This window comes from Amphibalanus amphitrite, unplaced genomic scaffold, assembly GCF_019059575.1.
Source record: "Amphibalanus amphitrite isolate SeventyFive unplaced genomic scaffold, NRLGWU_Aamphi_draft 001864F_arrow, whole genome shotgun sequence".
Taxonomy (NCBI): domain Eukaryota; kingdom Metazoa; phylum Arthropoda; class Thecostraca; order Balanomorpha; family Balanidae; genus Amphibalanus; species Amphibalanus amphitrite.
In genome coordinates, this window is record NW_024883357.1 from 4,838 (window position 1) to 76,719 (window position 71,882).

At 48.8% G+C, this 71,882-nt stretch overlaps 3 protein-coding genes across 4 annotated transcripts; 2 read left to right on the forward strand and 1 right to left on the reverse strand.

Annotated features, from left to right (window-relative positions):
- Nucleotides 1-9,395: 9,395 nt before the first annotated feature.
- LOC122375533 (late secretory pathway protein AVL9 homolog) lies at nt 9,396-25,737 on the reverse strand. 2 transcript variants are annotated; one of them, XM_043354987.1, is made up of 11 exons: nt 25,707-25,737; nt 21,503-21,666; nt 18,459-18,647; nt 17,989-18,081; nt 15,964-16,099; nt 14,901-15,574; nt 14,210-14,344; nt 13,718-13,961; nt 13,064-13,235; nt 12,411-12,478; nt 9,396-10,986 (listed from the first exon to the last, which is right to left on the reverse strand). In XM_043354987.1, exons 2-11 carry the CDS (start codon nt 21,569-21,571, stop codon nt 10,748-10,750), a joined length of 2,019 nt encoding a protein of 672 aa, XP_043210922.1. In that variant the 5' UTR covers nt 21,572-21,666; nt 25,707-25,737; the 3' UTR covers nt 9,396-10,747. The 2 variants fall into 2 exon arrangements, with proteins under 2 accessions (XP_043210922.1, XP_043210921.1); XM_043354986.1 differs by having other exon boundaries at nt 25,676-25,713.
- An 8,642-nt stretch (nt 25,738-34,379) lies between these two features.
- On the forward strand, nt 34,380-42,790 carry LOC122375534. Its single transcript, XM_043354988.1, has 2 exons — nt 34,380-34,471; nt 39,568-42,790. Exons 1-2 carry the CDS (start codon nt 34,380-34,382, stop codon nt 42,788-42,790), a joined length of 3,315 nt encoding a protein of 1,104 aa, XP_043210923.1.
- A 21,952-nt stretch (nt 42,791-64,742) lies between these two features.
- On the forward strand, nt 64,743-66,081 carry LOC122375536 (prolactin-releasing peptide receptor-like). The gene has a single exon (XM_043354989.1). The coding sequence runs from the start codon at nt 64,813-64,815 to the stop codon at nt 66,079-66,081; it is 1,269 nt and encodes a 422-aa protein (XP_043210924.1). The 5' UTR covers nt 64,743-64,812.
- Nucleotides 66,082-71,882: the final 5,801 nt, after the last annotated feature.

The window sequence follows — 71,882 nt, forward strand, 5'->3', positions numbered from 1 at the left end:
CGCCTTCATGGTTAAAATCCGGTTTAAATGACGGGGAACCGCATAACGTCGCGAAAATAAAAACCCACGAATTCCAAAGTATGTGCAAAATGTAGAGCTCATCCAGATCTAACGTCCGTGGCAGAATCCAAGCTCGTGGCTCTTTAATTTCATGGTTAAAATCCGGTTTAAATGACGGGGAACCGCATAACGTCGCGAAAATAAAAACCCACGAATTCCAAAGTATGTGCAAAATGTAGAGCTCATCCAGATCTAACGTCCGTGGAAGAATCCAAGTTCGTGGCTCTTTAACTTCATGGTTAATATCTGGTTTAAATGACGGGGAACCGCATAACGTCGCGAAAATAAAAACCCACGAATTCCAAAGTATGTGCAAAATGTAGAGCTCATCCAGTTCTAACGTCCGTGGAAGAAACCAAGTTCGTGGCTCTTTAACTTCATGGTAAATATCTGGTTTAACCCGCGCCCTGCTGGGGGTCCTGGATTTCCACGCCCTGCTGGGGGGGGGGGGGGGTGTTTGAACACCCCCCCCTTGTAACTCGGCTCCTGGGCCACGTAGCGATACGCGGAAGGCGGCGTTCGAAAGAGCGTAAAAAATAATGACGAAATCACTTCGGTCAATTTTTTGGTCAGGTCAAAGGTCAGGTCACCAGAGGTAATTGAAGGCAAAATTTCGCCGATTTCCAGGTCGAATGTCGAAAATTTCCAAGAAGCTCACGCATAACTCGGGAACCAATAGAGCTACAGCGCCGCGGAAAAGCGCATTCGATAGCCCTATTAACGCCCTTTCTGAATAATTCTCTCAGATTTGACCTAACGTCAACAGTTTTGCCTGCAGGGGGCAAAAACTGCAAAAATAGCCGATTTTTTCGAAAACAGTTTTTCTGCGATAACTTTTGACCCAAGCCTTGTACGAGCTTACTTTTACCGGCATCGTGTTCCTCTCGTCAAGACGCATCGAATGAACTATAACTTGACCTTGAAAGGTCAACTTGAAAATTTGACCTCAGGTCAAGGTCATGACCTGACCGGAAAGGGTTATGTTGCATATCAGTCGATCCGTATCGTCGAGCTTAACACATCTAAGGCGTTTTCATCGCTCTAGCATGCCTCTATCAAAAGTTATTTGCGAAAAACTGTTAGATACCATTCGTGACCTAAGATGACCTCAGGGCATAAACAAGGGTCACGGACACCATTTTCAAGTTCAGTGTGTCTAAACCACTTGTAATTCGGTGTTTGGGAGTGTTTATAATGTCTTTCATCCAAAAGAGGCGCATTTCAATTCTATCCCATTGACTTATAATGGGGAGGTCGCAAAATTGACCTGACCTTAGGTCATCGATATCAAAATTCTGAGATATACATTTTGTACATGCTATTGCTCTTAGCAATCGCTGAAAGTTTCAAAGCGATCGGTCGCTCGGTGTAGCTATGACAGACATTGAAAGTTTTTATGAGGTGAGGTCACTTCAAGTGACCTGGTGACCTGACCTTGAATGACCTTGGTCTGAAATTTTCACAACATGTGTAGAATTGATGTATGATAAGGTGTACCAAAAACGGCGGCGCTCCGCGCCGCCGTTTTTGAGATATTCGCGAAAAACCACAAGGGGGGGTGTTCAAACACCCCCCCCCAGCAGGGCGCGGGTTAAATGACGGGGAACCGCATAACGTCGCGAAAAAAACCCACGAATTTCAAAGTATATCCAAAATGTAGAGCTAATCCAGATCTAACGTCCGTGGAAGAATCCAAGCTCGTGGCTCAACGCCTTCATGGTTAAAATCCGGTTTAAATGACGGGGAACCGCATAACGTCGCGAAAATAAAAACCCACGAATTCCAAGGTATGTGCAAAATGTAGAGCTCATCGAGATCTAACGTCCGTGGAAGAATCGAAGCTCGTGGCTCTTTAACTTCACGGTTAAAATCCGGTTTAAATGACGGGCAACCGCATAACTTCGCGAAAATAAAAACCCACGAATTCCAAAGTATGTGCAAAATGTAGAGCTCATCCAGATCTAACGTCCGTGGAATAATCCAAGTTCGTGGCTCTTTAACTTCATGGTTAATATCTCGTTTAAATGACGGAGAACCGCATAACGTCGCGAAAATAAAAACCCACGAATTCCAAAGTATGCGCAAAATGTAAAGCTCATCCAGATCTAACGTCCGTGGAAGAAACCAAGTTCGTGGCTCTTTAACTTCATGGTTAATATCTGGTTTAAATTACGGGGAACCGCATAACGTCGCGAAAATAAAAACCCACGAATTTCAAAGTATATGCAAAATGTAGAGTTCATCCAGATCTAACATCCGTTGAAGAATCCAAGCTCGTGGCTCAACGCCTTCATGGTTAAAATCCGGTTTAAATGACGGGGAGACGCATAACGTCGCGAAAATAAAAACCCACGAATTCCAAAGTATGTGCAAAATGTAGAGCTCATCTAGATCTAACGTCCGTGGCAGAATCCAAGCTCGTGGCTCTTTAACTTCATGGTTAAAATCCGGCTTAAATGACGGGGAACCGCATAACGTCGCGAAAATAAAAACCAACGAATTCCAAAGTATGTGCAAAATGTAGAGTTCATCCAGTTCTAACGTCCGTGGAAGAAACCAAGTTCATGGCTCTTTAACTTCATGGTTAATATCTGGTTTAAATGACAGGGAACCGCATAACGTCGCGAAAATAAAAACCCACGAATTCCAAAGTATATCCAAAATGTAGAGCTCATCCAGATCTAACGTCCGTGGAAGAATCCAAGCTCGTGGCTCAACGCCTTCATGGTTAAAATCCGGTTTAAATGACGGGGAACCGCAAAACGTCGCGAAAATAAAAACCCACGAATTCCAAAGTATGTGCAAAATGTAGAGCTCATCCAGATCTAACGTCCGTGGAAGAATCCAACTTCGTGGCTTAACGCCTTCATGGTTCAAATCCGGTTTAAATGACGGGGAACCGCATAACGTCGCGAAAATAAAGACCCACGAAATCCAAAAATTGTGCAAAATGTAGAGCTCATCCAGATCTAACGTCCGTGGCAGAATCCAAGCTCGTGGCTCTTTAACTTCATGGTTAATATCTGGTTTAAATGACGGGGAACCGCATAACGTCGCGAAAATAAAAACCCACGAATTTCAAAGTATGTGCAAAATGTAGAGCTCATCCAGATCTAACGTCCGTGGCAGAATCCAAGCTCGTGGCTCTTTAACTTCATGGTTAAAATCCGGTTTAAATGACGGGGAACCGCATAACTTCGCGAAAATAAAAACCCACGAATTCCAAAGTATATGCCAAATGTAGAGCTCATCCAGATCTAACGTCCGTGGAAGAATCCAAGCTCGTGGCTCAACGTCTTCATGGTTAAAATCCGGTTTAAATGACGGGGAACCGCATAACGTCGCGAAAATAAAAACTCACGAATTCCAAAGTATGTGCAAAATGTAGAGCTCATCCAGATCTAACGTCCGTGGCAGAATCCAAGCTCGTGGCTCTTTAACTTCATGGTTAAAATCCGGCTTAAATGACGGGGAACCGCATAACGTCGCGAAAATTAAAACCCACGAATTCCAAAGTATGTGCAGAATGTAGAGCTCATCCAGATCTAACGTCCGTGGACGAATCCAAGTTCGTGGCTCAACGCCTTCATAGTTTAAATCCGGTTTAAATGACGGGGAACCGCATAACGTCGCGAAAATAAAGACCCACGAAATCCAAAAATTGTGCAAAATGTAGGGCTCATCGAGATCTAACGTCCGTAGCAGAATCCAAGCTCGTGGCTCTTTAACTTCATGGTTAATATCTGGTTTAAATGACGGGGAACCGCATATCGTCGCGAAAATAAAAACCCACGAATTCCAAAGTATGTGCAAAATGTAGAGCTCATCCAGATCTAACGTCCGTGGACGAATCCAAGCTCGTGGCTCATCGCCTTCATGATTAAAATCCGGTTTAAATGACGGGGAACCGCATAACGTCGCGAAAATAAAAACCCACGAATTCCAAAGTATGTGCAAAATGTAAAGCTCATCCAGATCTAACGTCCGTGGCAGAATCCAAGCTCGTGGCTCTTTAGTTTTATGGTTAAAATCCGGTTTAAATGACGGGGAACCGCATAACGTCGCGAAAATAAAAACCAACGAATTCCAAAGTATGTGCAAAATGTAGAGTTCATCCAGTTCTAACGTCCGTGGAAGAATCCAAGTTCGTGCTCTTTAACTTCATGGTTAATATCTGGTTTAAATGACGGGGAACCGCATAACGTCGCGAAAATAAAAACCCACGAATTCCAAAGTATGTGCAAAATGTAGAGCTCATCCAGTTCTAACGTCCGTGGAAGAAACCAAGTTCGTTTCATGGTTAATATCTGGTTTAAATGACGGGGAACCGCATAACGTCGCGAAAATAAAAACCCACGAATTCCAAAGTATGTGCAAAATGTAGAGCTCATCCAGATTTAACGTCCGTGGAAGAATCCAAGCTCGTGGCTCAACGCCTTCATGGTTAAAATCCGGTTTATATGACGGGGAACCGCATAACGTCGCGAAAATAAAAACCAACGAATTCCAAAGTATGTGCAAAATGTCGAGCTCATCCAGATCTAACGTCCGTGGAAGAATCCAAGCTCGTGGCTCTTTAACTTCATGGTTAAAATCCGGTTTAAATGACGGGGAACCGCATAACGTCGCGAAAATAAAAACCCACGAATTCCAAAGTATAGGCAAAATGTAGAGCTCATCCAGATCTAACGTCCGTGGAAGAATCCAAGCTCGTGGCTCTTTAACTTAATGGTTAAAATCCGGTTTAAATGACGGGGATCCGCATAACGTCGCGAAAATAAAAACCCATCAAAACCCAGTTAAACCCAAATAAAAACCGATAAAAACCCATTTTGCACATACTTTGGAATTCGTCGGTTTTTATTTTCGCGACGTTATGCGGTTCCCCGTCATTTAAACCGGATTTTAACCATGAAGTTAAAGAGCCACGAGCTTGGATTCTTCCACGGACGTTAGATCTGGATGAGCTCTACATTTTGCACATACTTTGGAATTAGTTAGTTCTTATTTTCGCGACGTTATGCGGTTCCCCGTCATATAAACCGGATTTTAACCATGAAGGCGTTGAGCCACGAGCTTGGATTCTTCCACGGACGTTAGATCTGGATGCGCTCTACATTTTCCACATACTTTGGAATTCGTGGGTTTTTATTTTCGCGACGTTATGCGGTTCCCCAACATTTAAACCGGATTTTAACCATGAAGTTAAAGAGCCACGAGCTTCGATTCTGCCACGGACGTTAGATCTGGATGAGCTCTACATTTTGCACATACTTTGGAATTCGTGGGTTTTTATTTTCGCGACGTTATGCGGTTCCCCGTCATTTAAACCGGATTTTAACCATTAAGGCGATGAGCCACGAGCTTGGATTCTTCCACGGACGTTAGATCTGGGTGAGCTCTACATTTTGCATATACTTTGGAATTCGTGGGTTTTTATTTTCGCGACGTTATGCGGTTCCCCGTCATTTAAACCAGATATTAACCATGAAGTTAAAGAACCACGAACTTGGTTTCTTCCACGGACGTTAGATCTGGATAAGCTCTACATTTTGCACATACTTTGGAATTCGTGGGTTTTTATTTTCGCGACGTTATGCGGTTCCCCGTCATTTAAACCAGATATTAACCATGAAGTTAAAGAGCCACGAACTTGGATTCTTCCACGGACGTTAGATTTCGATGAGCTCTACATTTTGCACATACTTTGGAATTCGTGGGTTTTTATTTTCGCAACGTTATGCGGTTCCCCGTCATTTAAACCGGATTTTAACCATGAAGTTAAAGAGCCACGAGCTTGGATTCTGCCACGGACGTTAGATCTGGATGAGCTCTACATTTTGCACATACTTTGGAATTCGTGGGTTTTTATTTTCGCGACGTTATGCGGTTCCCCGTCATTTAAACCGGATTTTAACCATGAAGTTAAAGAGCCACGAGCTTGGATTCTTCCACGGACGTTAGATCTCGATGAGCTCTACATTTTGCACATACTTTGGAATTCGTGGGTTTTTATTTTCGCGACGTTATGCGGTTCCCCGTCATTTAAACCGGATTTTAACCATTAAGTTAAAGAGCCACGAGCTTGGATTCTTCCACGGACGTTAGATCTGGATGAGCTGTACATTTTGCATATACTTTGGAATTCGCGGGTTTTTATTTTCGCGACGTTATGCGGTTCCCCGTCATTTAAACCAGATTTTAACCATGAAGATCAGCTCAAAAGTTAGAATAAATGTCATATTCGTGTTCAGCATGGTCAACTTAACCCATGCCATGAATCTGAAGTGATTTGGAATTCGTCGCTGAATACGTATACGTATACGTCGCTAAGTTCACGGACATTGTTCGAGGCCCTTGTCAGTCACCATGAGGAAATGAAGTACCTATCTAAGAGGGTTGATGAAAAGAAAAGAAGGCCCCCCTCTTCTTCTGAAGCCTGAAGGCTGAAAAGGCCCCTTATCTGGCCGGGTGAAACTTACATTTTTTCGTGATATGCACTATAAAATGGCCCGCTGCCAGAAGGTTCCCTTGGTGTGAGGCCCCGGGGAGTTCTGCCCCCCCCCCCCGGACAAAATCCGTGGCACCGCGCCTGATGGGGTGGCAGGCGGACGGACAGTCCCGTTGGTGTTGATTCACCGCGTCAATCCCTGCCCAACTGAGCCTCAGCGGGCCACATCACTGGGATGGTTGCACGCGCCCCACCCGGCTGGGCGCGATTCCAGCGCGTCGCGCCGCTCGACGACAGTCAATACCAGCGCGTCGGCCGAACTCCGTGCGAGCATCCGAGCGCCCCTGAGACAGAAAAAAAAACACCCTTCCCGAACCCGTCTTTTCGTCGCCTTGCTTCCATCCGTGCGTTGGCGCTGTAGGTTAGGACTATTCATTTCAAGGAGCACACTTTTCTTGTCAGGTTGCCGGACTGTTCAACCGGCTAGCGCCATTGCGTGCGGAGGGATAAGTGGGTCTGATCTGGGTCCAATCGTGAGTCTAGCGGAGGGAAGTTGGGTGGGCGGCACACATCACGCATTGTGCGTCACATCCGTTGTTGGCGCCAGACGCGTCATCGCGTCTCGCTGAGCAACGGAAAGGAGTTCTCGGGATGGGTCCTTCTGACGATGCTGTCTGGCCGCCTGTCCATTTGTCAACCACCTGTCTGCTTATCGTGCGTCCGTCTGTCTCTCCGTGTGTCCTCGGGTCCTCCTCCCCAATCGGCGTGGACGGCCGACCTTCAGATCCCTCCCTGGTCCTTGCGGAGAGATAATCACCCGTCGCTGGTCCCGGTGAAAGGTGCGGCTACACCCGTCCATCCCGGCCCGGACGGGGACCCTGTCAATAACCCGCCTATCACGGACGGCAGCTTTCAGAGCGGCGCAGAGTCCCGAGCCCACCGCGCACAAACAGCGCGGCCGAGCCGCTAAAAGATGCCGCGGCTAAACCGTGAATAACACTGCGGCCCATCGAGAGGTGCGCGTTTTTACTCAATGGAGCTTTCGTCTGTTTGCGATTTTGAAAACAGGCATTGCTGGAGTAAATGCGCTTCACAGTTATCCAAGTCTTCCACCATAGTGAAAGACTTAGTGGCAGCATGGTGGCAGTAAAGAAGCAGCCATAATTACGGAGCGAGCGAAGCGAGCGTAGTCTTTCCTTAGATTAACGGAAATTTCTGAGTATGAGCGGCCGGCCGTGGTCACGCTTTTGCGAGGCTTATATCTCAGCAACCACTTGACCGATTTACATGCGGTAATTTTTGTAGGGTAGCTTCATTCCTTCTACCAAGTATTGCACTATTCCCGATGCATGTGGGTGACCCCTTATGCACGTGCCACGTGCAAAACGAAGAGGTGTCACTTTTGCAATTGTTGCAATATCTCGGTAACTACTGGGCCGATTGCGCTGAGAGTTGGCATGTAGGTAGGCACCCACTAGGCAATGCATATCCATGTGCCAGAGTTGGGGTGCTGCTGCACGTGCGCACGTGCAGGGGTCGTTTCCAGATCTCGAGAACGGCTGGACCGATGGCGCTCAAATTTGGTACACGGTTAGGGACCAGTTAGTAGGGTGCCGTGCACAAGTCAGTTGGGACCCTTTCTGCACGTGCGCACGTGCAGGGTGCCGCTTCCAGATCTCGAGAACGGCTGGGCCGATTGTGCTCAAATTTGGCACATCGCTAGAGACCGGTTAGTAGGGTGCCGTGCACAAGTCAGTTGAAGGTACCCCCTCGAAATTTCGCACGTGCAAGGCTCACCCTCTCGCTCGCTCCGTTAGTCGCCCCAAAAGGCGCTATACTGGTTGCTACGGACGTCTCTGTATGCCTGATAATTTTATCGGCATTATTCAAATACATTTCTATGTTTCGATGAGTCAATTTTTAAGCATGTTTGGAAAAGAGGGATGTCATTGGCAATGCATTTAGATTGAAACCTAAATTAGACTAAGCTTATTGAAACAAAATTTAAATATCCGGACATATTATATAGCCATCGCCCCTCATTGTAGTGTCATCGTGTTCATGATTAACTGGTTTAGGTGATGATAGTCGATCCGACATTGATATCTGTTTTGGTTTTGTTGGGTAATACGTGGCTAGAATTCCGGTCTATTGAGACCGTTTTAGGGCCATGAAACGAGAGAAAAAGTTAAAGACATTGGACAGAGTGTAGCACCAAACACCAGGCACCGCCACTTCCGTGAAACCTGACACCGGTCGGCTACCGCCGGTTACCGAATACCGGTCGTCTGAGCCTTACATACATACCTCTCCCTAACCCCCGCACGGGATCAGCCAGTCATGGGGCAATAACCGCCGCGGAGGATCCCAGCTCCGCCCGCCGTCCGCCGAGCCGTCACCCGCCGCCAAGCCGACTTTGTGCGGCCGAGTGCACCGCACCGGATCAAGACAGGATGCCGGGCAGTGGGGGCTGACGAGGCAGCCTGGACTTGGTGACGATCGTCCCTTCAGGTTCCACGTGGCCGGTCTCTCAGCGGCGCCACTGGACGTGTCCATTGTGACAATAAGGACGCTCATAAGGCAATCGGCGCAAGAAGGAAGTGGCCGGTAAGTTTTAACTTAAAATCCACCCGTTCAGGCAAGGGGATGTGGGTCTACCGTCATCCGCTCGGCAACCGTATTTGTTCGATCATGAACCGGTAGCTCTTTGAGATCCCTCAGAATCCGTACCTTTCCAGTCATTTTCCGGCAGCTCTATGGTGACAGCTCGGCACCTTTGTCAATCGAGCTCGGAAGTGGAAGCTCTGAAGTCTGAGCACTACCCGAACCATCCCAATTCGTGTGACTTCTGGTCTCCCACCACACCTCATTTTACACAGAACGATCAACTCGACACTGGCACATATATTATGGGAGTAAACACACCACGCGCAGTCCAATACACTGTCCGGTGCGCCCTCCTGGCCAGTGGTACCGCGCACACCGATTGGGGGCGACACCTCCCCTCCCCCCTCATACAATCCTGACGACTAATGGCCGACGACTTCGCACGTCTTGGTCGACGATATGCTCACAGCAGAGAAATGAATAAGCACAACGATGACGATAAACACATAATGCCGACGACGATAAACACATAATGCATCACTGGACGTAGCTATACGCGGTTAACAAAATATCACAATCGGCCGCAGTGTGTTGCCCGTAGTCACACATACATATTTGTGCAAACACATGGGAGCTGGCAGGAGACGGCAGGGCCCTAGCGGCCCAACCCAATCAGTAGCGTGCCTGAGATCCACGGGGCGTCGATGACGACTGAATACACGGAAACAAGTTAGCCAGGATTCGTTGTCTACTCTCCCAAGAATGCCGCGTCGGGAGCCGAAAACGCTCGATACCAAGCAGTTCGGGGTGTTGACTGAGAGTTTCCTAGTTCACTGCCCATAGGTTCTTGTATCGCGGCGATGACTATCAGAGAATTGCAGCAGTTCCTGCGTTAGACGAGCACCAATACACCAACTGGCGGCAGCCGCAATAAGTAAAGGTCGAGTTACACCACTCGGCTGACTCGGGTTACAACGCTTCCATAATGCCATATTCATCGCACATGTTAAATACGTGACTGCATATCCGTACAAGAGTCGAACTCTCGGCGACAAGCTTACACCAAATGTCAATATCCATGCACCCCAGCCAGCCCAGACCAAGCATCAACCACAAGCGTGAAAAAATGAAAACTGAATGATCAAACGTCCAGATCGACCGAGACTCTCCAAAAAAGTCGTCAATGTTAACAAGGCTGGGAATTGGCAGGGGCGGTGACACAAGACTCGCAATAACTGTGCTCCTCCACGCCAGTTTAGTGACCAGGAATACTGATAGGGTGAACTTGGAGTCCACCCGAGATGGAATATCACGTCGTCCGTGAGGAGCGGTGGCCGGTCAGCTCACTCAGTCTTTATATCTGGCCTGTCAACTGCCGGTCTTACGGTTACCCCCGCTGTCTCATACAATACCTACCTCCGACAGTCCTGGTGCGGCTCTAAGTACTGGCCGACCTTTACATCCCAGCCCCGACGCTAGTATGACACAGGCCTTCAGGAGACACCTGATGCGCTCAGTCCAGCGATGGAGTTGCATCTCTCAAGACTGACCTGAGGGACGACACGCTCCCAGAGAGACGGGGACACATCCCACTCTCCCTGACCTTCCCAGTGGACAGTGTCCCATCGATCATGGACAGGACGCCGCCGCTACCGCCTCTCCCGGCTGGGCCTCGAACCTGGGCCGGGCCGGCCGGGTCTCACTGGCGGCAGGGTCTGTGGCGGCGGGGGCCGCGGACTGACCGGGGACGGTCTCGGCAGCTGCAGCGGCATCCTCAGCGGGCTCGGCGGGCGGCGCAGTCTCCTCCGGGGTGGCCAGTGAGCTCCACCAGCTGGTGAGAGCGCCACGCGCCACCGTCAGAGCGCCGCCTGTGGGAGGACGCACACGGGTCAGTGCAGGGAAACGACGGCGCAGGCTGGTCCACCCACGGAGTGTTATCCCCAGTGTTGGTGGGTTTGTCAACACCGCCACCCAGCGTACACACAATAGTGTGAACGTCGCACTACGGCGCACTACTACTACTACGATCTACAGTCGCCACACTGCTGAGGCAAGGATGTAATACACCATTCTAATTATCAGAATTATTCCGCGAACCATCCGGGAGCCTATCACACCAATCCCTCTTGACACCGTGCAGCGTTCCGTGGTCCCAGCGCCAAACAAACAGTCGGATCAGACGGTACACAGAGCCACTAAATTAGCACGTCACCCCTCGTACTCTGACGCCACAGACGAACAAAGGGCCATTCTGGGACCGACAATGGAGCTGAATACACGGCGTTTGGACAGGGAGTTACAGCCCCGGTCTCAACAGTCAGGATGGACTTACGGTCTTTAGAATTCGCTCTCCCTCACAAAAGCACACGTTACATACCGACACACAAATACACATTTAACAGCCTAGTGAACACAAACATCCACACTCGGATCTCCAGTCAGACGAGAACAGAGAATCTCAGACTTCCGATAAGTGTGTGTTGCTTACAACATCGGCAATAACTCTGATTTTGATTCGCATTGCGATTGAGTCCTAACGAAAAGTCCCCAATCGGCTAACCATGCACGACCACAGGCTGGTCAGATTTACAATGGGTATGGCTAATAGGACGGTTCTCGCATAAAGGAAGTCTCCCAGGAAAAGTCCCAAACAGAGGCAAACCATTCAAATGTTTCAGCACGACCTTTGGAGACGTGAGCAGAGCGCCGGCAGGGACACTCATCCCCAGTGACAGGGACCAATCCCCGCCTCAGGACCCAATTCGGAGTCCGTCCCGGAAACGGGCCCGGGTTCGGCCAGTAAGAGCCCCCGAGGGAGACGGTGGCGACATCTTAACGACCAATAAAACAAGCAATGAATGGTCTCTAAGGATGAGCTTCTGCCGAGGCCGGACACTGGGTAATGAGAGTGTAAAGCGAATCCTTCGCCACAGGTGAGCCCCCTCAGGCGGTTACGGGGTCCCGGGGATTTACCTTGACATTCCCCCCCCCCCCTAAACTTATATCCGGACCTTTCGTAAACGATCTCTTGCATCAATATGCCATTAGTCAAAGTTGTGATTTGTGATTTAGGGTGACCGGACTTCAGAGGCCATCGTCGCACCATAGTTAGTTATTTTGCTGAGCCCATCAGGATGTCCACAGTCAATAACACAAACTTGCCTGGGCCAAAGCACACTACAAGGCCCACTAGGATGTATACTCGACACAGGAACTAACTCACACTGAACAACCCTACCGCCTTAAACACAACACTGGGCGTTTGAGTGTGTGTATGCGTTGTTTTACGTACCGACGGCGCGTCCGGTCATGACGGCCACCTGGGAGACTCGGCGGCCCCGCTCAGAGCTCTGGAATGTCCTGTGAGGGAGAAAAGGCGGATTGTCAGGTTATTGATAAATGCATTGCAAAGCATGGCGTAGCGAACGTCAAACGGAGACTGTCGAAGCGATGATATAACCATTACTGGATGCAACTGTAAGGGAATGAAAGTTTGTACATGAACAAAAGGTTTATATCAAAAGCTTGGACCAAAAAGCTTATAAAACAAAGTCTGACCCGACGCTTTCTTCCGTCTTTCATCAGCGTATCACATACAACCTGAACAATGTGGATACATCGCAAAAATTGGACACAATCACATACATTTTGACGACTTCGTCGCCCTCTTTGGGCAACGAAATATTTCAGACAAATACGTGACGAATACACTCTCCCCCCCTGCTATCAGTGGTCTGACCCCGGTCCGCCCTACCACTCACTGTGATATTCAGAGTCGTGGCCCGTCACACACCCCACCCCACTGCCAGTTCGTACCGACCCGGCCCGACCCGGTCCTCACTGTGATATCCTCAATCGCATATCGGCCATATAACTGAGCTGGCCCGAGCACGGGTGGCCCATCACCCCCCCCCCCTCCCAGTCTGATCTAACCCCGGTCCTCACTGTGATATCCTCAGTCGCATGTCGGCCATACTGAGTTGACCCGAGCACGGGTGGCCCGGGTTGAGTTCGAGCACCCCCAGGTGCTGACCGTCGGCCCACTGGACGTAGCTGGGCGTCTCCTTTAGCGCCGCCATATACCAGCTGTTGTAGAGCGTGTGCTCCGCGCTGCCGTCTGTAGAGGGAAGGAGGGAAGGTAGGTCAACCGGAGGCAGATGGGCGTTACGCTGCCGAGTAGAGTGGGTTGCTACACTCAGTGGGTGGAGAGTTTAAACAATGAAATGTTCTGTGACAAAGACAGAGTGGGATGCTGGACACAGTTTGACAAGTCAATCGGACCACATTGAACAATGGGGGCGGACGTTGCATCATCGAGGCCCAACCAACCAGGCTTCTTATGGTTTATGTCAACTGTACTCACCAAACCTCCATCCCGTTATTGTGTCAAGTCACAAATAATTACCCAGAGACTAAAGAATCAGCAAAAAATAATCAACGAACCTCTCCACTACGGTGACGTAGGCAGACAACCAAGCACGTAAAAAGCATTATCGCCAAATAACGTCAAGCCCAGTCCGATACGAGTTTTCAAGTCAACTCCCGGTCAGCACATCGCTCAGCCCCATCCCATCCCTTGGTCGTCGCCACCTTGCTCACCGGGTAGCAGCGACGTCCTCAGCAGCATGTACAGGTAGAGGCGGAACACGGCTCTCAGCCAGGCGTCAGAGCCGCGCGGCGGCTGCCCGGGGGCCGCCGGCGCGCCGGTGGGGCTGTCGGAGCCACCGGCGGGGCCCGGCTCCGTGACAGCTCGCACTATGAGGTCGGCCAGTCGCAGGTCCTCCGTAGAGAGCGCCAGTTGACGACGGAGTGGCACGCTGAGCTCTACTGAGCAGGGCGCCATCTGCGGGGCAGGGAGGACTGTGGTCAGATAGGCGTCATCTGCGGACCAGCGAAAGAAAAGGGCACAATTAAAAAATATGGCAAGACCGAGTAAGTTGAACGTGACCTTATCCAGTCAAGTTAGCCATTGACAGCACAATAACAACAGCTGTGTTCTAAAACGCATTCCACTACTCGGCATTATTCAATCATACGTTCATCAGCCTCATTCCAATTTCCCTTCATTTTATGCCAGCCTCCCTCACTAACCGTAACGTAAGCGTCGACCAGATGTCGTTTGTGGCTGTATAGAACGTTGGTGGCGCCGGCCAGAAAGGTGAGCACCTCGTCGTCCGTGAGAAGGTGGATGTCCGACAGACAGAGGTACGGGTGGCACAGGTGACCCTGAAACAGACAGGTGAGCAGACTGTGAGCAGGTGGATGTCCGACAGACAGAGGTACGGGTGGCACAGGTGGCCCTGCAACAGAAAACGCCGATAGTAAGGGTCAATCAATTCGGCGCGTTTCGACGGGCGGGAAAGACATAGGCTTCCATTGTAAAGGGCAGACTGTGGCAGAATCCATCAACAAGACATAAACCTGGTAGCAATGGTCATTTGCCAAGAAAAGAAATCACAGTTATGAAGACCGGATAAACGAATCTCACTAACAGCAGATGGTTATTCTAGGCCTATTACTGCAGGCCGAAACGAAAGGGATAGAGAGTGATCGGCCGAGATTGTGATCGCGGCATTGGCCACGGATTCTAGGAGACAAAAACAACAGCGAGTGTGATAATAAAAATGCAGGTAGTAACACAAATGATTTTACAGACTTGGATGCAAGTTTTGCTTGCAATGTGTCAGTACACGGTAGCACCATGTTCCTCGCTAACAGCGCACCCATGAAAGACAAATATCCAGCCCCAGCAGGTCCCAGTATACTTCCTCACTGCACCCACCTTCCTGAACCTCCTGATGGGCATGCCGCACTGGACGTCGTCCACGCTCTGCGCCGCCGCCAGGAGCCGCTCCACGCGGGCGTCCACACTGGGCTGCTCCTGCTCCTGCTCCGTCTGCGCGGGCTCGGCGGCCCCCTCCGAGCCCAGGTAGAACGTGCTGGAGCGCGCCGCCGCCTCCTCCGCCTCCTGCGCCTCGGCCGTGTCATAGAACACGCTGGCTCGCTGCGCCTCCGGTCGGCCGGCGCGCGCCCCGCCGGCCGCCGTGCCCGCGCCGTCGCTGTGGCTGCGGTGCAGCGGGGGCTGGGTGCCGCCGGCGGCCGGGGCGGCGGCCTCACTGCGGTAGAAGGTGCTGTTACCGGTGACCAGGTCGGCGTCGGAGGCGCGCCGCAGCCCGCTGTCGGCCGCGGCGGGGGCAGAGGCGGCGGCCGGCGGGTCCTCTCTGCTCGGGGACCGGACGGCCGAGGTGCGGCGGCTGGGGGGCCGCGGCTGCAGTGCGGCGCGGCTCAGGCCGTGCTGTACCATACCGGGGAACAGAGAGGTCAGCGCCAGTACGGCCGAGCACAGCTCGCTGACCGGCGAGTGCTGCAGGAGGACGCGCCGCTCCAGCAGCGCCAGCTTGAACAGCACTAGCAGCTTGTGTCGGAACATCAGCACCAGGTCGCGCACGCTCAGACCTGACGGTGAGCACAGAGGGGAGCGGGCGGACAGTCAACTTAAGACGTCGATTTAGGAAACACTCCCAACCCAACACTCATTAATCACTATCTCCACCATGCAAACTGGTTGGTCAGTAAGTGCTCAGCTTCAATCAGCTAAGACATTTTCTCAAGAGGAAAAAAAAACAGCGGAACGTCGTTGGCTATGCACAGTGCAAGGCAACTAGCTAAACTGTATCACCAGTCATTACGAAAGATATTCATATCCCGATAATAACTCCAGCCGACGATTGCATACCAGAAGATTGTATGTGAATGCAATCGTGAAACATATTGAACCCACTTTACGGAGCACCCACGGGCTATCACCATTCACCAGCTCTTGTGCAGCCCCAACACCAGCTCACCTACGAACACCTGCGGCGTGCCGAGCATCTCCTCCGAGAGGCACTGGTTCATGTTGGTGTAGGCCTTCTTCAGCACATCCACCTGACTGAAGTCGCCCGTCTCGAAATAGGCGCTGGTGATCAGCTCCAGTTTCACCTGGAAAGAATGGCTATATCAGAGTACCGGCCACCAAAAGACTAAAACGGCACATCGACTTCAACACCCGAGTTCAGATCAAAACTGACAACTACAATCATTAGGGAACTCATGGAGAGCATGGCGAAGTGAGTTTTATCTCCAAAGAACATGTGCAATCTAACCCTGCAAAACGGTTCGTCAGCCGCGCCAGGTACCAGCTGCCGCAGACATTAATCGGTCACGAAGACTATAGTGATAATCACGAGTCGGCTATTCCATTTCCGTGACCTACGGTAAATTTCCCTGTCACGGTTTCCAGTCTACAGTGCCCGTGGCCCGTGATTGTTTCAGGAGAACCCACTGAACTCTATAATGTGGAATGCGCATCGGCCGCCAGATGGTGTCCAACGGTGCCGCCATGTTGCGCAGACCAGGAAGCGGCCGCCGCCTGTGTTGGGGAATTGGGAATTCGGGACCTCGATTTACGTTTGCGGTCGCTGCATCCGTTACGTTCAAGCTATGTGGACACGGAACCCGGCATCTTACGCAGAATTGAGTGGAGAATAAGATGAAATCCTAAAAACTTCTCAGATACAAGGAACTAATACGTTAAGCCCTTATTAGTCAATGGGGAAATATGAAAATTGCTATTTTGGCGCCGAGTCAAGCATATAAAATCATGATTTCATGCACTCCTTGCAAGGTTCTATGCTTCATATTTGCATTGTTGCCCTTGCGTGACGTCATATGTGACGTCACAAGGGTCACAGTTTTTCTTCAATAACTCCCGATCAAATTGAGCTAGCGAGTCGGGAAAGCCACCAATGGACACAGGAAGACCTGCCGAATCGAATAATATGCGACATGACCTCTTTCGACCAGCTTCGTGACCTGGGGGTGCTGACCTGACCTTGACCTGAGGTCAACACCCTAAGTTGACCTGACCCGAACAAAAAGTATATCACTCGATGCGCCTGAGCTAGCTGAACACGATGATGCCAAAATCGCGGCTCTACGGCCATTTTTGGCGAAGTTATTTACCAAAAACCGAACCCGTGCCTTAGATCACTTGACCTGACCTCAGAGGTCACCGGTTGACCCGGGACCTTTACAGTGGGTTCCTACCAGTCACTCTGCATTATCCTTTGTCGCAAACGACCAATTTACCGCTTGATTCTAGTTTAATTAGCGGCGCATTAGCGAGGTGGGTTCAATCAACCCCCTCGGCCGGGGCAAATGTAGGTCCGGCGAGTAAATTTGAGGAATTCTGAAGATACGATCGTGTTCCCCACTCAATTCTGCGTAAGATGCCGGGTTCCGTATCTACGTAACTTGAACGTAACGGATGCGGCGGCCGCAAACGTAAATCGAGGTCCCGAATTCCCTATTCCTCAACACAGGCGGCAGCCGTTTCTTGGTCTGCGCAATATGGCCGCCACCGTTAGACACTACGGCCAATAGGGTTCAAGCGGCATTGCTCCCCTGTGGGAGAACCGGACCATGCCTATCAAGAGTTTGAGGCAGGGGTGCAGAGCCGGAGCTGGAGCCGCAGCCGCCGGGGCCGGCACATTTTGCCCGGAGCCGGAGCCCCCATGACAATAATACAATTCACCCGGAGCCGGAGCCGATTTTTTCCGAAGCCGGAGCCGGAGCTGTCTGAAACTTCCACAGCTCCGCATCCCTGCGCATAGGCAATGTACTGAGTCGGAACCGGAGCGGGAGCCGCCGGAGCCGAACCATTTTACTCGGAGCCGAAGCCGGAGCCGCCATGACATTTCACCCGGAGCCGGAGCTGGAGCCGATTTTTTTTTTCTCCGGAGTCGGAGCCGGAGCCGTCTGAAATTTTCACGGCTCCGCATCCCTGGTTTGAGGAGTTTTGAAGAAGAGATTGAGGACGCGGGACCCACCTGAATCTGACCGAATAGTGGCAGGCGGCTCAGCGCGATCACAGACTTCTGCACCGATTTCCGCGTGATGTCCTCTGTCCGATTGACAACCCTCTGGAAAAGGGAGTCCCTGTTAATTCACACTCTTAACACCAGCGTTGTAGCTCAAAATTGTTAAATCAAGTCACAACGTTCATTCAACTCTCAACTGAGAGCATTCGGCTCGCAACTCGTGAGCTTATCAAACGGACCCTGCCAAATCACTAATCCCACCAACATCAGTCATTGACAAACTATTCCCTGCACTGAGTGCAGTTCCAGCCACATCGTCCCCGGCCTGAGCAGTCACATTTTGCTCTCAAAGGACTTCATTTTCCCTACATGCAAATTGCAGCTCTTGGGCGATATCAAAGCAAGCACTAAAGCTATGAACGCAAGACATTCCGCCCCTTCCCAGTCACAGAGGACTGTCCGCCGGTCCCAACACTTACATCTGCGTCGATCTGCCGGTAGCAGGAGACGCCGTAGACGGTGTCACTGCCATCTAGCGGCGGCAGGTGGAAGTACACCGTCTCCTGGTGGTAGTTGTGTGAGCCGTCCGGCATGGCAATGCTGGGCAGGTGACCCCACTCAGCCGGGCACTCATCACCCGTCGGCCACTGTGGGTGGGTGAACTCCACCTGGTGGGACAGGTGGGAGGCGTCAGACCTGGGAGAGCGGTAACCCGTCGGCCACTGCGGGTGGGTAAACTCCACCTGGTGGGACAGGTGGGAGGTGTCAGACCTGGGAGAGCGGTAACCCGTCGGCCACTGCGGGTGGGTAAACTCCACCTGGTGGGACAGGTGGGAGGTGTCAGACCTGGGAGAGCGGTAACCCGTCGGCCACTGCGGGTGGGTGAACTCCACCTGGGTGGGACAGGTGGGAGGTGTCAGACCTGGGAGAGCGGTAACCCGTCGGCCACTGCGGGTGGGTGAACTCCACCTGGTGGGACAGGTGGGAGGTGTCAGACCTGGGAGAGCGGTAGCCCGTCGGCCACTGCGGGTGGGTGAACTCCACCTGGGTGGGACAGGTGGAAGGTGTCAGACCTGGGAGAGCGGTAACCCGTCGGCCACTGCGGGTGGGTGAACTCCACCTGGTGGGACAGGTGGGAGGTGTCAGACCTGGGAGAGCGGTAACCCGTCGGCCACTGCGGGTGGGTGAACTCCACCTGGTGGGACAGGTGGGAGGTGTCAGACCTGGGAGAGCGGTAACCCGTCGGCCACTGCGGGTGGGTGAACTCCACCTGGTGGGTTGGTGGGAGGTGTCAGACCTGGGAGAGCGGTAACCCGTCGGCCACTGCGGGTGGGTTAACTTCACCTGGTGGGACAGGTGGGAGGTGTCAGACCTGGGAGAGCGGTAACCCGTCGGCCACTGTGGGTGGGTGAACTCCACCTGGTGGGACAGGTGGGAGGTGTCAGACCTGGGAGAGCGGTAACCCGTCGGCCACTGCGGGTGGGTGAACTCCACCTGGTGGGACAGGTGGGAGGTGTCAGACCTGGGAGAGCGGTAGCCCGTCGGCCACTGCGGGTGGGTGAACTCCACCTGGTGGGACAGGTGGGAGGTGTCAGACCTGGGAGAGCGGTAACCCGTCGGCCACTGTGGGTGGGTGAACTCCACCTGGTGGGACAGGTGGGAGGTGTCAGACCTGGGAGAGCGGTAGCCCGTCGGCCACTGCGGGTGGGTAAACTCCACCTGGTGGGACAGGTGGGAGGTGTCAGACCTGGGACTTGGGAGAGCGGTAACCCGTCGGCCACTGTGGGTGGGTAAACTCCACCTGGGTGGGACAGGTGGGAGGTGTCAGACCTGGGAGAGCGGTAACCCGTCGGCCACTGTGGGTGGGTAAACTCCACCTGGGTGGGACAGGTGGGAGGTGTCAGACCTGGGAGAGCGGTAACCCGTCGGCCACTGCGGGTGGGTAAACTCCACCTGGTGGGACAGGTGGGAGGTGTCAGACCTGGGAGAGCGGTAACCCGTCGGCCACTGCGGGTGGGTGGGACAGGTGGGAGGTGTCAGACCTGGGAGAGCGGTAACCCGTCGGCCACTGCGGGTGGGTGAACTCCACCTGGGTGGGACAGGTGGAAGGTGTCAGACCTGGGAGAGCGGTAGCCCGTCGGCCACTGCGGGTGGGTTAACTTCACCTGGGTGGGACAGGTGGGAGGTGTCAGACCTGGGACTTGGGAGAGCGGTAACCCGTCGGCCACTGCGGGTGGGTGAACTCCACCTGGTGGGACAGGTGGGAGGTGTCAGACCTGGGAGAGCGGTAACCCGTCGGCCACTGAGGGTGGGTGAACCCCACCTGGTGGGACAGGTGGGAGGTGTCAGACCTGGGAGAGCGGTAACCCGTCGGCCACTGCGGGTGGGTGAACTCAACCTGGGTGGGACAGGTGGGAGGTGTCAGACCTGGGAGAGCGGTAGCCCGTCGGCCACTGCGGGTGGGTTAACTTCACCTGGGTGGGACAGGTGGGAGGTGTCAGACCTGGGACTTGGGAGAGCGGTAACCCGTCGGCCACTGCGGGTGGGTGAACTCCACCTGGTGGGACAGGTGGGAGGTGTCAGACCTGGGAGAGCGGTAACCCGTCGGCCACTGCGGGTGGGTGAACTCCACCTGGTGGGACAGGTGGGAGGTGTCAGACCTGGGAGAGCGGTAACCCGTCGGCCACTGCGGGTGGGTGAACTCCACCTGGTGGGACAGGTGGGAGGTGTCAGACCTGGGAGAGCGGTAACCCGTCGGCCACTGCGGGTGGGTGAACTCCACCTGGTGGGACAGGTGGGAGGTGTCAGACCTGGGAGAGCGGTAACCCGTCGGCCACTGTGGGTGGATGAACTCCACCTGGTGGGACAGGTGGGAGGTGTCAGACCTGGGAGAGCGGTCACCCGTCGGCCACTGTGGGTGGGTGAATTCCATCTGGGTATTACAGATGAAGGCATCATATCAGGGTCCGTGGGGGGGGGGGGGGGTAACCTGAACATCCATTGCAGGGGTTGGCAAGTCTATGATGTGTGAGACAGGGGAGGGTGAGGTAGCCTACCCATCAGCTGCAGCTGGATGCATGGCTCTGGTGCCTGGTGGTCCCTTTAGTAGTAGTATTATGTGTAGCAAATCAACGTAAGTGCTCATTACCCTTATTACTGGACAAATATACATATCAGTGTCAAAAAGACCCATTCACCACTGTTTTAATTGGCCAGGCTGGACAATTTCAGTCTTACACATACAGCTTTCTGGTGCAAATGTTGGATAGGTAACATGAAATTACACCTGCATTACAAAGGGACATAGACCAAGCATGGTGCATTTTTGCATCTTTGCACTTAGCCCTGTCTTATTACATATAGCCCACACAATATGAAGGCAGTTACAATCAAAGGATTACTTAGACCAGACTTACAAATGCAAGCAGATGAGTGCATCCATGACAATACACAATGCCAGTTGATGAAACTTTTTTTTTGCAGCATACAGTGAAAAAACAGCAATGCTAATACAGTTTCTTACCTGGTATCCCTTTTTGTGGTGGAAACCAACCACAATTATGTGCAATATGATATTTTCCCTGTCTTCCATGTTTTTAGTAATTGATATGATATTCAGCCCTGAATCATATGTGCCATGGCAAAGACTACTCTACACAGTACATCAATACAGTGGCCATGGTTTATCTGAAAATAGACAGAATCAGTGGGTACTCTCAAATACCTCAAAGCTTAACAACTTAAAATTGCACATATATCTTTGAAACCAGCAAGCAATCATTACAGTGTGTGTTTAATGTAACTGGCCTTGGCAGTGTTTAACAGTAACAGACCCATATAGATATACCGTGCCTACTTAGGAAAGGAGTGCTCCATTTTTTTCTAAAAATAGTTTTGGGTAGAAAATCACGCAATAGGAAATATTTCCATCCCCAAAATCAGAAAAAGTGACATTATTTCATCCATGATAAAATGTTTCAGCATTTGAACAGGCAGGTAGCACATGGCTTGACAGCTGATGCATCAACATCCTTTCCTTTCAGTCCAGATTCTGCCAAGATCCTGACATGAACTCCTTCTTTATCAATTGGCATTAAAAATGATGTTACATTGTTTTGGGAATATACAAATTACAATAGCTATTCACTTCAGTTTTTCTCATCCTAGTATTTTTCTTCATTGGTAACAGCTAAAATCCAATTCAGAACACTGTCAGGTCAGGAGACCACAGCCATCCACAATGCTTAGAAAAAATACTGCTGAATTCATATGAAAAGGAAACATTCCAGCAACTTTTTCAGCGACAATAAACTAAGGTAGACATACAAACTACCTAGCTAATTACAAAAAGTCAGATAGAAGCAAGGCACATGCTTGGTAGTTGGTTGCAGGTTTGATCCTGGAGAATATCCAGTCCAGTTATTCAGTCACATTGTTGGACATTGGATATTTTGTTCAAGCAAATATACAGTCCTGATCCTGCATTCAAATTGAAATAGGTACCTAGTGGCTTATTGTTTGTATGTTGGGGCCTGGGGGTTAGGGGCGCACCAACTGCAAGGTCATTTTGCGCCCAACTTAATAATACCTAGTGGCTTAATGGGCTGTGATTTGTGGCCAGATTTGCAGTCAGTAAGCAATCAGATTTGATAGTGCCAGCTCACTACACCATAGTCAACATAGGTAATTATTGGAGAGGTAGTCTGTTAGTCGCAACTCGCAAAGGCATATCTTTATCATCCTAAGACTAGTAAGTCACAAGATCTTAAAGGGACCCTCCCACCTTAACATTAGTTTTGAGTTGAGATAGCCAAGTTTGCGGCCAGGCTCAGAAACCACCATTTATCGTGGTCGCAACCCCCGCAGCTTTATGGTGTTCAAGTAATTTCTTCCCTTTACTTGCAGGGTGGGACCAGCGTGGTCCCTATCTCTTAACCATTACGGGAATCTGATGACGTCATCAGGCTTTCGAACGTCCGTTAAATGTTTGACTAAAACGTTTTGTAGCATGCTGTGGTATATGCTGCTTTGCACGCAACAAATGCCGCACTTTCAAATAAAGTCGCTAGGAACAGCGGAGATCCCAAAAAGTAAACAAAAGTAAAAGTCTAATATCTTGAAAACCGGTGAATATTTTTCGATGAACTTTGGTAGATATTCGTTTTTGCTCTTTCTGAACCGAGCGACATCACTTTCATGCCAATTCATTAACTTTTTTGAAGGTGGGAGGGTCCCTTTAAGGGCCTTAAAAATCATGTTTGGGAAAGGGATCAAAGCCTCATAAAAATGCCTGAACTCAGAAAAGGGACTTACTTTCAACAATACTTAAAACGTAAGAAGTAATCTTTGACCACCCAAGGCCCTAGTGACCACCTCAACAGTAAATACCAGAGGTGGGCAATAGGCATAAGTTGGGCATTAAAAAGGTCACATCAGGTGTTAACCCTATTAGTGGCAGGCTCCTGGCTACCCCCTATTAGTGGCAGGGGGGCTGTTTACGACCCCCCCTTGATATCTCAAGATCTAACGGGCCGATTTTCAAAATTCAAACGGCATTCGATTTCGCTCAACGTGATCTACATTTCTAAAAAATAAAAATTTAAAAATGTCAATAGGGGGGGCAGAGGGGGGTAAAAACGGGCAAATTGCAGATACATTTTAGACTGTTTATCACGGCCAGGTTTCTGAACCAATCTTAACGCAACTTTTGCCGATCGATAGAGAATGAACCAGGAATTCACATGGATCCCAAAAATATGCATTTTCAAAAATCATAGGCGGATACAGATCATTGAGATTGGGGGTACACAAAAAATATAGTAAATAAGGTTTTTGTTGGTACTGTTTCTAAAAATGGTGGTAATGGTCTTGTTATGTTACAATTTTCTTATGAGGGAACGACTACAATTGTATTGGTCATGCATAGGCGGTGTCAGGGCACCTATGTTGGGAGGTAAAACATAACCCCCCTTTTTGGACGCCTGGATCCGCCTATTATAGCAAAAACGTGTCAAAAGAGGATGCACAATAACTGTATATGTTATCACATGATACCTTTCATTCACTGTTCGTAAAACTGGTGCAGCATCGTGATCTTCGCCCAAATGACTCGCTTCACGAATAGGACCCCCCAATTCCCAGTGCTCTGGAGCCGCCCCTGGTAAAGTTATGAACTTGAAATTTTCAGGGAATGTGCCCAATTTCAGTGGGGGAAACTGTGGTCAAATCTTCTATTTTTGGAAGCCTTCCATTTTTGGAAGGACCTTCCATAAATGGGTATGCATTTTCCAAAAATGGAAGGCTTCCAAAATTGGAAGGTCTAATCTCAGTGTTCCCAACTGTGATTCACATTCTTTGATTTAAGTTACGGCCTTTTTAAATGTGTAACATTAATAGTTGATTTTGCCATTTATGATCATTGATATAAGGAGAAGCAGCAGTGCTAGTGTTGGTAATACAGGCATGCTATGTCAATGTACATAGTGATATAATAGCATGGTGTCCTGGCGCACTGCTCTCTTTTTCTACTTCTAGAGGACACATAGAAATTCAGAAGAGAAAACAGCTGGTCAATAACCAACCAGGAGGAACACAGCTATAGCCCTGACAAAAAATGGTTTAAATTAAACTTACTATTCCTCATATAAATTGAAGATTCATGCTCCTTCGATAGAAAGTAACACGAAAAACGGCGCAGCAACGCCTATTTAATTCGTCCCATATTCCGGAAAAAACATTGAAAAATGACGAGACCTCCACCCAAATGTTTGGCAAAAGCCTTAAAAAATTGAAATCAACCACACAATATGCTAATAAATGCAGAAAACGGCAACAAATACAAGTTTTACTCGCCACTACACTCCCGAAACCGCCGCACTCTGTCCAGACAATTCCGCACTGTAAATAAAGTCGGCGGTATCGAACAAGCATGGCCCGTCACTAAAGTACTTTTAAGGATATTTACTTTTCGTTTTTGATGCTTTTTGCTTACAAAATGTTTGATAAAGTCTTATAAAACCATCGTTTGTCGGTAAATTTTTGTCAATTTTCCACGACTCATTACTTTGAAAAATTACCTAAAATACATCCACGCTAGGATTTAGGCATCCACGCTAGATTATGGACACTTCACTATGGCGAATAGAAAGCGACCAGGGGCGATAGTCGCATTTGCCTCATGTTCGGCGGAAATCGGTAAGTTCCAACATATGCGCAACATTTTCTATATTTGGGTACGATGACGTCGTCAGCGTACCCATTTTTGGAAGGTGCGTACCCATATATAGAAAATCCTTCCAAAAATGGAAGGCTTTCTAAAAATGGAAGATTTGACCACAGTTTCCCCGACTGATTTAGTTTTAGGAAAAGTCAGAAAATTTCAGCATCGTAGCTTCAGCGGTTTCGGAGATATTACCGAAAAACCTGAGGGGTGGATAAAAACAACCCCCCCCCTGCCACTTATAGGGTTAAGATAAGCTGGGTAAGCTCTCAATATTTTTACTTAAAAATTGTCATTGAAATTAGTTGAAATCCCAAATACAATGCAAGCGTGACATTTTTGGCGCAAAGGGACGGGACAGATAATGTAGTCAAAGATCTGGCTGCAGTTTGACATTCTCAAAATGATCTAGATCTGTTGCAGACCACCAAAATGTATAAATATGTAACATTAAGGCCAAAGCTAGCGAAAAAAAACGCTATGCGCTAAAAGCGAAACGCAACACAACCATTATCCTATCGCCAAATCAAGGTATAGAGCAAGGCCCTATATACCAGGTAGGGTCGTCCGGCGATTCTACCTTTTCGTGACGTCAGCTCGTGACGTCATTTGGAGTCAAGTCTCGAAGCCCCGTTCAATCCCCATGTAAATGAGCGATTTTCGAAGCATTGTAGAATAAAGTCTGCACAAGATATATCAAACTTAAGTATCTTATCTGAAAGAGCAGACAATTTTCTGCAAGGCATCTATTACGTGTTTTTCGCTAAATCTTTTGCTTTTTTCACAAAAGCGTAAAATGTCCCCCCATGTCTCCGCAGCTTCCCTGCCGCCGGCCGCCGCGCGGTCGCGGTAGTGTAGTGGTTAGCGTGCCCGCGCAGTATTCCAAAGGTCCCGAGTTCGAATCTATGCGGTGCGGAACTTTAATTGCAATTCCAAGCTGAATATACGCACATCCATAATAAATTATTATTCGTATAGCTAAACTGTCACCAAGCTATCCATATAAATTGACTTCACCCAAAATATCGGCAAGATTCTATTAAAATATAAATTCAAATATGGCGGCTTGGACTGCCGCGTGCGTTAGGCTCCGCCCATAGCTCCGCCCACATGCGTGACGTCATTCGTGTTAGTGGACACGCAGAGAGATAGGGGACGACATGGGCCTGGTATAGAGATTTATGCAGCTTTTGGTCAATAACTCTTGCCAAGCCGCAGCTGCGTCATATTACGTCATTGGCAGATTAAAAAAGCAAATCCGTAATGCACATGAGTGGCGAGGCCGAGCCCTACGAAGTTCATCAGAAGTTCATCATTGACCCTATGGTGCTTCATTGTAAGAATGGCTTTGGATTCCTAAAACTAACCATTAGAGCCCTACCTATAAATTTTGGAAAGTGACGCCCATTGTAATGCATATTACCTATTCATTACGAATTTACGAGCATCTCTGGTTTTGGTGAAGGTTTAACTGGTTAAAGGCGGGTTTAAAGGTATGTTGGTATGCAAAAAACTAAATTCATCATTGGCCCCGCCGGATCTACAGTTTTCACATAACCTTTCACCCGCCTCTCCGGCCGAGGAGTGGGCTGTGGGTGGGTGGAACCCCGCTGTTTTGCCCAAAGTTTAAGTTTCACCCCTAACTGAGCTATGAGCCTAGCGGAAAACGGCATAGGTATATTCCGCTACAAGACGCAACGGATAACTACCGTTGTGACTCGTTGTCAGCCTGGAGGTGGTAGAACTTGCAATTGCTCCCTCCGCCATTCAAGTTTCCGTCTTCATTTTTGTTATAACTCTTCATTCCTATACCTATCATCTTTACACTTACCCTGAAAACATGAAAATTTCAAACAACAGGTCCCAAGGCCACGATAAGACAATTTTTGGCTACGTGCCCCTTTTGCCCACTATGGTCTATGGGAATATAAACGTTGCCCTTTGACCTACCTTCTTGGGTCACTGTAACTGCGTAGCAGTTGTATCTGACTTTGGTTTCTCCTCATTTGCAGGTTCGCCAGCCATTGAATGAGTGCTAATTGAGCTGGGCGGCTATTTGTTTGTTTCTTTGTTGCGCATTGAGCGACTGGAAGGAGTGACTGTGAAGACAGCACACTGTTGTCACTCGAGGTACCTGGAAAGAGTACGTTTCTATTTTTCTCTAGTCATTTCCGTTGTATCGTTCGTCGCGATTTGGCTTCACCATGTGTTAATAATTTTTTTCGCGCTATAATTCTGTTACAAAGTACAAGCGTACTGGTTTCGATTATTTATCATGCGTTTACCAAAGTTTCGACTGAACGTTCGCCACATTTTCATGTGTCACATTTAACGCGAAGTGTGTATGTGAGTGTGAATGTGTGCGCTTTATTGCTGAGAGAGCATTATTTTAACCCATTTTCTCAATGTGTGATTGACAGGTTTTTACGGTGACCGTGGTGTTACCAACCCAAGGTTCTCTCCCAGTAAACATGCCGACGTCGGCCCGACGTCGGGCCGAGGCTCGGCCCGACGTCGGCCCAGCGTCGGGTCAACCTCGGCCCGACATCGGCTGGACGTCGGATATGCCCGCATGTTCCAACGTCCAGCCGAAGTCCAGCCGACGTCGAACCGACGTCGGGCCGAGATCGTTTGCCGAGGTTGACGAGATCGTTTGTCGTTGGACCGACGGGGCCGACGTCGGCATGTTTATTGGGACAGCGCGCCAAAAATATCAACCGGCGGCGGGATTCGAGCCCCCCAGTCGCCGACGTCGGCATGTTTACTGGGACAACACGCCAAAAGCATCAGCCGGCGATGGGATTCGAACCCCGTGTCATTCGAATGCGAGGTTAGTGCGCTAACCACTACACCACGCAGCCAGCTAACGAATTTGGTTTGTTTTGTTGGCTTATGTCCTTTCGGTCTGACAAGACCATTTCAGAGCCGGAAGGATCATAGGATGGAGACATTGGTCTTCTTGGCGAGCACCCTGGGTCCAGTTCATATAGAGTCCCTGGTCGCATTGCTGTTACGTGACACTTATTGGAAAGGGCGACCCCACAATGGATTCATATAGCCACTCTTACACACCTGCACCAACGTTTCCCAAAGTGTCCCTTTGATAAGTGGCACTTTGGCAAAGTGACACTTGCCGACTGGCCTTTCTATATGAACTGGGCCCGGCCCTGGTGAGTTGCCGGGGCTGAGCCTGACCAAAGGATAGGCCGAGCAGCCCCCAAGCACTCACCGCACCCGGCTACGGGCGAGCTCGGCTTACGGGCAATCCCAAATGGGATAAAGTTTCCCGTCCAGTCCGGATCAGGGGGTTGCGGCGTGGAGGAAGATTTGAGTTTCCTGAGGATATTTTGAATACAGAAGCTCTTTATGAAACATGAAACATGTATTTTATATTATTTTAACGGTCAAAGCAGCGGCCGATGTCGGTCCGACGTCGCCCCGACGTCGGCCCCACGTCGGCTGGACCTCAGCAATTGATCTCGGTCCGACGTCGGCCCGACGTCGGCTGGACCTCGGCTGGACGTCGGAACATGCGGGCATATCCGACATCCAGCCGACGTCGTGCCGAGGTTGGACCGACGTCGGGCCGACGTCGGCATGCTGATGCCGAGTTGCCGACGTCACCCCGACGTCGGCCGACGTCGGGCCGACGTCGGCATGTTTACTGGGCTGTCATTACCCCACATTACTGGATCCTAATACATGTGCCCTATCCCAATGCATCCAGTAGTTTGAGTTTGATTGACGGTGGTGGCGGAGGCCGCATCAGTAAAAACTCTTCCTTCCGTCAGTGACCAATGACCATACTACTAACAAACTAACCGTGACCCGCAGAGTCAGAATTATGCTTCTCATTATTATTTTTTCCTCAATTACCTCAGTAGTTAGAGCTGTAGCTGTCCCCCATTAACGAGTCAACCAACAAGGAACCGAACATGGAGGGAGACAGCATCAGTGAAGCGCGTGGACTTCCAGGTCTCACCTCACAACGTGGAAGACAAGTAACGCTGACTGAAGAAGGGAGACAGTTCCAGATCGACATCAAGCAAAAGAAGTACCAGAAGGATCTGAAGGAGTTGAAGAAGGGTGTCGATATCATCAAGAGGCTGGAAGTGGCAGGTGAAGAGGAGAATGAGACGCTCAAAGAAGCATACATCCAGTGGAAGAGAACATACATCGATCTGGTTCAGACTTCCAGTGAGCTGCAAGGTCTTCTCTCTGAAGTTGATTTGCAGCAACACCTGTCAAGACACCAAGATGTGATGCCTGAACTCAACACAATGAAGGCCGAGATGGAAAAGAAACTGGAGCCTACTCACAAGACACAAGAAGTTCAGCCATCAGTCGCATCATCAAGGTATTCTGTCCGATCGAAGATCAGCCTTCTGCGACTTGAAGACGCCCAGAGAAGAGCGGAGCTAGAAGCCAGAGCAGCTGCCGCAAAGAAGCGACTGCAAATGGAGCGTCAGAAACAAGAGCTGCAGTGGAAGATGCAGGAACTGGAGCTGGACACTGAGCGTGAGATCCTGAAGGCGAAGCAAGGGCTCTACTGAAGTTTGAAGAGGAGGAAGGAATGTACGCACCCGGGATTCCCATCCAGAGGAGCAAAGAAGAAGAAGACGCGATGCGTGCATCAGAGCTTCCCCGTACCGAAGAGCAAGCTTGAAAAACGAGAAGCCTCAAGCAAGATAGCTGTGCCCGAGCAAGCAAAGGCGTGCAAGGAGTCTGAGACATCCAACGATCCGAGCCCTTCGACTGCGGCCGACGTTCTCTCCAGCTTGGTGAGCGTCCTGAAGGACCAGAACAAGCAGAGCCACCTCCCGCTCATCGAACCAGGCGTGTTCTCGGGGAGCATCGAAAGGTTCCCGCTCTGGTTGAAGGCATTCGAGACGTATTGTATTGTATTGTATTTACGATCATGGGCGATCCACACATGGCGTGGCGATTACTGCCCATTACTGCCCGACGTACAGTCACCAGCAGTTGCTACCCATCACCCCCAGACGGCGGGGGAGCAAGCTACCACCGCCCCTGCGAGACTAGCGCCGCCATGCGCCAAGAAGTGGAAACACCACGTGACTGAGGCCACGTGAGGGCAGGGTCACGTGATGGAGGGGCGGAGCATAGTAGCTTTTGCGCCCGACACTAACTGAAATGCGGCGCTGTGATTGGGCGCCTTAGCATGACTGAAGCCTCGGCGCCAGAATCAGCCGTTCGCCTTATATGGAAAGTGAGCCTTTACGTTTCACTGTTCTGTATTGGTTTGAGAGCCACGGCACCATACGAATTGTGAGCCCCTTTGAACGGGTCACCGCCCGAGGCACTGAGGCGACGGCCGTGCCGGGCAAAGTCTAGCCTGGTGGGAGAGGTGGGCCGGGGAAAGTGCGATCGATCATCGAGCAGCCACTGGGACGTGGATTGGTATTATCCAACCGCGACAAACGATGTCAGCAGCCTCTTCTCGTGTCATAGACAGTGTCTATGACACGAAAAGCTAGACAGACAACGTGGGCAGTGCCCAATCAAAAGCTACTCAAAACGATCCAGTTAAGAAGTTGGCGAGGTAGCCAGACCAAATACAAAGTTTTTAATTCGATTTTGGTTGACAAATGGCATACAAGCCCGCTGTGATGGACCAAAAAAAGGAGCTGAACAGTTCATACAACTTCTAAAAAGCTCAACGGTTTAAAAATTCAAAAGTTAAATGTTAAAATTCAGCCTGCATGTTCAAACTCTGGTCCGGCGCTGGCAGGAAGCTTATATTGCCACTTGCAATTTCACTGCGTTGTAATATGCCTAACCAAGAGTTCTGTGAGAGCAGCAACTGAAAGCCCCGTTGAGGGGGGAGGGCGGCGCGAAACGCCCCCCTCTCTCCTTTTCAGTCGATATCTCCTAAAGTATATCAAATGTCGCCACCAAACTTTCAAGACCCCTCCAGGCATCATTTTTACACTTGTGACCAAATTTTTCCAGATCTCTTATGAAAGGTTAGTCACAAATGACGCCAGAGGGATGTCATGTTCTGTCATTTTCGACCCAATAAAAGGTTTAGCGGGAAGAGCTGTCACGCTTACAGTTTTGAAGATAACGAAAAATATTTAAGATCAAAAAGATGTAAAATAAACAGCGCTACCAAACTGCTTACTCTTATTTCCAAACAACAATTGATTTTGACCGTCAAAACTATATAGAAGTATAACACTCAGAAAATGCCAACAACTTTCAAAATTAAAACTGAAATATATGTTACAGAACTATCTGCTCTAGATATGCCAAACTTAAACTCGATAACTCTATTTTTAGCAGTTATGGCAAAAAAAAACTTTTTAAAATTTATGACGTAACATTTTCAAATTCAATTTTTAGCCGTCACAGAACACACAGAGCAAGTCAAAGACCACCGTTGGATTTCCTATGATGAGCTGCATCGAATAGATACCCCTTTTATGCAAAATATCAACTTCGAAATTTGATCTTCTTTGACCTGACCTTGACCTGACCTCCACCAGAATGTAATCTAAACTGGTTCCAATGACCCCTGTGGCAACCTCTTTAGGCAACATATGTATTAGACAACCAACGCTCCATCGATGTTTTTCGATAACATGCCTTTTAACCGCAGGTTGTTTGAAAAGACAAACACTATTCGTTAGAATTGTGTTTTTCTATTGAAAAACAACCGGAGCAGTCGTATTTGATGTGTTAACTGACTGTAACGCATTCCTTAGACTAAATCGGTGAAAAAATGCAACCTTTGACCTGACTTGTGACGTCATGGGTTGCACCTAGGTCAACCAAACCTGGTAACAAGGTAGTTCCCTTGGGGCTATGGAACGCTCTTTGAATGTTCAAAATCGGTCGGTAACTTTCCGAGATCTCAGGTGGAAGGCGAAACGGCTGCACCATCCGATCAGGTGGTAGGGTCCGCCAATAGCCCAAGGGGGCGCGGATTATTTATTCACTCAAACAGTGTCATTTATTTTGAGAACACCTTTCTCACGCCATGACATGGTCCTCCCGTAATAGAACGAGATGAGGAGAGTGTTTTTACGCCTCCTTATGCATGGCTCTAAATGTCATTGAGCTATCAACTGTCAGCGGTTTTCGGACAATGAAGTTCTTAGTTCTTACTGAATCCAATTTTATTTCAAACGATTGTCACTGTGCTAGTTTTCTTATACGTTTTTGAAAAAGCGCTGAAGAAGTCTTTGATAGACGAAACCGTTCCGCTTATTCTTTTTGAGAATGTTTGGTATTTTTTTTTTACCCGAACGATGTGCAGCTGAATTTTCCCTCTTGAATGATTATGGACAGCTCGCGAAATTAACTTCAACCTAAACTACCGACAAGCAGAAGAAAATCCGATACAAGCTTCCTCAATCCTCTCACCTTATTCAACCGTTGAAACGTTAAAGGCATTTAGTAAGAAAATTAACCTCACTCTCATTCTATCTAAAAGTAAATTCCGGATTCGAAATAAAACAAACTTTTTGAGAAGCTTTCGGCATTGCGCCATCATCAGCTCTGGAGTTTTATTCGCAAACATTTGAGAAAATATGCATTCGGGCTGATAGTTTTGTCTGCAGTTATTTCATCCAGTACTTCCTTCATATTATATAACAGTTGGCGGCGCAAGAACATTTCGTTACACACATGCATGTAGATCGACATCGTATCAAATAAACATCGTATAAGTTAACATCAAATAAACCTCGTATCGTATCGTGCATCATTCTTTTGAACAGATTCTTTTGAACACATAGCAGGCCCAGATATTGTGAAGTAAAACACCTTAAATACATTCATCACACAAACATACAGCGAAAAAAAACCACAAACACATACAACATACAAATAGGACATACACCTTGCAAACAGTTGATCGATGTCGATCAGTCTGTCAGGCTCAGGTACCACGCCGTATCAAAGACCACGATGAGGTTTGTGTGTTAAGGGTAGGTTTCAGATCACGAATGTATATTGATTCCCAAATCTTTCTGTCTGGACCGTCTTTGGAGACATGCAAAATTTGGATCGAGATGTTGTCGCTGCCCAGCTGAATATCTGGATGTTTGGTTTGATGGAAGCCAAAGGGAGTGTCTTCTTTTCTGTTTCTAGCATCTCTGATGTGCTCGTTGTACCTGAGCCTGACAGACCGGCGAGTTTCTCCGATATAAAATGATGCGTTTTCGTCGCACAGCTTACAGTCCATTCGATAGATGACATTTTTTTGGTGACATTTGCCTTTAAGGCCTGCCTCACACCCATTGCACCGCCTACCTGCCCCCGGACACGGTGGAGGAAGGTAGGCTGACCTAACCAGTTTTTTCTTCAAGCTGGGACCTCCCTTCCACGCTACCCTTATGTTCAGATGACTACTCCTGATGATGCCTTCTGTCTTACGGCAGAGTTCATCATCCACGAAAGGGAGGGTCATGAAGGTTTGAGAGGGTTGTTGCTGAGTGGCATGAGTCAGAGAGGCTGATGCTCTTCGGACTGCTTCGTTTTTCAACCGATTGACTAAGTGAGGAGGGTAGCCATTTTTTACGAATAGGTCCTGGATTGTTTTCAAACTGCGCGCCCGAGGGAGTCCCGGGGAGGAGACCCTGATGGCCCGTAAGAATTGTGACCGTACTGTGTTTTTCTTTGTGGAAAGGGGTAGCGCTGAGCGGAAGTGAACGATCACTGGTGATGACATGGGTTTTACGAAAAGTTCACTTGTGTAAGACCCAGACTCCAAAATTGATATTTTGGTGTCAAGGAAAGCCAATGAACCGGTATCGGCGGTATGCTCAATCGTGAACTTGATTGTTGGGTGAATGGTGTTCAGAAAGTTGAAGTACTCTTCGAGGGCTTCTTTCCCATGTGTCCAGACCCCAAAGACGTCGTCTATGTACCGCAGGTACAGGACGGGCTGGAGGCGCTGGGCGGCAAGGAACATTGATTCTAAGGCATGCATGAACAAAATTGCTAGTGGTGGTGCCACCCTGCTGCCCATGGCGATGCCGTCCGTCTGTTTGAAATATTTTGATCCAAACCGAATGAAGTTGTTTGTCATGCAGTGTTCTAAAAGTTTTTTAACGTCAGCTACTTCCAAACCGAAAGTTTCCACCCGTTCCTTATGGTGTTCCTTATGGTTCCTTAACCGTCGCCGCTCCAGCCGTAGCCGGTGCTACCGACAATGCTTCAGAAGCAGCGGCTGCCCCTGCCGCTGTCGCTGCTGGCGCTTCGACTGCTGCCGCAGTGGCTGATGAACACGCAGCCGCAGACACGGTAGGAGCTCCCGCAACAGCGAAGAGACTCCAGCCTCGATTCCCAGATGGAAACTGTAGCCAGGCGCCTGCGGCTCCAAGCGCCGTGGAACAATCTCTACAGCAGGTAAAGAGAAAGATTTTAGCTGCGTACAAAACCCACCCTTCGAGATGCACTAATCACAGCCAGTCTCAGAGTCGGGCGTTGCGCCAACTAGCCCAAAACAAAGACATCGTTGTGAAACCTTCAGACAAATGTAAGGGACTAGTGGCAATGAATGCATCGGACTATGTGGAAAAGATGAATTCTATCACTTCCAACTATGAGGAGGTGAACCGTAACCCGATCCCAAGGTTAGAGGCCAACACCAAACGTGTAATTCACCAGACTATGGATGACAAAGTTGATGAAGGTGTAGTAAAGGCTATTACACCGCACTGCTCGAGAACCGCCGAGCTGTATGGGCTTCCCAAGGACCACAAACACGGCATTCCCCTCAGACCGATAGTATCCGCCTGTGATGACCCTCTAGATAAACTGACTTGGTTTTTGGAGAAGGTAGTTTCACAGCTCATTCCCTATGTGCCAGCCCACTTAAAAAACACGTCTCAGTTTCTGGATCGTGTATCAGAACAATTTCCTGGGGGGTTTGAACCAGGTACGATACTTTTCAGCATCGACGTCGTCAACCGCCGAGCTGTATGGGCTTCCCAAGGACCACAAACACGGCATTCCCCTCAGACCGATAGTATCCGCCTGTGATGACCCTCTAGATAAACTGACTTGGTTTTTGGAGAAGGTAGTTTCACAGCTCATTCCCTATGTGCCAGCCCACTTAAAAAACACGTCTCAGTTTCTGGATCGTGTATCAGAACAATTTCCTGGGGGGTTTGAACCAGGTACGATACTTTTCAGCATCGACGTCGTCAACCTCTACGGCAACATACCAATTAGGGAAGCCATCGACGCCACCATGGCCCTCCTCGAGCACCATAAGGAACGGGTGGAAACTTTCGGTTTGGAAGTAGCTGACGTTAAAAAACTTTTAGAACACTGCATGACAAACAACTTCATTCGGTTTGGATCAAAATATTTCAAACAGACGGACGGCATCGCCATGGGCAGCAGGGTGGCACCACCACTAGCAATTTTGTTCATGCATGCCTTAGAATCAATGTTCCTTGCCGCCCAGCGCCTCCAGCCCGTCCTGTACCTGCGGTACATAGACGACGTCTTTGGGGTCTGGACACATGGGAAAGAAGCCCTCGAAGAGTACTTCAACTTTCTGAACACCATTCACCCAACAATCAAGTTCACGATTGAGCATACCGCCGATACCGGTTCATTGGCTTTCCTTGACACCAAAATATCAATTTTGGAGTCTGGGTCTTACACAAGTGAACTTTTCGTAAAACCCATGTCATCACCAGTGATCGTTCACTTCCGCTCAGCGCTACCCCTTTCCACAAAGAAAAACACAGTACGGTCACAATTCTTACGGGCCATCAGGGTCTCCTCCCCGGGACTCCCTCGGGCGCGCAGTTTGAAAACAATCCAGGACCTATTCGTAAAAAATGGCTACCCTCCTCACTTAGTCAATCGGTTGAAAAACGAAGCAGTCCGAAGAGCATCAGCCTCTCTGACTCATGCCACTCAGCAACAACCCTCTCAAACCTTCATGACCCTCCCTTTCGTGGATGATGAACTCTGCCGTAAGACAGAAGGCATCATCAGGAGTAGTCATCTGAACATAAGGGTAGCGTGGAAGGGAGGTCCCAGCTTGAAGAAAAAACTGGTTAGGTCAGCCTACCTTCCTCCACCGTGTCCGGGGGCAGGTAGGCGGTGCAATGGGTGTGAGGCAGGCCTTAAAGGCAAATGTCACCAAAAAAATGTCATCTATCGAATGGACTGTAAGCTGTGCGACGAAAACGCATCATTTTATATCGGAGAAACTCGCCGGTCTGTCAGGCTCAGGTACAACGAGCACATCAGAGATGCTAGAAACAGAAAAGAAGACACTCCCTTTGGCTTCCATCAAACCAAACATCCAGATATTCAGCTGGGCAGCGACAACATCTCGATCCAAATTTTGCATGTCTCCAAAGACGGTCCAGACAGAAAGATTTGGGAATCAATATACATTCGTGATCTGAAACCTACCCTTAACACACAAACCTCATCGTGGTCTTTGATACGGCGTGGTACCTGAGCCTGACAGACTGATCGACATCGATCAACTGTTTGCAAGGTGTATGTCCTATTTGTATGTTGTATGTGTTTGTGGTTTTTTTTCGCTGTATGTTTGTGTGATGAATGTATTTAAGGTGTTTTACTTCACAATATCTGGGCCTGCTATGTGTTCAAAAGAATCTGTTCAAAAGAATGATGCACGATACGATACGAGGTTTATTTGATGTTAACTTATACGATGTTTATTTGATACGATGTCGATCTACATGCATGTGTGTAACGAAATGTTCTTGCGCCGCCAACTGTTATATAATATGAAGGAAGTACTGGATGAAATAACTGCAGACAAAACTATCAGCCCGAATGCATATTTTCTCAAATGTTTGCGAATAAAACTCCAGAGCTGATGATGGCGCAATGCCGAAAGCTTCTCAAAAAGTTTGTTTTATTTCGAATCCGGAATTTACTTTTAGATAGAATGAGAGTGAGGTTAATTTTCTTACTATTTGTTACAATGTCTCTCAAGTTAGCGTTGAAACATATTCAAGACTGTTAAAGGCATTTGTTCAGTCCGAGTCGCTATGTCGACCACCTGCGCCGTGCTGGGGGGGGGGGGGGGCGTTTTTTACGCCCTTCCCCCCTCAGGTTTTTCGCGAATATCTCAAAAACGGCGACGCGACGCGTAGCGTCATTCAAGGTCAGGTCACCAGGTAACGTCAAGTGACCTTACCTCGGAAAAAAATTGAAAGCTCGCTGTAGACACCGACTGAGCGATCACTTTAAAACTTTCATAATTGCTTAGGGTATGTATAAAATGGATGCCTCGGATTTTTATGTCTGTGACCTAAGATCAGGTAAATTTTGCGACTGCTCCATTAGGTATAAGTCAATGGGAGAAAATTGAAATGCGCCTCTTTTGGACGAATTTCGTTCTACACGCTCTCAAACATCGGTCCATAGGTGAACATGACACACTGAATCGGGAAATTGCACCTGTGACCCCTGTGTGTGCCCCTGAGGTCATTTTAGGACATAAAAGGTCTTCAGCAGTTTTTTTGACTTTTGACAGATACGTGCTAGAGCGGTGAAAACACCGTTAATCTGAGGTCAAATTTGAGGTCAATTAGAGCGGTGCCCTCTGGGGGCTAAACCGTTGATCTGAGGTCAAATTTGAGGACATGTTGGCGAAAGAGCGTTAAAAGAGCTATGCTTTTCCGCGGCGCTGTAGCTCTAATGGTTCCCGAGTTAGCCGTCGGGTGTTCAAAATCGTTGAAATCAACAAAATTTTACCTATGATGAACCCTGGTGACCTGACCTTTGCCCTGACCTTAAAATGACCGAGTGTTTTCCTCCTTATTTTTGACGCTCTTTCGATTGCCGCTTACCGTGTGTCGCTACGTGGCCCAGAAGCCGAATTAGACGGAGGGGCGTGAAACGCCTCCCCCCCCCCAGCACTCGACGGAAATGTATATTGATAGAGACAAGTAGAAAAACACGGAACAAATAGTGCATGGACGCGTTTCGATTATTAAATCGAAAATCAAAGCTCGAATGCTCGAATGTTTGTGTGCTATATCTTGTTTTCTCTGTGATTATGTCATGCTGATGAAGATTTGATAATCGAAACGCGTCCATGCACTATTTGTTCCGTGTTTTTCTACTCGACGGAAAGCGTATGCCACCAACACGGCGCGGGTTAATTGTTATGTTAGCTAGCTCCTGTTGTAAGCTGTGGAGTCGTGGACCTGATCTTGAAGGAACTGGACCTAACATTTTCATAGCAAACGTAAAAAATGTTTAATAGATTGTGCAAAAAATAGCATCTCTTTTATGAAACATTTGCGAAACCTTCAACATCATCCCCACTCAGACCCCATTAGTGCCGAGCTCCCAACGACGACCATAAGAACGTCCCCATCCCGTCATAGGCGGTGGAACGGGGAGGGCACCGGGGCACCGTGCCCCCCTTTGATTTTGGCATTTCAACATTAGCCCTATGAGCGTTACATGGAAATAATAGGACCGAAAGTCGGCAGTCCCCCCCCCCTCCCCTTAATTGAAGGTGTTCCGCCGCTACTGCATCCCGTCAACGTGGGTTTATCATTAGGATGCTAAGATTTCATTTCCAATCCGAAGCTGTAATGATGGAAAGCAAATTTACATTTTACATGTGAAACAAGCTGACACAACTAAATATTTCCTCTCTCGCTCCCTCTCACTTATTTACCCATTGCCCTCTTTCTCATTACTCTCTCTCTCTCTCTCTCTCTCTCTCTCTCTCTCTCTCCCCTTCTCTCTCTCCCCCTTTCTCTCTCTCTCCCTTTCTCTCTCACCTCTCCCTCTCTCTATCTTTCCTCACAATATTCTCGACTGTCACAGCGTTGTAGGGCTTATTTTCAGACAGGTCCAGGCGCTCCCCACTCCGCAGGCCCCAGCCCACACGGCCCAACCGCTCAAACACCCTCCGGCGGATGACCTCTGACCTCGGCGACCTGACCCTAGCCGACCGATCGCGTCCCTCTCCACGCCTCCGCCCCGCTTCCCCCACTACAGCTGCGTAGTAATTGTAGCGTGTGCAAAGGTCACGTGACATTATTTACTTCTGCGGCTTGTTCGGCTGACAAGAGATGGCACTAGTGGTCTGTGGATCAGAGGCGGGGCTAGGTTCTACGACTTCTTGGGGCACACTTTAGGGCAGAAAAGAGGTTTTTTGGCTCCCCATTCCAAAATGCTTCGAATATGCAAAAACAAGTTAGATATTCGAAAATCGGAGGACCAAACGGATCGTTTGACGTATCTTGCGCGACTGAGAATTGATCGGTCTTCAAACTACTGAACAAAAACGAGGTGATTAGTAGCAAGTGCTGGTGACTGTACGTCGAGCACCGAACGTCAAGTCCAGTGGAGCGCCTGCACTTCCTCAGCAGATATACGAAAGGAGATGCTCACAGCGCCATCGCCGGATTCCTGCACCTGAGGACAAGTGACGCCTACGTGAAGGCCAAGGAGAAGCTCGTCGCTCGGTATGGGAACGACTTCCTCATCGCCAGCAGCTACCTGAAGCGCCTGAGGGAGTGGTCGGCAGTGAAGTCCGGGGACAGCAAAGGACTCCAGCGATTGGCAGACTTCTTGGAGCACTGTCACATGGCGTCTTCGGCCATCCCAGGTATGAGAGCGCTGGATGATCCTCACACGATCCAGATGGTACTGAAGAAGCTCCCTGTCTATATCGCGGACAGGTGGAAGCGCCTCGTCGACTCCAGCGTCTACGGACCGACGCCGCACTACCCAAGCTTCGCTGACTTCGTTCAGCTCGTCTCTACGGAGGGGCGTATCGCCTGTGGTCCGGTGAGCAGCGGCGCGCAGTCTGAAGAGAGCCCACCTGCAAGGAACATCCGTGGCAAGGCGCATGCGTTCACATCAAGTCACGAGAAGTGTGAAGCGTGTGGGCACCAAAGCGAGGAGCAACGGGCCACCCAGCAAGTCACGACCGCACGAGCAGTACGCCGCCCGTGCGTCATCTGTACCCAACCCCACGACGTGCACACATGCAAGAAGTTCATGGCCTTGCGCCTTGACGAGCGCAAAGAAGAGGTCATGAAGAAGAGGCTATGCAGAGGGTGCCTGAAGCCAGGACACATTTGGCGTGACTGTCGAAGAAGAGATAAGTGCGACAAGTGCCAGATGTCGCACCCAACGCTGCTGCACGATGACAAGCTCATGAAGACGACAGCGAGCGCATGCAGTCACGACAAGACAAGTAGCGGCAAGCAGCATGGCGGCGACACACAGGTGAAGGCATCTTCGCTGCGATCTACCGCTCAGAGCACCGGGGATGTCGGAGTGTCCAATTGCCACACTATGATAGTTCCCGTGAAGCTGTATCACGAAAATCAACCGGAGCAGCCCATCATCACCTACGCTCTGCTGGACCCGCAATCGGACGCAAGTTTCGTGACGGAGGCCCTCTGCGACGTCCTCCAGCCAGAGAGTACAGAAGTGGAGCTTCAGCTAAGCACATTGAACGGACGCAAAATCGTCAGGTGCTCGTCGGCGTCCGGACTGGTTGTGGAGAGCTCGGAAGGGGGACCGGCAGTGGACCTCCCTACGCTCTACTCACGTCACGAGATCCCAGCAGACCGAGAGCTGATACCCCGACGGGAAACGTGCCTCAAGTGGCCGCACCTTCGCCAGGTGGCAGAGAAGATGCCGGAATACCACGCAGAGGCAGAGATAGGACTCCTTCTGGGAGTCAACTGTCCGCGCATCATCAAGCCCAGAGAAGTTATTCCCGGCGAAGAGGACGATCCGTGGGCCGTGCGTACGCTTCTCGGATGGGGCATCGTGAGATGTGTCAGCGAGAGCCAGCCGACGGGATGCTTCTACGTCGGCACAGGTCAGGGAAAGAAGATGTGCCACTTCGCATACCGGACTCGAGTGAAGGATGTCAGCCTACGGCAGGTCCAACAGGTCTTCGACAGCGGCTTCTTCGACCAGAGACAAGAGAAGACAGTGTCGCAAGAAGATCAGCAGTTCATCAAGATGATGACCAGCGGCATGCACCAAGTGGAAGGAGGCCACTACGAAGCGCCTCTTCCGATGAAGGACGAGAAGACAATGCCAGACAATAGGGATCTCGCGGTCGCCAGACTGTCTCAGCTCAAGAGGAGGCTCCTTCGAGACGAGAAGCTGCGCGACGAGTACACAGCTTTCATGAGCGATCTTCTCTTGAAGGGATACGCTGAGCCGGTTCCGGACGACGGACAGATGGAAACGGACATGATCAACTATGTGCCACATCACGGAGTCTACCACGAGAAGAAGGGCAAGTTGAGAGTCGTGTTCGACTGCAGCGCGATGTGCAAGAACGACTGCCTGAATAGCCACCTCCTCCAGGGCCCAGACGTCAACAACGACCTCACTGGCATCTTGGTGCGGTTCAGAGAGGCCCCCGTGGCATTCAGTGGCGACATCGAGGGCATGTTCCACCAAGTGCGCGTCAACCCAGAGCATCGTGACCTTCTCCGGTTTCTCTGGTGGGACAACGGAGACCTCAACGAACAGCCTCGAGAGTACCGCATGTGCACTCACCTCTTCGGAGCCACCAGTTCTCCAGCGGTCGCTTTGTTTGCTCTGAAGAAGACGGCCGCCACGTACGGAGAGGAGTTCTCGCCCGAGGCCGCGTCCTTTGTGGAGCGGAACTTCTACATCGACGATGGAGTGGCTTCAACGAAGACTACGGAAGAGGCGGTGCAACTGATACAAGACGCGGCTGGTCTCTGCCTGAAGGGGGGTTTCAAACTCCACAAGTTTACCTCGAACGACAGGGACGTCTTGAAGACACTACCTGTGTACAGCTTGTCCAAGAGCTGTCAAGCTGCGCTGGACGAGGAGCTGCCTCTCCCGCGTGAACGCGTCCTGGGACTGAACTGGGACATGGATGACGACACGCTCTGCATCGACGTGACCCTGCCCTGCAAGCCGGCAACCAGAAGGGGTATATTGTCATCCGTGAGTACGATCTACGATCCTCTCGGGCTCATCTCTCCGTGCATTCTTGCGGCCAAGAACATCCTGAAACGGTTGTGCGTGGACAAGTACAGCTGGGACGACTTGATTCCGGAGGACATGGAGCGAGAATGGCGTCTCTGGAAAGAAGACATAGAGCGCCTGTCCACACTGAAGATCCCACGCTGCTACGTCACGACGGAACTCGGTGAAGTTGAGAGATATGAGGTCCACCACTTCTCGGACGCGAGCTACGATGGATGTGGGCAGTGCTCGTACCTCAGGACCATCTACAACAACGACAAGATCACCAGCATGTTGATAATGTCAAAGGCCAGAGTCACGCCTGTCAGAGCCGTGACGATCCCGCGACTGGAGCTGGTGGGCGCCCTGATGTCGGCGAAGGTGAGCTCTTTCCTCAGGAACGAGCTGGCGATTGGCGACTACCAGGAGTACTACTGGACTGACAGCCGTGCCGTGCTCGGCTACATACGGAACGAGACGAAGAGGTTCCACGTCTTCGTCGCCAACAGGGTCGAAGACATCAGGCAGCTCTCGGAACCGTCACAGTGGCGCTACATCGATTCGAAGAGTAACCCAGCGGATCTTAGTCCCGGGGAGCAAGCGCCAGTGAGCTGCTGACCAGCAGTCTGTGGTGGCATGGCCCATCCCTACTAACAGCGAGCATTGAACTCCCAGCCATGGAAGAAGAGTTCAACGTACAGAGCGACGACCCTGAAGTGAAGCGAGCTTCCTTCCAAGCCGCCATCTCGAAGCCACCAGAAGACGAGAAGAAGCTTCCAACCGACGGGCGACAGAGAGACCAGGGCGGCGACACAGAAGAAGATCGACAAGACGTTGCCGAATCAGATGATCAGCGCGATGAGCGATCACCGGCAGGACCCGTGCGAGGACGCGACCGACTACAGGGAAATGAAGACAACACACTCGCGAAGCGCCTGAGCTACTTCTCGAGCTGGCACAGGGCGAAGAAAGCTGTGGCTTCTTGCCGACGCTACACGGCCATCCTGGCAAGTAAAGCAAGCTCGAACAGAAGTGTGGCCGGCGCAAGAGTCTACACCCCAGTCGAGAGAATGACAGTGGATGAGCTGCTTCAAGCTGAGCAAGTGATTTTGAAGTCAGTCCAGAAGAGCGCCTTCGAAGAAGAGCTCACAGTGCTGAGGACGCAGCAAGAGAACAGAGACGACGAAGAACATGCAGACCTGGGAGAGGGAACCAAGAAACGCAGAAGAAAGAGTGACAGAAGGTGTCGGACTGTGAAGCGCAGTAGCCCGCTGTACAAGCTGGATCCCTTCCTCCGAGCTGACGGGCTAATCTGCGTCGGAGGACGAATGAAGAACAGCACTCTGCCGAAGGAAGAGGTCCATCCAGTGATACTTCCGAGGAAGAGCCACGTGACGGAACTCATCGTGCGAGAGTGTCACGAAAGGACGTGTCATGGCGGTCGCGGCTCGACGCTGAACGAGCTCCGCGCCTCTGGGTATTGGGTGATTGGTGGCCGTTCCGCAGTGAGCAGTTACATCTTCGACTGCGTCAAGTGCAAGAGACTCCGCGGAAGTCCGCTGACACAGAAGATGGCCGACCGGCCACCGGAGAGAACGGAGCCAGCCGAACCCTTCAGCCACTGTGCAGTCGACTGTTTCGGGCCTTTCTACGTGAAAGAGAAAAGAAGTGAGGTTAAGCGCTGGGGAATACTCTTCAGCTGTCTGGCGTCCCGCTCCATCCATCTAGAATCGGTCAACTCACTCTCTGCCGACTCTTTCCTGAACGCTGTCAGGCGGTTTGCTTGTCGGAGAGGACCCATTCGCAAGCTGTTCTGTGACAATGGGACGAATTTCGTGGGAGGTAAGAACATGCTGGAGGGGGCGCTGAAGGAGGAGGATCATGTCAAGATCAGAGGAGAGCTGCTCAAGAAGGACTGCGACTGGTTCGAGTTCCGGTTCAACGTTCCGATGGCAAGTTCCATGGGAGGGGCTTGGGAGCGTATGATCAGGAGCGTGAGGTCGGCGCTGACTCCGCTGATCATGGCTCATGGCCACACACTGGACGACGAGCTGTTCCGGACGTTGCTGACAGAGTGTGAAGCGATCGTCAACAGCCGTCCGATCTCGTACTTCAGCGGAGCGCCGGACGATACTCTCCTCCCCCTGAGCCCGAACCAGATACTAACACTAAAGAGTAGAGTAGCCGTGCCTTATCCCGGTAGCTTCTCCCAGACCGACCTGTACGTGCGTCAGCGCTGGAGGCGTGTCCAGTTTCTGGCGGACCAGTTCTGGCGACGATGGAGGCGTGAGTTCCTGCCGACCCTGCAGGAACGCCACAAGTGGGTGCAACGTCGCCGTAACCTGTAGCCCGGAGACGTCGTGGCCGTCGTCGACGACGACGAGCCGCGCTCACGGTGGCCGCTCGGCCGCATCGTGTGTGTGTACCCGAGCGCCGATGGACTGATCCGCAAAGTGTGCGTGCGAATCGGTTCCAGTGACTACGACCGGCCGGTGAATCGCCTGATTCTCCTGCTGCACGACCGGGAAGATTCCCAGACGGGGAGCCACGAGGCCCAGTGATCGATGCGCGTGAGAGACGCGCAGGTGTGAAAGTGAACGCTACCGACGCTCAGTGACGCGCGCGGGCGCGATTCGATATCCCGGAGGTCACGTTTGGACGAGTGCGCGCCGTTCGCGATCGAGGCGTTATAAGTCTGCGGTTTCGACTCGGTGATGAATGGTGTATCCGAGGTAGCAGGGTACATCCGTTCGTACGTTTCCGTGTGAATCGTCCGCGTTGCTGAGTGCCGTTGCCCCGCGGTGGCAACCGCCGACCACGTCAGATGGTGTATCTTTCTTGTGTTACCACCAGGTGATGCTGCTACAGAAGATTGTTTTTTGATTTCGTGAATGAGAGGATTGCAGGAAATTTGTGATCCACAAATTTGGGGAGCCATGTAACTGCGTAGCAGTTGTATCTGACTTTGGTTTCTCCTCATTTGCAGGTTCGCCAGCCATTGAATGAGTGCTAATTGAGCTGGGCGGCTATTTGTTTGTTTCTTTGTTGCGCATTGAGCGACTGGAAGGAGTGACTGTGAAGACAGCACACTGTTGTCACTCGAGGTACCTGGAAAGAGTACGTTTCTATTTTTCTCTAGTCATTTCCGTTGTATCGTTCGTCGCGATTTGGCTTCACCATGTGTTAATAATTTTTTTCGCGCTATAATTCTGTTACAAAGTACAAGCGTACTGGTTTCGATTATTTATCATGCGTTTACCAAAGTTTCGACTGAACGTTCGCCACATTTTCATGTGTCACATTTAACGCGAAGTGTGTATGTGAGTGTGAATGTGTGCGCTTTATTGCTGAGAGAGCATTATTTTAACCCATTTTCTCAATGTGTGATTGACAGGTTTTTACGGTGACCGTGGTGTTACCAACCCAAGGTTCTCTGTCATTACCCCACATTACTGGATCCTAATACATGTGCCCTATCCCAATGCATCCAGTAGTTTGAGTTTGATTGACGGTGGTGGCGGAGGCCGCATCAGTCACATAACCTTCCATACCTATGTGACTGCGGCTGTGACTTAAAAGTGTGGCTGCGGATTTGATGGATTTTTAGGTGATTCCGACTCCGACTCCGACTCCGGCTTCAAAAATCTACTCCCAGATTTGACTCCGGACATTGGTCATTAACCCGCGCCCCACTGCAGGGGGGGGGGGGGAGGGGCTAATCATAGCCCCCTCTCGTTTTTCTGCAATAACTTCTAAACCACTTTACGTATCGCCGCCAAACTTCCAGTACCTTCGGCTGCATCAATTTGACCTATCATCTTTCCTATATCACCTTGTGGTCAAAATTTGAACTTCGTATCTCTGGTGAAAGTTAGGTTAAGGTTAGGTCAAATTTTAAAATTGATATATTTGCATAAAATGGGTATCGATTCGATGCAGCTCGTCACGGGGAGTCTAATGGTGGTCTTTGTTTTTCCCTACATGGTCTAGAATTGCCAAAAAATGAGTTGAAAATTTGACGTCATGATTTTTGAAGTTTTTTTTCGCTATAACTTGGCCAAAAAAGAGATATTGATCTGAAATTTGGTATGTAGATAGTAGACAGTAGGCACTATCATATATATTCCGGCTTTTTCGAAACTAAAAAAAATGATTTTTTGGCAAATATATAAAAAAACACTGTTTGATTTTTGGGGTCAAAATTCAAAAAGTTCCAAAATCCGAGATAACAGTTTTGCAGCCCTGTCAATTCTGCACCTTTTACGTCGGGATCAATTTTCTGTATCTTCAAAGTTGTAGGCCTGACAGCTCTTCTCGCGAAGCTCTTTTTTCGGTCGAAAATGGCAGAACATGACGTCATTCTGACGTCATTTGCGGCCAGCCTATCATAGCCTCTGGAAACATTTGTTGGTCACAATGTGTAAAATTAAAACCCGGAGGGGTTCTGAAAGTTTGGTGGCGATATCTGCAGCCATTTAGGAGATATCCACGGAAAAGGACAGGGGAACCGTTTCGGCCCCCCTACGGGGCGCAGGTTAATACTTTTTCGAACGCCGTTATTTCGCTCGTCTTGTCGCTACGTGCTCTGGGAGCCGAGCTAAATGGGGGTGGTGGCCGGTAGGGGAGCTTGTAGGTAATAGCCGTTTTCACGACGGGCTATCCGGCCAGTGCACCTGATTTGACCAAATCTGCACCTAATCTCTTTTACAGCAAATATCTTTATTACGGAGCGAGCGAAGCGAGCGTAGTCTTTCCTTAAATTAACGGAAATTTCTGAGTATGAGCGGCCGGCCGGCCGGCCGTGGTCACGCTTTTGCGACGCTTATATCTCAGCAACCACTTGACCGATTTACACGCGGTAATTTTTGTAGGGTAGCTTCATTCCTTCTACCAAGTATTGGACTATTCCCGATGCATGTGGGTGACCCCTTATGCACGTGCCACGTGCAAAACGAAGAGGTGTCACTTTTGTAATTGTTGCAATATCTCGGTAACTACTTGGCCGATTGCGCTGAAAGTTGGCATGTAGCTAGGCACCCACTAGGCAATGCATATCCATGTGCCAGAGTTGGGGTGCTGCTGCACGTGCGCACGTGCAGGGGTCGATTCCAGATCTCGAGAACGGCTGGACTGATGGCGCTCAAATTTGGTACATGGTTAGGGACCGGTTAGTAGGGTGCAGTGTAAAAGTCAGTTGGGACCCATTTTGCACGTGCGCACGTGCAGGGTGCCGCTTCCAGATCTCGAGAACGGCTGGGCCGATTGTGCCCAAATTTGGCACATCGCTAGAGACCGGTTAGTAGGGTGCCGTGCACAAGTCAGCTGGAGGTACCCCCTCGAAATTTCGCACGTGCAAGGCTCACCCTCTCGCTCGCTCCGTTAGTCGCCCCAAAAGGCGTTATACTGGTTATATAAATTCATTTCAGTGTTTTAATCGACGATGCTCTCTGATAATACGACAAAGCAGGCATATAAGCAATTAAAGTAACCCTAGCTGATAGCTACTCAGAGACACACTGAACCTGATTTGACCAAATCTGCACCTGATCTGCACCAGATGTGCACCAAATATGTACCAGATGGCCGTCGTGAAAACGGCTAATACTGCGCCATGCAAAGGCAAAAACAATCACGTTAGGGTGACCTCTGATCTGACGTTATGACCTCCGACCTGACGTCATCGTTTTGCATTTGCACTGCAAAGTAAAAACGGTAGGTACTATTCTGCCGTGAACGGTACTATTCTGCCGTGGCGGCAGAAAAGTACCACTCCCCGTCTCCACGTGTTACAATCGGTGTTACTCCAAAGGGAACATTTGCACAATCGGGACATACGAAATATGGTGTTCATATCTTCGCACTAACAATTTAATTACTGTCATTGCGCTAGATACCCGCTTGATATACCCGTCTGCTTCGGCGCATTTGCGATTCGTTTTGTGCCACTCACATTTCTGGAAGTGCAGTGGTCCTGTGGCTGTATGAGGGTAAGGAGGATAGCGAGGAGACAAGTAATAACCACAAATCTTGATAATCTGATGGTTATCTGCGTCGAGGATATTTCCAGAAAACGGCCACCGTTAGTTGCGCTCGATGTGAAAAGCCTTTCAGCGGCGTGTCGACGGCTTTTAGGGGCTGAAATACTCGGCTCATGAGGTGATATCGGTTGTCGTTCTAGCGGACATTGGCGTCGAAGGGAGCTCCGGGCGCATTGAGAAACTACGTGCGCGCTGTCGTCGACAGTTCTTTACGGGATGAGGAGAGTAGGGCGCAGAAACGCGACTCGAACTCAAACAAACGAATGGGCTCTACCGGGAACCGTCTATCGCTGCTGCACGCTGGTTGCCATGCAGAAAAATTGGGTACTACCTGATGAACAAGTAAATTTTTGGCCCCGGTTTACCCCAAAAAAAAAAAAAAAAATCAAGTCAGCATGTCAGTTCAAATGACAGCAGCTCCAAACATTTTCAGATCAGCCCTAGTTGTAAACGCTGAAAGAATCCCTAGAGAGCCCCAGAATTTGACGATTCACATTGTTAGTACCTACTCGTAATATGGGGCTCCACAAAAGAATACGTCTAACTTTGTATGCCTTCAAGTGAACCGAAATCGACTCCTACGGCCTAAACGGAATCAGTTTCCGATAACCTTTACTCGAATGAACGGATTTATTTGATAGATGCACTTGGTAACTACGATGACCTTCGGTACATAAGTGTTTTACAACTGGTTTTATCCGATTATAGTCCGTTCGATTTCTGTTACGCTCATGCATGATCAATACCTAATCATACGGCGTCATTAGAGCCATGAAGTTTTAGCTTTTATCTAACTTCAGATAAAGTGAAACACCTAAGTTTGATGCACACAGAAAAATATTAACACCGTTAGCGGTGTAATTGCACAGTACATATCTGAGCACTTGAGGAAAGTTAATTTAGTCCCTTGCCCGCTTAAATTACTCGCGCTTCCAAATGAACACCAGGAAGAAGGTAATAGAACACTGTTAGGAGGGTTGGGTGTTTTGCTACATGTAGTAAAACACCCAACCCTCCTAACAGTGTTCTATTACCTTCTTCCTGGTGTTCATTTGGAAGCGCGAGTAATTTAAGCGGGGAAGGGACTAAATTTACTTTCCTCAAGTGCTCAGACATGTACTGTGCAATTACACCGCTAACGGTGTCAATATTTTTCTGTGTGTGGAGTCGAGTCATGCGCTTGACAAGACAAAGTGGCTGTATGGTATGAACTATGAAAGATGCTTATTTTAAATCAAGTCATACATATGATCAGAAATAAAACCATGCTGACAAATTACCTATATAGGCACAGTCCCCATCTAAAATAATGCATAAATTCGACTTCACTTCGCAGCAAGATTGCAGTGTGGCTGCTGCAGCCCATCTCGCGAATATACAGAACGAAGAGCTATTACACAAAAGCAATTTTCACACCTTGCAATCCGAGGTGTGACTATTTGTTTCTGTCACGTTTATAAGAATTGCATCAGCCAGCCCCAGTGATCTTATATGACATATCCGTCGCAGCTCAGGGTTATCACGTTTTATACCGTCCCTAATCAGCCTCATCATTCGCGTCTGACATCGCCCCCCCCCCACCACAGCTGAGGCCAACTCGAGGTCTGTGTTACATTCCTTGAGCTCCCGGTAATTCGTGCTGATGCTCTCACATGATCGTGAACGAAATCAACAAGGGAAGCTGACCCGTACAAAACATCCGCCAACGAAAAAAAAAAAACTGAACAGAACAAATCCTCTGAAGTGCCAGCCATCACAGTCACATATTCAAACTTTATCTTATCAGTTTTCTTCAGTTTCTACATCGCGCACGCTGTCGTGGCGAATCTTGCTGAAACAATATGATCAAAACAAGTCTAGGATGAGAACTTTCTGGCCTGGATAGCCGTCCGAATAACTCTCCGATTAATGCGAATGGGCCTCGGGGAGCCCCTCCACCCATTATCTCGTAACAGGCTGCTGGCTGGGCGCCTATGGGGCGGCCCCTTCCTGCAGCCGCAGGCGGCGCGGCGCGCCGGTCAGCCGGTTCGCAGAATAACCACCGGATGCGGAGGTCCCCCTGGGAGGGGGGGGGGGGGGGTAGCGGGGGGGGGGGGAGATGACACCGCCGCCAGAACCTCCAGAGTCGTGTCTGATGATCACGTGGGATGTTAGATGGAAATAGAACGTCTTCAGTCGACCATGTCGGAGCGAAAAAGGCGTGCGCTAGCGCTTTTAGTCAAAATCAGGGGTGTTTTTGTGCATTGTCGGGTTTTGTCAGTTGTGCTGACACATTTCTCAATTACATTATAAAATGTCAAATGGATCCAGCAATAGACGAAGCTCATGCCAGATAATTTTAGAGCTGAACTTCCCTCTATCTGATATCAGTGTGACCTTTTATGACGCAGAAATCATATGCCAAATGAATTATAATTGCATGTTCGACAGAAATAGTAATACACAGTAGGATAGCCGTATCACATTGCGATTAAGCAACACTAATGCTTCATAATTTCTAATCATTTCCCATTATTTCTAATAAATTGGACGCCAAGCTGCCCGTTTTAGAGAGATCTGAATAAAAAAGGGTAATGCTCACCTCCCTAGAGTCTGGCAAAATTAAGAAAGCATGGATTTAACCTTCCAGGCGGTGGGGGGCATTTTTTGCCCCCCTTTAGTTTTTCAATATATCTCGAGAACCGCTGCGCCGATCGTCACCAAACTTTCAGTACCCTCCCGGGAGCAGCTAGCGCACATGGTGACTAAAAGTTTTTCCAAAGGCAATGGTAGGTTGGCCGCTAATGACGTCAGAGTGACGTCATTTTTGCCATTTTCGACCCAAAAAAAAGGTTTCGCGGGAAGAGCTGTCAGGCCTACAGCTATAGAATTACAGAAAAATGTTTCGACATAGAAGGTGTGGAATCAAAAGGGCTACAAAACTGCTATTTCGGTTTTTCATTTTTTTTATTTTGACCCCCAAAAATAAAAAAAATAGATTTTTTGAATATAATAGCCAAAAAACCCAAGAAGTTTTTTGATTTTCGAAAAAAAACCGGAATATATGTGATATTCCCTACCACCTTCTATCTACATACCACATTTGAGATCGATACCTCTTTTTTTGGCCAAGTTATAGCGAAAAAAACTGTTCAAAATTGATGACGTCAAACTTTCAAACTCAATTTCTAGCAATTCTAGCCCTCGCCCTGGCAGGGCATTTTTCATAACACGGCCTGGCAGGGGGGGGGGGTCGATGCGACCCCCCCCCCTCGCGATTGGCTCCTATGGCACCTAGAAACACCAAATTTGGTAGGTAGGTGGGCCCCCTGGAGTTCTCGCCCCTGTGCAAATTTGGTTGCTCTAGGTCAATATTTAGGGGGATTTTGGGGGGTATAAATGTAAAAATTTCGCTAAAAACAGGTCAAAAGTTTTTCGCTTATAACTTTTGATCTAATTAAGATAGAGCAAAAAGAAAAGCACCAGTGAACTCAGCACGTCAAGGCGCATCGAATGATATACTTTTTAGCTTGCTTAAGTGTACTTAAAGTTTTTCTTAAATTTTAAGTAAACTTAAATTAATAAATTAAGATAAAGTTAACCAAATTGCATCATATCGCATATCATTCGATTCGGCTGATCACCAGGAACACAATGATACCATTTTTTAAGCTCTAGCGTCATTATGTGCCAAATTATTGGCAAAAACGTCATTTGACCTCAGTTGACCTCATTTGACCTGACCCATGGATAAGTACACCAAACAAAGAAGCACCAAGTGACCTTCTGTTAAGTACTGTGGTTTCAAAGCACAAAAGTGATAGAATGAAGCGGATATCTCCAGTATTTTCCGAATTTAGTATTTTCCCATAGGCTTAACATTACGACGTAATGACCTCTAACTGACCTCAGGTCAGTGACCTAAAAAAAACCCGAACTATATGTTATACAACTCGGTGAACTTAGCACATCCTGAAAGTTTGAAGGAAATCAGTGCAAAACTGTGAGTTGGACAGGTGCAAAAAGAAAATTGAAATTTGACCATGACCTTGTACCGGTTTTTCTGACCTGGTGACCTGACCCAAGGTCACCCGGACCTGAAGTTTTCAGGTCATATGTAAAAAGGTTGCCCCATAGGCTGTGCCAAATTTGGCGGCGCTGCGCGCCGCCGTTTTTACGCTATCTTCGAAAAACCTTAGGGGGGGTCGCATCGACCCCCCCCCCTGCCAGGGCGAGGGCTAGACCTCGTAGCGCAAAACAAAGACCACCATTAGACTCCCCGTGACGAGCTGCATCGAATCGATACCCATTTTATGCAAAAATATCAACTTTGAAATTTGACCTTTTTTGACCTGACCTTGACCTGACCTCCACCAGATAGTGACCTAAACCGTACCTGATGGTCTTATAACCAACACCATTGATTTGGAAATGAAAAACTGGCCATAAAACATGCATCGCATAACCTTAGTAAAGTTGGGCTCATGTGGTGACCCTTGGTGACCTTTGGTGACCTGACCTGTGACCTGAACTGGTATGACCAGTGACCTCTAATATCAACATATGTATTAGACAACTGACGCCTTATCGCTGATTTTCGACAAAATGCGTTTCACTCGGTGTTACAGCGTTTTCCCTAGAAGCCCGTGAACGGTGAAACATTTTATCTTTGATCTGACCTGTGACGTCATCGGTGACCCCGAGGTCAATGAAATTTGGTTTCCTTCGACAAATTTTACAGTGCTATCTAACACCGCTTGAATTTTCCGGATTCGTCAAGTAGTTTCGGAGATACGAGGGGGGGGGGGCAAATAAATGCCCCCCCCACCGCGTGGAAGGTGGCTGGGAGGCCCACCGCCTGCCGGGTTAAGTTGCCGCGGCCGTCAACCCTCGCCCGCACATGCCATTTTCCCATCCTAGAACGCACATGGGGGGGGGGGGGTGCCACCCCTCTCCACGCCATTTCGTTCCTGCTGGAGATAGAGCCTCACGGCAAGAACCAACAGATTCTTTTGGGAAGAGACGAATCCAATGGTACCCAATTTTATCTCATTAGGTCAATCATTGACCTTACAGGTCAGGTCAAACTAAAAATGTTGATGTTTGGGGCCATCGTTGGAATATCACGTGCTCTGCCCATCATATACCGATGACGCTGCCATTTGTTGTGCCAAACCAGCTAGAACAGCTCTTTGTCATACTATCCGACTAGGTTTTTACTCATGGCTGTGGCCATTTCAGGTCAAGTTCGGTCAAGGTCAATGGATATGTGTTTGTATGTCTGTGTGTGTCTGTGTGTATTGTGTGCACTGACTGGTTTGTGTGTCCCTATTACATGGGATCATGAACTGAGAAACTTTTACCAAAAATGCAGTAAAAAAAACTTCAACGAAAAGTAAATTAAGCTAGCCTATAATGCTAAGATTTTAGATGACCTAGGTTGACCTTAACCCTGACATCTGTACATCATCAAACAACATGTTCCATGATAGGCCGGAGGTATGACTAGCAAAAAATACCGAAATCAAGGTGCCAAAAGCTCACAAGGTCCATAGCCATCACAAGATATTGGGCATTGGTCATTTGGGTCATGACATGACCTAAAGAACAAGGTCATATCTCCGAAACCAAAAAAAAACAGAATCTTGAAATTTTCAGTGGACGTTAAAAAAGGATAAAGAAGAAGCTATACAAAGAATCAGGCTTCTAGCATTAAAGGGACTATCCCACCTTTAACATGGGGTTTGAGTTGAGATAGCCAAGTTTGCGGCGAGGTTCAGAAACCACTATCTATCTAGGTTGCAACCCCCGCGGCCTCTTGGTGTTGAAGAAATTCGTTCCCTTCATTTGAAAATGGGCCTTGTACAAGGCCCTATCTTCAACATGGAGTGACCGTTAGTGTGACGTCACCTCGTTTAGTCATTGATTTAAATGGGTTTGTTCGTTGAAAAATCGCTTAAAGCTTGGTCTGAACTTTGTTGTGGTGCCTACAGAGTAAAAAGAATCAGCTTTATGACAGTAATGTGGCCTGGGGAAGGAGGTAATTTTGGGCTGTGACGTCACATATTTGAAAGTTTGTGTTTGGAATATGGGAAGCCTAAGATGTTTAATGAAAAATAAATGCCAGAACCGTGTTCCTGTCATCCAATCTATAAAGTCGGGCACAATTTAACTGGTTTTAACAACATTTTAGAAGGTGGAATAGTCCCTTTAACCCGCGCACCGACGTCTTGTTGGCGTCTGCGCCAACTTCGCACCGACGGGGGGGGGGGGCGGATGACCGCCCCCCCCCTGAGATCTCGAGAACGAAGCGAGATAGCGACAAGCGGTAAACGGCATCAGATACGCACGGCCAAGATCTACAATTTTTACTAAGGTCATTTTCAGGTCAGGTCAAAGATGACGTCACAGGGGTCGAAAAAGTCAAAATGGCGGCGCTAGATATGGAGAGAGTTTTTCTCGAATAACTTTCGAATTAGTCAAGATAGGAACAAACTAAGGGCATCATCGTGATCCTCTCGTCAATCCGCATCGAATGATATATATGTTGACCTCGAAAGGTCAAGGTCAAAGGTTGACCTCAGGTCACGTGACCTCGAGGTCATTATGTATATCATTCGATGCGTCTTGACGAGCTGAACACAATGAGACCATCCACGCGTCTGTATCTTGTTCCTGTACGGAGTTATTGGTCAACAACCTTTGGTGACCTTTGATGACGTCACATGACCTCACAGCTGCCCAACAGCAAAACAGACCTCAAGGTAGTGAAGGTTGATCGTATATGAAGTCATGTATGGTATATGGGGCCATTCCGACCCGTTTTAGTGGTAAAAACAGGGAGTTGATTTTTCCCCCATTGACTTATAATGGGGAGGTCGCGAAATTGACCTGACCTTAGGTCACCGACATCAAAATTCCGAGATATACAAATTGTAGCTACTAATGACCTAATAATATCCTGCGACTTTCAAAGGCCTCCGACATCTACTGTAGCTCTGGCACGGTGACAAAGTTGCAAAAAAGTGACTTGAGGTTGGGTCATTCAAAGTGACCTGATGACCTGACCTTAAAAGGTAGGAGATTCAAACTTGCACACCATGTGTAAAATTGATGAGGTTATAGTCATACCAAATTTCGCGGCGCTACGCGCCGCGGTTTTCCCGCTATTCGCGAAAAACCTCAGGGGGGGGCGGATATCCGCCCCCCCGTCGGTGCGAGGGTTAAACATTTTTAATGCAGAACAGGAAAAATACCTGGGAGGTGGCAACCCCCCCCCCCCTAGGTGCGGACAAGGGTAAAAATGGCAACCCATTCGATTTCACTCAAAAACGGAAAAATCGGCTCTAGTCATAATCCAAACGGGATTTGAATTTTCATTGATCGAGGGAGGCACGGTGGCATGTTCGTTAGTTTTTTTTTGCCTGGGGAAGAACGATGTGTAAAAAGGTATGGGATTGTTATTTCACAAGTGCACAGACCCCCGTATACAGAGGTCTATGACAAGTGATATATATAAACGCGCCATATTATTAGAATTATGTACCTTTAGTTACTTCTAAATAAACAATGGACAAGCGATTAATGCTTTTTTCCCTCTATAATCGCTCCTGGCTTCGAAGCAGCCACATCAAAGTTGTCGTTTCTAGGTAGTCACAATAAATATGATCTATGGCACTCACCAACGTCTATCAATACAAGTCCATCTGTCAAAACGCTGGAGGTGGGACGGAAATCCGCCTTCTGTGTCCGTGATGGGGCTAATCAGGATAATCAGTTGGGTTCACTGCCGTCTGACCTGCCTTTTTTTCGTCCATTTGTCCTGCAGGTATACCGCACAATTGCGGCAAGTCCGGCTCTGCTAGGATTACGTATCAGAATTTCCACAAATCGCTTCTGTAGTCAAGCAATTTGAGTTGGAGTTGTATTGATGAAAGTAAGGTAGAGCTCATACCTGCGCAGTGCGCTTTTTAGTTATTGAAATGATGTTTCCAGTGAATAATTGCTTGAACGAACAGCAATAAGAGATAACTCCACCAAAGTGCTCTAAAGTGCCCTTGATATTTCGCCTTACAGCATTAGGTATATGCATGTTATAAACAACAACACCCTTTGAGGAAAAGTAACTTTGGGTTTGTATTTCATATACAGTTACCTAGGCTTGACATGAATCAACATTTTCTTGAAAATTGAAAAAAAAAAATGCGATCACCGACATTATGGTGAGGTAACCGATGTTACGTTTTCATCTAGGTATCTTCTTTCCATTCGGAACAATGAATCTTGTTTTGTGCTCTACCTATACATCCTACAAACATAAATTCATTAGATAAGTAAAGCAACTATAGTCTGCCACCTCAGAAAGATCGGAGTTAAGGCGCCTGAATCACTTTGCACGTGTTTTGATCACTTAAATGATTCGGAGAAATCCGTGTGCAATTTGTGAGAGAAAATATGCTCTCACTTATTAAAACTTAAAACCCTCGCCCGCACTGGGGGGGGGGGGGGTTGATAGATACCGAACTGTTGTTAACGTTACACAAATGGAAACGGCTGGTGCTGTTGGCCCCTTCCCCTCTTCTACGTTTGCTACTGTGAAAAGGCCAAAACTGGTGAGATTCAACCGCATCCGGCCGGGCTAACAATGCACGTTGCTCCAGAAAGGAATGTATAGCGGAAATGCAATACATGAATATGTATTCATAGAAGGTAAATAATGAATAGTAGAAAATAGATTTGGAAAGTGTGTTTACAACTCATAAAGTGCATCTAAAAAATAAACGAGCTCTGCTGACTTGTTGAAAAGGTATTTTAGGCTGGAACAGAGCCGTTAGTTCCGGGCCATTAACTTGCGATAAGCTCACACAAATATCTTGGCCCGACTTGGCGCCCACTGGTCGACAGCCTGAGTTGTCCAGGGTCTGGAGATGGTTCACAGTGATATAACAGGTCTGGCGAGGAAACCAGAGGAACGGCCGGAGTCGGGTGAAAGCTGAGCTGGGCGCGCAAGTGCGGGATGAAATACCTAATGAATGGACGTCTTGAGAGGGCGTGATGACATTCAGGGTCTGATGGGGGTCAAGACCGTTCGTCAGAGCTGGACTGAGGGACACGGGGACATTTCATTCAATCTGCACCATACGAAGACCCGTGAAGAGGGCCAGAGGTGTACTCAGTCCGCGCTCAAACGCACTAGAGTAGTCTCGTAAATCTGGGTCGTATCTCTTTCCAGGCTGAGCGCCGCTGGTCCGAGTTTGGCTGGTCGATGCCAGGCGAGCCTCGGCCGTAATCAAATGCTGTAGCACGAGCGAGGCGCACCACCTACACGGTTCTGTCATTATTTCCACGCGCGCTGCTATTTGTTTGAGAAATGCGCAATAGTCGTTCTTGGAAGGAGCGAAGACAGGACTGTCGGGGCTCACGCAATGCGGCAATAGTGGCCAGTGCAGCGAGGGGCGTTCCTGCTGTTGCCACGGTACCTGCAGTGGTCAGAGCTGCTCAGCTGTCGGTCTGGTTCGCTACGACCGCACCTCGGCACCAGCCGACTTGCCGCAGCTGACCGGCATAGGGTGTCCTGGACGCAACACGAGATAAAATAGACGTCGGACCATTAGCATCGAGTGACGGGACCGGACGTCCTGATAAGATGCATTTGACATAGTGAGTACGCCATGCAGGTTTTCATTAAATTAGTTTATAAATTTCAGCCAAACGGCTGTCAAAGACAATGAAGCACAGCGGATTGAACTGGTGACGTTTATTTGCAGTATTTATTACCTGGTATCCTGGTAATGGTATTTTTACACATCTGTACATTATCCACTAGTACACTCTCTATTTCATCCGTTGTTTCATTGAACAAACACACGAGGTAGAGGTAGAGAGAGAGAGAGAGGGAGAGAGAGAGAGAGAGAGCGAGAGAGAGAGCGAGAGAGAGCGAGAGAGAGCGAGAGAGAGCGAGAGAGAGCAAGAGAGAGCGAGAGAGAGCGAGAGAGAGCGAGAGAGAGCGAGAGAGAGAGAGAGAGAGAGAGAGAGAGAGAGAGAGAGAGAGAGAGAGAGAGAGAGAGAGAGAGAGAGAGAGAGAGAGAGAGAGAGAGGGAGGAAGGGAGGGAGAGAGGTCAAACGTCAAATCAATTTGAGCGGCAGATGCTATTGTACAATGTGCTTACTGTATTGACAGATTCGACAAGCACACCCTGTCGCCTGGAGCGCTCTCCATACGCGAGCCGTCAGTGATCGCGGCGTCATCCGCGCCCGCTGACTGGCGTCACCCGGCGCGGGGTCATTTGTGCCCCGATGGCGGTCTGCTGAGCCGCGGGAGGATCGGGCTCGCCGGCAGCGGCAGCGATCATCGCCCTGAAGTCGCGCCCCGCGATATTGCCCGGAAGGAGCTGAGCTGACATGGCGACAACCTGACGAGAAAATCAGGTCACGAGAGCGTACTGAAGGAGAGCGACCAGTCCGAGCTGTTGGCAATCGATTTTCAATACATCGATCCCAGTAATTGGGTAGAATCAAGCATCAAGAGCATCGACCCTAGCATTATTCGGGAGATGGCGTAGTTAGTTGTTTAGAAGACCTCTAAAATTGCCGATTGGAGATCACGTGCTCGTCCATGGTTCCTCATGAACGGGATCAGGGAAGGTCTTGAAAGAGATGTCTCCTGTTCATTTTCAAGTTTGTCAGCGTGTTGGTCAATAGGTGGCTACAAAATTCACCATCCAGTTTCTGTATGCTGATCCTAAGTATAATGTGCCATTAACGTTTAAACGATCTTTTTCATACGTTTACATAGGTTCGGGTCTCCTGGGGCTCGTCTCACAGGCTGTGTGTGTAGACCTTCCTTGGACCTTCCAACCTGTGTGTGTGTTTTTAGAGCCTTTGTTGATGCACGCCAGTAGTATTTTTTGCAAACATTAGACAGTTTTGTATGCAGCTATCCTGATGCGAGCGTGCCCTGTGCCAGTGACCAGTCACACGCACAGGGCACACGCTTTTGTCAGAGGCGTTTCAACGCGGGGCAAACCGACAGCATGAATGCCATCCTGGGTGTGTCTCTAAATGGTCAGAGCGATGCCACTAGCGTCGATTGCTGGCCATCGGTCTACCATTTATACACGGCGGTTCTTCGGTGGGTGGCGTAACGTGAATCCTAGCGCCGCCTGTCCCCATTACTGACCATTACAGGAAAAAGGTCGGGCGGGCATGAATGGGCACTGGATTTGCCGAACTGAGTGATGGCTTCCGACAGCATATGTAGAAAAGCCAGCCGTGGTCCGTTCACTGACGAACAGACCCGTCACACCTGTCACAGGAGACCCGTCACACCCGTCACAGGAGACCCGTCACGCCCGTCACATCGGTTACAGCAGACCTGTCACACTGGTTTCACCATCCGTCACACGAGACGCGTCACGTGTTTCACAATAGACCCGTCACAAACGCCGCATCTGCTAAAGTACAGCCGAATATCCCGTCGCTACGCTAGCAGTTTGGCGCACAATGCCTATGGCAGGAACGATTGGATATTACGGTGACGATGGTGACGATGACAAAACTTCATACAAATGCTACGTTAGCTATGCGTGCCTTACGGCACGTGTTAGCGAATGGAGGGTTGTGTAACATGTAAAGAGTACTGAAAATAGTGCTCGCCATTTACCCTCGTGCGATTCAAAGAAGAACGAATATAGTGGGTCCCTTGGCCGCCACTTCGTAGATCTCAACAATAAAATAACAAAAATATACTGACTTATTTCTCTGAAAGAGGATCCATCAGGTAAAATGTAAAATGTAAAATGTAAAATGTATCAAAAGGTTGAAGATAAAAAGCTTTTACCTCGTCTGCTGCTAAAGAAGTGCATTTGAAAGATGACCTTTGATCCATATACAAAAGCTGAAAAGGAATATAGACAAGAGACATGACATTATAGACATAGGAATATAAACAAGACATGACATTAGGACTTACTATGATGATATCGTGAATGTGAACTAAAAAAGATAAGATAATAAACACTTGCTGAAAGTATGTACATACATGCAACGTAGGTGTTAATATCTAGATCAATAGAACTGCTGCAAGTCTGAATCACGTCGATGACAAGAACGACATGTGTCTCATACCCGCACCAGAACAGGGACCTCTGGGCTCTGCATCATACTGGGAACACATCTGGGACCCCCACACCTGCACCGGCTTCTAGCTGGGCGTGCGGCCAGCGGTGTGCCGTCGACACAGTCGAAAACAGAGCGTCAACCCACCTGTGACAGACGACATCTCCATTAGAGAGAATGACGAGGCCGGTGAGCGACAGGGCTGACACGCCAAACCGGCCCGATCTCCGTGTTTGGAACATCTGTTACGGATTGTCGGCAGACTGCCGACTGCCGAGCCGCATTTGGTCTCCGAGAATCCACTCGACAGGTGCGTGGTGACTGACGAAGAGTTATGCTTGGGTGGTTTTAGCGTATAGTATCTCTTGACAGTATATTGTAGCGTTTTCTGAGATTGGTCATGCAAGTACTGGCCAACACAGCCTACGGCGTCACTTCCCGTATTGTTTCCCCGCGCCTGACTTTGTTGGGAGAGTCAGGTGCATAGATCAGCCCGGCGAGCTCAATGGTATCTGCAGGCAGTCAGACAGAAGCCGTCACCTGCAGTAATTTAGATAGCTGCAGAGCTAAGACAGCTTTCACTTTATCAGCAACCTGCCAGCGTTCCATGAATGAGACTATAGCGCGGAGCTATCTAAGAACGCTAACAGCAGAGTTGGCATTCTTTATTTGCTTTTGTTCAATAACGGAATGAGAAGGCAATTATATCGTTAAGAGTAGGTTGTTTCAAAGGAATTCTGGTGAAAGATGCTGAGGCGCTAAGGTATGCTTTGTCAGCCTTCTTGATACGTTTTAACGTCGCCCCGCATTCTTCGGTGAAAAGTCATGCCCTTTGAAGTGCGCGCTCGAGCTGAGAAGTAACTCAAATGATTTACCTATGCAGAGCTGAAAAACTGATTTCTTCTAAGATCAGGAAAGACGATGTGATGTCATCTATTGACATCAATATATCGAAATGACCTGAATTTAACTAAAAAAAAAACTAGAGGAAAAAGGAAAAATTGAAGTAAACGGCATCAGAAAACAAATGCTTTAAAATTGTAACTTTCCTTCTGCATTTTGAAGACCAATCACCTAATGTTTTTACCAGTTCGTTGTTTTATTACAGAAAGGCTCCCCTAAAACTATACTGACTTACAATGGAAGAGAAGCAACATAAAATGGCGCTTATTCGCCACAGTCTTCCATTTGACGATATCAAGCTATCATGTCTTGGGTAAAATAACGTTAGTTTTGAGGTTTCTGGAGTTGGTAGAATTGCCACAACATTCCTGGTCGAACAATACCTGCTGGTTCAAAAATTCCTCTAATGCTGGCTTGTTTGACTGTACGCATTTTCAAACGATAAGCTCAGATCCACCCCATTTGTCTTTCTCGACACGTGAAGAACGAATCTTCACATTCGTCGTCTCATCTGACAGCTTGCTGCTGTGCCGCATCGCATCGCTGTCCTGCGGGACAGCCTACCCACGCAGTGATCTAGCCGGACCGTGTTGGCTGCTCGCCAGCCAGGCCAGCCGAGCGCAGAGTGTGAGGGCCTGGGCGGAAGGAAGGGGCACTGGCTCAGAATTAGTGGTGTCAATCGGAACTTGAATCTTCGGAATTCCGATTTTGTCCAATGTCCAATTCGGAATTCGGTTGGACAATGACAGCAGGCTTTGGACAACTTTGGACAATCGCTTGCTGCACCTCAACATTTTTATAAAGTTATCGTGTTTAACATTGATTGGCTATTAGAAAGCTCAGCTTTTGATATGATTACCACTTTTGAGCTGGTAACGATACGTTAAAAACAAGTTAAATAACGGTGTTGAGTGTAAACTATTGCGTAGATGTCGGGCATCTTTGGACAAATGGCTGGCTTGGACATTTTTGGACGGACAGTCGACGTCAGTATTGGACATTGGACGGACATTGGACATATGTTTTCTGAAACTGACATCACTACTCAGAATGAGACGCCAAGCCGCCACCGACACCAGCAATCGGCACGTAGCCATTATGGGGACATCCCGCCGGTAAATGTTAATAGTTACGGGAACTAGCCGGAGGCAGTAGCCTAGATAAGCGAGGCCGTTCATTAGGAGAAGATTTATAATGCACAGCTTTCACGACCGGAAGTGTCGCGTCAGTCCAGAATGCTGTTTTGTTCTGATGTCACAGATAGCTGTTAAGGCGAGCTAACAATGACTCTTCATTAGCTATTAGCTCGGAATGAATTTATCATTTCGTTCCAGCAAAATTCTGGCCATTGTTATCGTTGGCTATAGAGCAGGTTGTAACTATTGAGGAGCTGATAGTATGCTGCACTTGAAGTAGGTATGCATGCATTCTATGCAAGACTTATCTGATGGCTCCGAGTCCGTTCCTTTGAGCTCGACTATTTTCTCTACATTGCAAGCGTCTGGACATTAGCAAGTCTTGCCATTTGAGAGTGCACAATCTGGAAACGTCTTTTCAGGCCGTTTTGAGGGCATGAGAAATCATATTTGCCATCGGTTGTCGGCCTCATCACGCTCCAGGGGGCATCGATTTGACGCCGATGTCAGCCTCTACTTTCCAGCGATGATGAAATGCCCCCGCAACTTTTCCCGTCACTTCCAATACATTTGGCACCGATGCAACTTTGAAGAGGTGCAGCGGTCGTGACGTACGACTGAGACACAAATCCAAATGCAATGTCTTAAAGAAATGCATGATACAGCAGCCCGTATTCGGAGCTTCAACATCATGCTGACAGTTTGAAGTTGTTGACTACAAAATTCATGAGGCGTATTATATTTACAAGCAGTTTAATGCTGAAGTGTTAACGATATGTATAGTGAATATCCCTATCAAGTACAAATATGACTGATTTTATTATCTGATGCCCCGCTCCTATGTAAACGTAATTTGAGTAAATCTAAAATGATCTTATTTAAGGTCATAATAAATGCTTCATTTTTTTGTATATTCGAGAGAAATACTTGGAATTTTACGATTTTGTGCTTTCCGTCTTTTTCGCTAGAATATATCTTATTTTTCTGAAAAGCTTTAGGTAATGCTAGAAGAAATGATCCTCAAGTAGCGGCTAACTAGTTGCAACAGCAGGCTCTGCAGCTTGCTTTCCAGAACATTTGATAATTTGCTGCGACCTTGAATACAGGCGAGTAGTCGTTACGAACAGCACCTTATTTGACCATCCCATCCTGAAAGCTAACTCTGACCAAGATTATCTCACCGCTGAACAACAGCCCGCATTCATTTTCAAATTAAGTTCGAAGCGATCTTCTTGAATGGTTTAAATGGATCCTGTCTTTCTGGAAGAGGCTCTACACTACACTGCACTTCGCTCACAAGAGTGCAAGAAGTTGCAAAGCTGAGTAGATTCGTGAATACGTCTGTTTCCAGTGCCGACCTGATTGAAGATCTCTGTAACCGTTAGTTTGGATGGCAACATGGCCAGTGTCGATTACCTCGCTCCAATCTTTCTCTCTCTCTCTCTCTCTCTCTCTCTCTCTCTCTCTCTCTCTCTCTCTCTCTCTCTCTCTCTCTCTCTCTCTCTCTCTCTCTCTCTCTCTCTCTCTCTCTCTCTCACACTCATGCTCACCCACTCCCTCTCTCCATAGTTAGCCTCCATTTCCCCTTGGGTCTTTCCCTCTCTCTCCCTCTCTCCCTTCCCATCCCTCCCTTCTTTCCTCCCTCATTCCTGTTGCGACCAATACTGTGCACCAATGAAGATAAACGAGTCCATGGTAAATGAAACACGCGCAGATCGCCCGCAGACGTTCGCCGAAAGCCATACGCCATAAATTGCGCATACCTGACGGCGATTAGGTTTGCCGAAGAAAAATGGTGCTGCCTAATTGTTGATTGGATGTTATAACTCACGCATGCGTAGCTCTATATAGATATTGTAATGATAGACGATGCATCAATGTACCCGACCTTTCTATTGTTGACTGAGTACACAATAAACCGCCCCAAACAGAGTGCATGTTCATTTCCATTAGCGATGTCTGCTTTCCATCGTTCCCATTTCTTGTCTACATTCGGCTGTGTTCTTACTCGGGCCGTGGTCGTAGTCGGGGTCAATACCATGTCAGCCGGAGGGGGGGGGGACGGGGAGCAGGGGGAGGGGCACCTCGCTCGACGGGGCGCGGGCGCAGGGAGACAGCAACAGGTGCCGAGTGCTGGGCAGACGGCGCCGACACCAGTCGGCCGGCAGACCCGCTGCCGAGAGGTGCCCTGGGAGGTGCTCCGGTTCAGACGGCGGGGCGGCGGGCGCTGCAGAGGCCACGGGACTGTGACCAGACCAGGCTGGATTGCATACCTGTGACCAATTGATAGAGCTTGGAGGGACTTTCCAGCGGTATTGCGGGAAACCAATCGCAATTTTTTCCCGATTTGATTGATAATTCTATCGGTTAACTGAGACTGGAAGTTGATAGCGTAAACAAGTAAAGGGCAAGCGACCATTAATTTGACACTGTTCGTAGCAACAAATTGTCTCGTGAACCATCAGCAATGGCGGGAGAACTGCTTTCTCTAAATGAATCCTTATGGGAAGGAGGCAACTTTACTTCGGACATGTTGGACTCAAACGGCTCAGAGATAAGCGTGGGCAACATCACAATCTACTACTCGGAGAACATCATCAACTCCCTGTCGGTGCAAATCCTGTTTTACATGATCTACTCCATCATCTTCCTGCTGGGCATCACCGGCAACTGTCTGGTGATGTACGCCGTATTCCGCAACAAGGCCATGCAGACGGTGACCAACTACTTCATCCTGAACCTGGCGCTCTCCGACATCCTGCTCTGCGTGCTCTGTGTGCCCTTCACGCCGCTCTACACGTTCCTCCAGCGCTGGATCTTCGGCGCCTTTCTCTGCCACCTGGTCACCTGCACGCAGGGAATCAGCATCTACATCTCCTCGCTGACGCTGACTACCATCGCCATCGACCGGTTCTTTGTCATTATCTACCCGTTCAAGCCCCGGATGCAGCCCTCGACCTGCCTGCTGTTGATCCTGTGCACGTGGATGCTGTCGGTGGGCGCGACCATTCCTTACGCCATCTTCGTAGAGCACACGAAGTACGACAACGAGACGTACGTGTGCCAGGAGAACTTCCCGGGCCAGGTGCGGCTGACGTTCGGCAGCATCACCACCGTGCTGCAGTTCGTCATCCCGTTCTTCATCATTACCAGCACGTACACGCTGATCTCGCTGAAGCTCTCCAGCCGGGCGCGCTGCAAGCCGGGCTCCAAGACGCTGCGAAAGGAGCAGGCCGACCGCGAGCGGAAGCGGCGCACCAACCGGATGCTGATCGCCATGGTGGCCGTGTTCGGCCTCTCCTGGCTGCCGCTCAACCTAATGAACATCCTGGACGACGTGTCCACGAACCTGGGCCTCGGTTGGGCGCGTTGGCCCTACTTCCACCTGCTCTTCTTCGTCACGCACGCCATCGCCATGAGCTCGACCTGCTACAACCCGTTCCTCTACGCCTGGCTCAACGAGAACTTCCGCAAGGAGTTCAAAGACATCCTGCCCTGTTTCGGGCGGCCGGGGCGAGCGGGCACGAACGGCGCGCTGGCGCACAGTCGCGGCGGCGCGGCGCCGCGCCCGTCCGCGGCCTGCGTCACCGAGGACCACGAGTTCAGGAACACGGCTGTGACGCACATGCCGACCTCGGCGGACGAGCTGCTGCTGCAGCCGGTGGAGCCGACCCGGCCGCTGCCGCAGTCGGACAGTCAGCAGACGGCCACCACCACCCTGGTCACCGACCTCTAGGGCACCGCCGCGCCGACCTCTAGGGCATCGCCGCGCCGACCTCGAGGTGAGACGGAACAACGCCGGAGGGGGGGGGTCACGGAATGGAGTTAATGGAGTTGAGCTCTGATCTATCGCAACGCAGAGCAAGTTTCAGACTTTTGTGATGTCTTTATGGACTTGTTTGCTTCAACCTCAGTATCTACACTTCCACGAATCACCTGACATTGTGACTTCACCTTTACTTGACATTATCTGACTTTGACCTGACGTTATCGACACCACTTGTTATTTGGCATGTGCCAATTATTCAAGTGTGTGTGGTTAAGTTTATTTAACATGGAGAAAATGTATGAGAGTTTTGATTACGTAGGATCTGGCAACAAGTCAAGTTCAACGGTCTTTGACGTGCCTTGAGTGGCACGCGCAGCATTAGGCAGATAGCGCGTCTAATTAAACACGATATGGAATGCCCATTATATTTTGCTGTTGCATGCTTTCTTCTTTTGTGAAAAAATCGAGGTACAGACAAATTCTGCACTGGCTTCATATTGGTGCTAAACACACTTAATTGCAACATTCCAGCTAAATTACAAAGGCGCTGGGCCATGTAACACATTTCTGCTCTTCACCGGCGAGATAAAATAATGCATTGCAATAGGGTTGGGACCTATCTGCATGCTCTGTATGTTTTGGTAAAATAAAAAAGCTCAGAATTTTTAATGATTTTATTTAAAATCACTTTGTTAAAAAAATGCCTAGTTAGTTCAGAAATTAATTATTTGTGGCTGAAAACAACTTGCTTCTGATTGGTCGGGCTAATCATGACGTCACATGTAGGTATATAACTGTCTGTATATTTGGCGCAGTTGAGACATACATTTTCTATGTATTTTCCTATGGTAAATCGGAGTGATTGGTCGTGTTTTCAGTGTCTCTTTATTTTGCGCTGGTATTGCGTGGCTAAGAAGTTTTATCAAGAATGGCATATACTAAAATGTTCCTTTAATAATGGAGCTTCAATATCTGTGAGTTTTATTGGCAAGCGAAAACTGATTTCGCTGTTATTTTATCTGGAAATTACTCATTTTTTTAGGTCAATATTCAAAATATTTTACGGGAACAAGTTGGCACTTTTCTTGATTTTTGCACTCAAATCGCGTGCGATTCAACTGTATTGGAACTTGCAAAGAAGCTTGGTGATTAATTAACTGTGTTGTTATGGCACTGTTTGCAAAGCATGGATAATGAAACTCTGCCAAAGACTTAGCTACATAGCAATGCCTCAAGTAATACGCAGGAGGGACAGAATTCAGAGTCCGATCGAGAAGAATCGGTGCAAATGCTACGAAGACCAGGCAGCTCTGATACAATAGCTAGTCGTCTCACTACTCTCACTCCATTAGACCAGCTGATTCCTGACAGCACCGACTCGGATGCAAAGATGGAGCTCATCTTCCAAGCCAGAAACCAGTTCTTTGATGGAAGATGTGATTGTGATGCTGCCTCTGTCTCTGCTTTGTTGGCCACTTTGGACGGGGCGGAGCTCCGCTCCTTGCCTGAGCGGTTATTCGCCTGTCATCCAGAAATAGTTCCTTCGTTTGCTGGCCGTTCCCTGATTAGGTGCAATACGGGGAGCTGTAATCAGGGAAGTAACTTTCCATATGAAAGGGGTGCAGGTGCACCCCCGTCCCCCATCCACTAGAAGTGCACCCCCATAGGCTAAGCGGCGCCCCACACGCCGCCCCACACGATTAGCTCTAGAGCAGATGGCGAGGGTGATTTCCCGGCTACATTCCATCTCGGCGTCGTGATGCTTGTGGGCTTGGAAAGCGTCCAGTCGTATGTAGGGTAGTGTAGGGGTAGGGTTGAGTTCAATAAGGTCCTTACATTTGAAAGCTTTGAACAACCCGCAATCAGCACAACATACCACAAGTTAAATAAAAAACTACCAAACTCCGCCCAACTAATATTAATAAACATTACAGCCAAACTAATGGCCTAAATCAAAATATATCTCAAATCCTAACAGTTATCGCGGGTGATGGCGCCATGAGTTGCTATTATCCAAAACAGATGCAAATAAACATGTTTGTATGTCCTATGTATGTTTGTTTTAAAAACGTTGCAGCGGCGCTGGGAACTGCAGTCTTAGATCTGGGTATGTTTGGCATCTGCAACTCTTCATATACACATTAACCCTATTTCGGACGGGGAGGCCTTTCAGGATTTTCTTGTACAATTGCCAAACGCCGCGAGACATTCAGCTCATATTTGGTGACATTGCGCACATCTCAGCAAAAAAAAAAAAAAAATGCCGGGTCAGGTCAGGTCAGGTAACCAGAGCGGGTTTGTTGACCCCACCTCAGAAAAGTTTGCAAACACGTCAGAGCTTGAGTTTTTCACGAAGTTATTTCCTCTCATCAAGTCTTCAAAACAGTACCTGCAGTATGTGTCGTTTGTATATCTCAGAATTTTTTATCTGTGACCTGAGGTTAGGTCAGAGTCGTAACCTTTACATTGCAAGCCTATGGAAAAGTATTGAAATGCGACCTGTACCTCGAGTAAACGAGTCAAAACCACCCAATTCTTTAAGAATTATGACAAATTATCTTATCTGTAATGATCCAGGTGCCATTTACTGACAGGGACACCGGGGAGGGTTATCTGAGCCGAGATCATGTGAGGTGATACCTACCATACATCAATGCTCACAATACTTACAATATTGACAATTGTAGCAAGGGAATGGAAGGGAGGGGGGGCGTGGTACGCACTGCTGCATCGTTGCGGTTCATCAACCACCGCAGTCCGCTGTCGTTCAGCTGGTTGTAGAAGAACAGAGCTATTTGCTGCTGTAATGAACTCGATAGTAGAGCTGGTAGAACAGGGGAGCTTGAGAGTCTTGGAAAAGATCCCGAGAGAGGTCTAGAGAGAGATCCAGGTAGTGATGAAGATGAGATCCTGAGATAGATGTATGGATCCACCTGGTAGGGATGTAGGTATCCAGATAGAGATCTTGAGATGTAAGTCTAGATCCACCTGAGAGAGAGAGAGATGTAGATCTCCACCTTGCGTACAAATACATCTGATGGAAGATGCTTTTTGATTTAGGCACTTGATGATTCTGTTCATTGTATAGACTATGATGCACGAGATGCTTCTTCACTGCTCGGATTAGGGATGACGGGATCCGATCAGCTGGGTTTGCGGCACAGATGGGCAGGTGAAGGACAGGGCATTCGAAGTCCCGATGACCACTGCCAAACTTATGGGTGGTAATTACATTGATTAATTGAATGTGATCATTCGTCCAGTCACCCATTCCTATATCTCTGGCCTCCCTATTACGAAAATTGCCCACTTAGTTCGTATTAGCGTTGCTAGTTTAATTGCCCTCGAGAATCATTAGCTTGACTGCCCAACCTGAGTTCTGCTTAACTCCTATCGGCCTTATCCTAAGATTTGTCCTTCATCATTCTTACGCTCATCCACACAAAGCATTTGCCCTCCATTCACTCGCCCCAATCGATTTAGCAGCCCCCGAAATTCCCTCCGATAGTGTTAGGTGTCTGGCTGACGACGATCTCCCCGGCGAGATAAATGTCTCTTTCCGAAATCCATATGCATGCTCCGCTAACCGGCGACAAAGATACTTATCGCAGGGCCGTCCAGAATAATTGCACAAATATCCACCCTACTAATTTATGGGATTCACTACACGTCCGATAGACTTATGGTACACACATACACGATTTATATCCGACTTATCTCTCTACCGGGAGAGATTACCTATGCCCTCTTCCGGTCCGCGTGTAACATTCCCGTTCACGACCCAGGGACCACAGTTCATATCCTGGAACTATCCTTAAACCATGGGATTTACTCTTCAAGGCCTTACGTGTCCTGGAGTACATTCTTCCCTCCCCTGAGGCTGTCCAGTACCGATCAAAGTACCTTTACGAAATAAGTATGAGGACTTATCCGGGACACTACGGCTCAACTTATCCGCCCTTTGGGTGACTCACCCCTGACCTTCGGCTTACTGCCTTTGGCATAACTTACTCTCCACTGCACTGTGCCAATCTTCCCCTTCCCCCTGCCGTAGAAACCTCTCACTGCCTTCTCACCCAGTGTTACCTAAGCGGGAAAATTAACAGTGGCCGGTACCACTGGCGGAAAACGTGCATATGCCCTGCGTACGTGACGGTGTGTCCCTCTTAACATTCCGGTCTGGACGTGGGTTTAGAGAAGTGCATCTGTGTCTCATACAGTCATGCTGGTAAACGTTACGCCATAGGAGACGGGCAAACAAGCCGTCTGTGCCTCACAATGCCCTGTGCCAATATTGGTGGAATAATTATTGGCGCTAACTCGCAAGAACACGAATAACAGAAACGCATTATTTATCCAAACCCAATCGTAATCTCAAGTCATAACTTCTGCTGCACACGTGAATCCAACCATCAGTTCTCGTATACAATCCTAGTAGACCTTGAACCGCTCTTGATTTAATCAGATGATCTAGAACCAATTAGTACGCACCGATCTGCCGTCTGGTTGTGATCCACCGTATCATAGTGAATTACTGAATGCTCAAACGGAAATGACTCCTTGAAACTCGTTCGATAGCTTCTGACGGGCTACTAGTTACCTATACAAATTATCTTTATAAAGTGCCAGAACATTGTCATAGGGGTCCCTAGCCTTTCATAGAAAATCTAATTTAAATCATCCTATTAGCAGTAACCAATGCACATCAAACGAACTGCAGTCCTAGATATCATATAGCATGTCATATTTAAAATTATGCATTAACTGTTTACGTTCTTATCCCGTTGCAACTTTCCACAACTAACCATGTTTCTATACGATGACCTTCACCTACCGCACGCGCCCCAATTACGGCTAACCCACTGCCCCTGTTGTGGCTGCTCCTCGCGCCCTCTGGCGGCTCAACGCCCGCGTCGGGGACGACGAATGCCACGGCCGCCGGCCGGCGCCGCGTCGACAGCGTCAGTCACAGTCACGCCGTTATGGGCGCGTCAACACTCGCGGTACAGTGCTCGTGCGTGTTTTCTCTTCTGGCCGGGTAGATTCACCGGATGTGTCAGTGAGTGTGAATCTGATAAAATATCGCTGCAATATCTCCCCGTTCGACATCTCATCGGTTCCGTTCTACGTAAGTTTTCTTTAAATAACTTCTTTCCCCATTTAATCGTTTCCCAACAAAGATGATCTCTTCTAGTATTTATTCTACAGAAGCACAACGATCGGTACCTATATTAGTCGCATATTAGTTCTAACCACAAGCAATTCTACATCTACCTATTACTCGACATTTCGCAATTTCAATGACGCAAAGTACAAGGACCAGCTAAAGTCGCAAAAGTGTCAAACCGTCGACCTCAAACCACTACTCTCAACTCTGCACCTAAGTAACAGAAGAAATTCCGCCGTAAGCTCAAGCATTCGTATCTGTTGAAAATCATAACTCATAGCCATATTCGTAGATCGATCGCATGAATCAGTCGCCGCCTTAAAACATTATATTCCTATTTCACCGTATTCACCTGTTCTATAATTGATTTTGACTTCACAATTAATTCCTACAGTAATATCACCAATAATTTCGCAATGCAACTTTTAGTGGATTAAGCACGAATCTACACCATTAATTTCACAAACGAATTCCAACCTCAAATCGCACTTGACCACCGCCGATTATAATAAATCGAACGAACCAGTTTGACCAAAGACAATGACATATTCAATGTTGTCACGCATCCTGTCATCAATTTCAGCGTTCGTGACACTGAGCT

Excerpts from the sequence above, each read along its gene's own strand:
- LOC122375533 (XM_043354987.1), bottom strand. The coding sequence starts at position 21,571 with ATGGAAGACAGGGAAAATATCATATTGCACATAATTGTGGTTGGTTTC. Across the intron at positions 16,100-17,988 it reads CACTATTCGGTCAGATTCAG|GTGAAACTGGAGCTGATCAC; the intron begins GTGGGTCCCGCG and ends CATTCTTTCCAG. Across the intron at positions 13,962-14,209 it reads TGGTCGACGCTTACGTTACG|ATGGCGCCCTGCTCAGTAGA; the intron begins GTTAGTGAGGGA and ends CCTGCCCCGCAG.
- LOC122375534 (XM_043354988.1), top strand. The coding sequence starts at position 34,380 with ATGCTTCAGAAGCAGCGGCTGCCCCTGCCGCTGTCGCTGCTGGCGCTT. Across the intron at positions 34,472-39,567 it reads AACACGCAGCCGCAGACACG|ATATACGAAAGGAGATGCTC; the intron begins GTAGGAGCTCCC and ends CTTCCTCAGCAG.
- LOC122375536 (XM_043354989.1), top strand. The coding sequence starts at position 64,813 with ATGGCGGGAGAACTGCTTTCTCTAAATGAATCCTTATGGGAAGGAGGC.